Consider the following 63,901-nt stretch of genomic DNA (forward strand, 5'->3'; position numbering starts at 1 on the left):
CCCTTCCTGCCCACGTGGCTCTGCCCGGGCGCCGTCGCGCCAAGCGGGCCCCGGGTCTAGAGGAGCCCGGTTCACCTGCACTTCTGTCTCCGGGGGCCACTCGGTGTTGACCAGCAAGTCATAGAGTATCGTCTCCTCCTCGCCCTCCGCGGCGCCTGGAGTGACAGCCAGCGCGAACTCGGAGGCCGCCATGTTGTCTGGGCCTGGCAGCGGAGGGAGCCACACTACGGCCGCCCGCGAGGGACAAGCTTCCCCGGCCGCGACCGCTCTTCCTGCCCGGGGGGGGGAAGGGGCGGAGTCTACTGGCCTGAACTGTTAGGTTAACCCCATCGTGCCTAGGAAGTACGAGGACTGTGGATTGTCCGGGATATGACTGGGTTTCTCTGCGCTCCTTGCGTCTTCATCTGCGTGCGATCAGCCAAGTCTGCACCTCTCTTTCCCCGCCAGCTTCTGTAACATGAAAATGGTAAAAAGGGTCCCCCCTGAGATGCTAGCATTCCTCTATGGGTTTGTTGCCTAATACATGGAAAGATGGCAAGTAGTGTTTTTTAAATAAGCACCCAGAAGTCAGGCGACGCCACAGATTAAGCCAATCACAGGTATCAAAGGAATGATGCTACAGACGCTGGGAAAGGCGGTGAGGGCCAGCGGGGTCTGTGCTTAGTTTTTGCAGAGGGCAAAACATTGGGGGATGACAAGTGTTAGGGAAAAGAATACAGAAGGTGAGGGGGATCTGGGAACCCGAGTTCAGGGAAGGTGATTGCAAATTTAAAAAATTGTCACTATCTATCCGGAGGCAGCACAGATCCCACAGGCTCAGGGCTCAGTCCCACAAGACTGCCCACCCCCAAACCGGACCCACCTCCCAACACACACCCCTCAGATGCCAGATGGAAACCCAGGTTATCACCTGTGCTTCTGACAAATCGACTGTAGATCAGAGATTTCCAAGACTTCCTTCGTGGGTTCCAGTAATTTGCTAGAGCAGCTCACAGAACCCCTTTCATAAAGGATATGATGAGCGGCTAGATACATAGGGTCCCTTAACAATATCCTCAGAGTTTATAACATGCCTGGAACAGAGCACAGGACAAAATAGATATTATTTGTTGAATAAATGAAAAACTGCCCAAAAAACCTATTTGACACATTGTATCCCGAAGTACTTCTCCCAACAGCTGCCTTTTTATCAAATCCTCAATTGCAAACACCAGACTTCCCTCCCCATCCCACCAGGGCTGCCAAGGTGCCCAGCTTCTCATGTGGTAGGCTGTAGAATGTGAGCAGGTAGGGACACCATTCACTGGGGAAGCAGGAGGGGTGGCCCCTGGACGGGGACATGGCCTCAGCACTGGCCCTTCCCATTTCCGCACACCAAGTTCCCGGTCTCATCCTTTCTCAGATAGAAATGGGGTTGCTTCCCGCGTCATCCATTCTCTTCATCACTGACCAGCACAATCACAGCCAGGAGGTGGCTGGCCAAACCCACAAAGGATGCTTCCTTCTTAGCTGTGAAGGGGACAATCGCAAATACACCACCAAGAGGTGTTTCTCCTCTGCTGTCATCACATTATGTTAATTCCTGTGTTCATCCTCACCCTTCCTCATTTGTACAACAGAACAGGAACCCTAAGGCCATGCCTGGCTTGCACGGGCTGACACTACCACACCTGCAAAGTGACTATGCATTTAACTGGGAGCGATTCCCGGGAGGGAAATTCTACCAGAAGTGCTCTGAGCACATGGGCAGGCTAGGAAGCCTTCTCCACTATTTAAAACCCAGAAGAGTGCCTGGGAGGGGAAGGCCGTGCGGTGGCCAGCAAAAGGGAAGCAGGTGGTAAGAGTACGCGTGCCGTGAGAAGAGCTGTACTGGAGAATGCCAGACGTTGGGGCTGGAAAAGAAGAGGCAGAAAAGCGATCAAGGTTCAACAGGGAGGTTTCAGGCAGGCTGCGTGGCTGAAGTCCAACTGCTAGTTGGCTGGTCTTACACTGACTGTACAGGTAGAGCGAGTTGTCCAAACTGAGAAACTTTTGAGAGTGAAAAAGATGATTTTAATAATGAAAACATACCCATTTTCACAAGAAGTCATCTCGTTTTTATAAGCCTTTGATGAGGGGAAGGAAAAAAACGGAAAAATGTTCCCATTTTTTTCTATTCTCATAGCATACCAAGTATGCCTCAACGGAACTAAATTTCTACCTGATTATTTCTAATACCTGACATCTTTAAAGATCTTTGTGTGTTTTTTTCTCCTGACTCTTGCTCATGGTGGCTTGTTTCTTTATATGAGAAAGAGAGAGAGAGAGAGAGAGAGAGAGAGAGAGAATGAATGTGTGTGTGTGTGTGTGTGTGTGTGTGTGTGTATACCTTGTTTGCTCATATGCTTTGAAATCCAATCTGTGAGCATTTTTCAAGACATGGGGTTAGAGGGTCCCTTCCCCCCCGGAAAACTTGCCTTCACTTTTACAAGTACCTGTGAGACTTGGGTCCACTAAGATTCTAAATTATTTCAAAAGTTACAAATTGTGCTGCGCTAAGTACGGCCAGGGGTGAACCTGGGGGGGGGGGGGGGGGGGGGGAGGCTCAGGAGACAGGTCATCATTAGTCTGCCTGGCCCTCAAGCAGGTCCCCCAAAATGGCAGATAATGAGCCCAGCTGGCAAGTCCGCAAGAAAAGCATCCATTTCTGCTCTCGGATGGAGAGACAGCGCCACAGCCTACAAACCGAGTCTTTATTTTATAGCCAGATCCCACGAGGCAAAGTCAGGGCGAGATCAAGATCTTTACAATGTTCTTGCGGGTTTTGAATCTACTCAATTACATGCACCTGATCAAGCTTTGTTTACTTGCTGCACCTCCCGCAGCCTATATCACTCAGCCACGTGGGACCACAGGTTCAGACCATAAGGTCAAGCTTACAACCACAGCCTTTGGCTATAATTGTGCTGGGAGGGCTTTGCCTTCCAAGCTGGGACTTGCACGTGGCTTTGCCACAAGAGGACCGTGCCCTCTCATTAGTCCGAGATTTGAACCAGTCCAAACACTGTAGCCACTCTCCATAACAAATAATGTAAATTCAGGCCCCAAACTTGCAAAAGGACCAGGCTGTTTTCACAAATCTTCACAGACTTTTACATCCACTTGGATTCCAGGCTGAGCGGACAAGTCTGGTTGCTGTCTGACTTATGAGGTTTTATTTCCACTGTGTAGCTCTTCTCAGGCCCTACCTTTATGCGGGGTGATCAGTGATCCAACACCCTTCCCTTCACAGATCCCTGGCTTTGACCCTGGCTTCCCCCTCCCACCCTACCTCAGCCCTGAGATCAAATCTCCACCCCCCTCCCCCAAGCAACTGATGATGTCACTGCTTGCTTCTATGGAATCTTCTGCCTATTGCCTGGAATCAGGGTTTCCTTTACTTTCTGACAAATCCATCCATTCATTTTTTAAATATATTTTTAATATATTTTTATTGATTTCAGAGAGGAAGGGAGAGGGAGAGATAGAAACATCAATGATGAGAGAGAATCGTAGATTGGCTGCCTCCTCCACGCCCCCCACTGGGGATTGAGCCCTCAACCTGGACTGTGCTCTGACCAGGAATTGAACTCTGACCTCCTGATTCATAGGTCGACACTCAAAACCACTGAGTGTCCACCAGCTGGGCTCATTGGTTCATTTTTAAGGTTGTGGTTTTGATTTTACGTGTTAGCGAGTCCTCTGGGCGTTTGTGGGAGTCTTTCAGGATGTCCTGTCTGACAGATTGCCTGAAGTGAAACACCCTGAACCTCAGAGAGGGAAGCCCAAGGGGGAAGGCTTTCTCGGAATTTGGCCACAAACAGCCCTGCAGCTCCCAGGTGCGCAGGCCACACCGGCAGGTCCACGAGGCACCACAGCGACTCCAAAGGGGCGGACTGGCAGCGCCCAGGAGGAATGCACGTGTTTGCCAACACGCACGAGACGCCTCCGGGCTCCCCAGCAGGGGTTGGTAGGGGAGTTTACAAAACACTGAGGCTCCTGTGTCACCAGCTGGAGCAGGACCAGTGACATGACAGTGTTTCCCGTTACAGCAATGACTACCATTCATGTCCACAGTCTGGGGTCGCCTGGGGAGTCTCAGATAACACTGATCCTTCAAAAATCCCATAGGCAGCTACAAAACCAAAATACTGTAATTCTTTGCAGACAGGGACAATGGCTTTTTAAAGCCAGGTTGCAGGTAGGCCCTGAGTACTACAATTGTATTGACTGCATGAATTATTCATGGTTATGTTGAGGCTATTACAGATTAACCCTTTGGCTTAAAAAAGAGAGACTGCAGCTTTAAAAAATCATTTATTTCCTCCAGCAAAATAATCGAGGCTCAAGAAAATGTTCTCCCCATAAGTGGATCATTCATGAGCTCTGATTTTTTTCTCCTGTGGTAATGAAATTATGGCCAAGTCCTTCACTTTATCCTTGAGCTTCCTCTAATAAAAAATGACAGGGGAAACATTAACCAACAGAACAAGGATTCAGTGAAGCCGATGAGGAATTAATAATGTGTTTTGATAAGGCCAAGTACTAACTGAACATGTAGAAGCTATTAAAACATTAGGATCCGACCTCTCTGGAAAAGCTAAATTAAACACCAAGGATTAAGGACCATTTGCGGTGGAATTATGAAATGTCTCTCCACTTTAATGATGTTCGCTCCTCGGTGGAATTTCATGCAGCAAACTGTTTCCTGTTGAAGTCCTCATCATTTTCGGTTTCTGTTTAGATAAAAATGAATGCCCAATATCAAATTCTTACAGTTTTTAAAGTCTACCTTGTTATTTAAATGCAATTTTAACCCAGGACAGACATACATTAATGATTTAAAAGGACGGTTGGCAGCCAAATTAAGCCCTGAAGGAATTAACTAAATAAATAAATAAATAAAAATTAAAGGCATTTAGGGAGAGACAAAAGTCTTTACCAATCTTAAGTCACCAAGTAAGACAGTGGTTCTCAACCTTGGCTGCACATTAGAATCACCTGGGAATCTTTTTAAAATCCTGATTTCTGGGCCTCATCCTCCGGAAATTCCGTTTCTCTGTTATGGGGTGGGGCCACAACATTAGTAACATCTTTGTTACTAATGTTGTGGCCCCACCCCATAACAGAGAAACGGAATTTCCGGAGGATGAGGCCCAGAAATCAGGATTTTAAAAAGATTCCCAGGTGATTCTAATGTGCAGCCAAGGTTGAGAACCACTGAAATAAGAGAATAGTATGTTGAAGTTAAATGTACCACCGTGCTAGAAATTTCTCTAGAACTGACATTGAACCTCAGAGGTAAAACTCAACAGTGTGGCAATAAGCACACAGGTGTGGAATGTCATTTCTTCTCCCCCCTGATCTTGACCTGTGCAGTCTTCCAGGTCCTCCTCCTGCCTCCGGCGTAGACTCTCGGAGAGGCGTGAACAGGCCTTGTTCTGAACCATAGCTCCGTTACGGACTCTTCGATTGCCTGGCACAGATCAATCCGTCTGCGTTTTGGTTTCCTAATCCGTGGAGTTGGGGGACCTAAAGATTCTCTCCCTAACCGAACTCTAGCCAGGCTCCTCCGAGCCCCCTTCTCCCCTAGGTCTCAGTCTCGGCCCATTAGAAACTACAGATTCTCAGCACAAATGATTTTGTCCGCTCCCTACCCCCTACATGTAAAAGATTTACATCCTGACGTAGTTTCTAACAGCTCAGGATGTTAGGATGGTCCTCACAACAGCCCCCCTCCCCTCCTCCAAGTACCTGCCTGGGAAAGTTCAAGGCTCTCAAAAGAATTGACTGTTCATTCTACCCAACACCTGACATAGGCCCCTGAGACCCTTTCTTGGAGCTTTTAATAGAAGGAGCTTACAGTTGTGAATTCTTCCTCCATCCCTTTGAGATGGGTATGGATCTCCCACACCCAGCAGTGTCTTCCTTGAGGGCCTGAAAGCCATTCCTTTGAATGCCAAGCTCTGGAGAACTCTCAAGCACGGCCACGCCCACGCCCACTTATACCCTGTCCCAGGGGCTTTTCTTCCAATGACATATGGACACTCCCCCTTCGGGTGGTGGGATCGATGATCCCCTTGAACCTGAGCAGAGCTCTGTAACTGCCTCGGTAAGAACACGGGAGGCAGTGACACCGCTGGACGTCTGAAGCTTGGTCATATGGAGTACAACCGCCCTGCTGTGGGGAAGCCCAGGCCACATGGAGGTGCCCCAGCTAGGCTCTCGGCACAGGATCAACCATCACCTGAGTGAAGAAACCATCAAATGAGCCCAACCCCGCGCCTGGGAGTCTTTCAGTTGAGGTGCTACGTATTGAGGAACAGACATAAGCCATTCCTGCTGTGCCAGGTCCACTCGCCCCCCCTCCTCCCCCCACCAACAGAATCTATGAGCATGATACATGGATGGTTTATGCCACTGACATTTGGGGGTAATTTGTTATGTAGCCATAGTAACTGGAACATCATTGTTCAGAGCTACACTTGCAGTGCAGCAGCTTTCCCACGTTCCCAGTCTTATTGTAACATCATCAGTACCTAAGCCCAGGCAGTATAAATTTCCATATCAAAATTAGTTTCTCCGGGCATTTTAAAAAATTTTTGACCTGCCTGGCTGGCGTGGCTCAGTGGTTGAGTGTCGACCTATGAACCAGGAGGTCATGGTTTGCTTCCTGGTCAGGGCACATGCCCTGGTTGTGGGCTTGATCCCCAGCGTGGGACATGCAGGAGGCAGCCGATCAATGATTCTCTCTCATCATGGATGTTTCTCTCTCTCTCCCTTCCTCTCTGAAATCAATCCCTTCCTCTCTGAAATCAGTAAAAAATATATTTTAAAAAAATCTTGACCATCTTTATCCCCTCCCCCTTTTTAAAGTATATCACGTTGTCTTGTTTTGGTCTGCATTAAATAAAAACCCAAGCCTTTGCTAACAGGAAAAGCTGGGATCAGTCTTCACAGACGGGAAGGAGGGAGGGTGAAGCAAGGACGCCAGGGCGGAGGCTGAGAAGACAGGCCCGCGGCCTGTGTGTGATGCACAGCAAGTCTCTCCTGCAGGTCACGGGACTCGAGGGTCCTGGCAGAGCTGGGGCGGCTGCATTCAGAACACTTATTTGCCTGGAGCACAGTCTGTTCTTAAACACCGACCACCTCCAGGCCAAGTTCTGTTCAGACTCCGAAAGCAGTACCATTTCCCCAGGAGCCATCAGCATCAGTCACAGGGGCTGAGGAGTGCTCAGGGTGGCGTAATCTGAACAATAAAGATTTAATTAAAAATAAATAAATAAATAAATAAATAAATAAATAAATAAAAACCCCAAGCCTTTGCTAACAGGAAAAGCTGTGATCAGTCTTCACAGGCGGAAAGGAGGGAGGGTGAAGCAAGGACGCCGGGGCGGAGGCTGAGAAGACAGGCCCGCGGCCTGTGTGTGATGCACAGCAAGTCTCTCCTGCAGGTCACGGGACTCGAGGGTCCTGGCAGAGCTGGGGCGGCTGCATTCAGAACACTTATTTGCCTGGAGCACAGTCTGTTCTTAAACACCGACCACCTCCAGGCCAAGTTCTGTTCAGACTCCGAAAGCAGTACCATTTCCCCAGGAGCCATCAGCATCAGTCACAGGGGCTGAGGAGTGCTCAGGGTGGCGGGGGTGGGACAGGGAGTGACATTCAGGCCCCGCCGGCCAGTCAGCATCCCACCATCAATTACGTCCCTGCCTGGCTGGCTTCTAATGAGCCCGCCACCGTGAGTGAGGTCTCTCTTTCTGTTTTACGGCCCCTCTGAAACTCATCGAGGGCTGTCCTTTGTCTCTCTCTCCCCATATATCTGGAGTGATGGGCTTTATGGCCACTTCTTCAGGGGAGAGAGAATTATAGAGCTCCGGATTTATGTCTGTTTGCCGGGCCCCCTCCGGTCCACGCACTGCAAGGTGAAAGCTGGGGCAGTGCAAACGATGTCGCCCTCTCATAGATCTGGCCCAGTTGCTGACAGCTTATTTTGACAAAGGCGTAAAATTCAATGACTCTGGCTCAGCCGAGAAGCTGGAGGAAATTCAGAGGGGAAAAAGAGGATGTTTAAACGTGAGCCATCTCCAAACTGCTCTCTGAATCAGGTAAATTGTGAAAAATAGGCTAAGTAAGCTGAGCCAACAAATTTAATGGCAACAATAGCTGCTGTAGAAGGGACATGATTTATCCCTGAGGCCACTGTACACAAATACCTTTCCCTGATATGGAGGGATTATCACCGGCTACTTGAACAGATACCAAGCCGTCAGGGAAGAAGTGGGTTGTGGGAGCCTCCAATGAGCCTTGTCTACCTGCCCTCACACCTCTGTGTATTTCCACGCTGAATGGGCATCTGTGGCTATTGCAGAAGTGACAGTGGGTGGCTTTGATGGCTAGGTCATAAAAGATATCCCTCACTCGGCTTCATTCTCAAGCTCACTTGTTTTGGTGGCCAGGGGGTGGGGTAGGGGTGCCAGCAGCCATCTCCTGAGAACCTTCCAGCAGCCCAGGATGAGGTCCCTGCTGGATAGTCACGCGGGCCAGCTGCCTTTACCAGCTGAGCCGCCCTCAGCAGCCTCAGATGCTGGCAGTCCCGGCCAGGAGCCCAGCCAAGCGGCTCCTGCACTCCCTCGCCATGCAAGTGGCAAGTGATCATGAGTGTTTGCACTTTGAGTCACTAGATTTTGAGGCAATTTGTCCTGTAGCAAGAGATAACTAATGGGGGCATGTAATGAAGATTACCTTCAGCCAAGTGGGGCAGAAACACAAAACGAAGAAGACGGATGTTTATTTCTCGCCCAGGTAAGAACCCGAAAGCCACAGTTTCGGCTAGCACGGCGCTCCTGGGTGTCAGGGACTCAAGGCCCTTCTCTTGTTTCCTTCCGCTGTCCTCAGTACATGGGTCTCTTCTCATGGTCCAATATGGCTGCTCCGACGCCAGCCATCACATCCCTATTCCAGCCAGCCAACAGGACGGAGGAAGAGCAAGGAGGACATGCCATCTCCCTTAAGGACACTTCTGTTTACAGGCCACAGGCAAGAACGCAGGGGTATGGCCATGCCGAGCTATCAGGGGAGGCTGGGAAAGGAAGTCTTCATTCTGGGCAGCCGTATGTCCAGCTGTAAGTCAGAAATTTAAGGAAAAGGAGAAATAATTATTGGGGCAAACTAGCAGTTTGGAGATTGACATTAATCAGGATTTGCTGCAAGGTGCTAGCTGAGCTGAATAGGAATGAGACAGGCAAGGGGGAGGGGACTGTGTGCCTTTGGGATGACTGGGCCACAGAGCCCTTCCCAGGGCCTGTCCTCCTTCACTGCCCTGGGCAACTGAAGGGCATATTTCTGAAGTCTGTCCTCGGAGTAGCAAAACCACATGTTCTGCAGCGAGCTATCGATAGCTTACTTGAAAATACAGAGCACAATCTTCTGGGTCCATGGATAACATAGTGAAATGGAGGAAGAGCAAGGAGGACATGCCATCTCCCTTAAGGACACTTCTGTTTACAGGCCACAGGCAAGAACGCAGGGGTATGGCCATGCCGAGCTATCAGGGGAGGCTGGGAAAGGAAGTCTTTATTTTGGGCAGCCGTATGTCCAGCTGAAAGCCAGAAATAATTATTGGGGCAAACTAGCAGTTTGGAGATGGACATTAATCAGGATTTGCGGCAAGGAGCTAGCTGAGATGAATAGGAATGAGATAGGCAAGGGGGGAGGGGGGACTGTGTGCCTTTGGGATGACTGGGCCACAGAGCCCTTCCCAGGGCCTGTCCTCCTTCACTGCCCTGGGCAACTGAAGGGCATATTTCTGAAGTCTGTCCTCGGAGTAGCAAAACCACACGTTCTGCAGCGAGCTATCGATAGCTTACTTGAAAATACAGAGCACAATCTTCTGGGTCCATGGATAACATAGTGAAATTACTATGATATCCTGGGGTCCAAAAGATCCAATTGTGTAAGATGTGGGGTGATTGTGCAGTTACAGAAATACACTGGGGGAGGGGGTACCGGGGAAGTCCCAAGCTGGGAGTTTCAACACAGGTTCAAATGTCACCTGGCTCAGCTGCACTGTGGCGCCACCTAGTGGTAGTTGTCTTCCCACCTAGCGATGTAGCTGGGTTCCTGGGACCAGGTAAGGGGATTGATTCCAGGGCTGTCTCCAGGTTAGCAGGTGCCCATTTAATCAGCCTGTTCTGGGGAGAGTGGACCAGAAAGATACTGGACTGGGGGTACCCATACTCTATCTGTTGGTTTGGTGAAAGGGTTGCCTGCTACTTCTCTGCCTGGTCTTGTCCTACCTGCCAAGGAGGATAGCCAATCACATTTTGTCCCAATTCACATTATTGAAGGCATTAGCGCACGCGCTCTCTCTCTCTCTCTCTATCTCTCTCTCTCTCATTTATATTTATTAAAGCAGTATATTAAATGAGTTAAACTTGATACATCATAAGCAGAAACCATTTCCCATTACCCTGAAACCCTCTCTCTGGGCTATTTCTTTCCCTGGCCTAGATGGAGCCTCTAGTCTAGCATGTTCCAGGGCTTTTCTGGTCACTCTCAGATAGTGAAAAGTTGTCTGGTTACACTCACCACCAGTATAGCCACATATCTGCACTTAAACAGTGCAGTGATAAAAATCCACTTTAACCAAAACTATAGCCTTTCCACCCCCCGCCCCCTGCAGCTTGCAGTGAGATGGAGGGTGTGGTCAGCCTCTTCCCTGCCCTCCCCTCTCCCGCTAGCTGCTGTTTCTGAGCCCGCCTGGGGCGGGGGCGGGGGCGGGGGACAGATGAGGTGGGGGAGATACCCACCTTCACTTGGTGCCGTGGTGATGCGCTGCTGTGCTCTCTGGCTCCATCGCACTCAAGGCTGATTCTTCCACTCAGTGGGTACTTTTTGGGATCATCTTGGAGATTCTGCTGCTGGTCTTCTCCAAGGGCCACTTACACGAGGCAGGTGATAGATGCCTGTCCTCCAGTTATAAGATGAACACAGCTGGGTTCTTGGTGGGGGCTGTCTGTGTGATGCATCATGGAGCTTCTCTAGGCAGCTCTCTTGGGCACATTCTGTGTGGAGAGAGCTGCAGGTCCACTCTCCAAGGCCCAGCTGGCCCACAGAGGAAAAAGCCACGTGTTTGGAGACGTGGTCTGCTTCCCCAGCAGCCCTCCCCCCTCCCTCTGTCTCTTTTCCCGCCCAGCCACCTGGAAGCTCGCTAGCCATAGCCTCTCGTCACTTGGCTCTGCTTCCCAGACTCCAGAGACCAAAAGTCCCCTGAGCAGTCCCCTGGCAAACGCTTTCTCCTCTGAGGGAGGAAACACGCCCCAGTGCTTCAACGACTCTCTTCAGAAAAGCTTTTCTCTAACTTGCACCTTCAAGCCTTTTATATGTTTAAGACAGGGATTGGCTCAAGGCACAAGAATCAGATTTCCGATTTCCCTTTTGTCAGTCCCCCACAATCTGTGATCCTGTGCCCGTCTTAGGAATGTGGGGTACATGGCATCTTTTCAGAACAGATACATTGAATAATTTCAGGGGTTATCACTCATGTAAACTTATATGACATACAAGGAGGATATAAAACACAGTGTGAAGGTGGCCCTGGAGGTGGGAAGCTGCTGGCCTGATGTATCATCCTCGGCTGTTGGAGCGTTAGGTGAATCCTGTTATATGTAACTAGAGGCCCGGTGCACGAAATTCGTGTGGGGGGGGGGAGAGTTATCCCTAAGCCTGGCCTGCACCCTCTCCAATCCAGGACCACTCGGGGAATGTCCGACTGCCTCTCGAAATCTGGGACTGCTGGCTCCTAACCACTCACCTATCAGCCTGCCTGATTGCCCCTAACCCCTCTGCCTGCCTGCCTGATCACCCCTAACTGCTCCCCTACCGGCCTGATCGCCCCTAACCGCCTCTGCCTCGTCCCGTACCCAGGACCCAGGATTCCCTCCTCCGGCCAGTCGCAGGCACCTGGGACCTGGGCCGGCTTTGCCCAGGCTGGCTGCAGCCACAGGGGACCGTGGGCAGGTGGCTTGTCCCTCTCCTGGGCCACAGGCACAGCCACTGGCACCTGGGACCGCAGGGACCACAGGGCATGCAGCTTGTCCCTCTCCCGGGCAGCAGCCTGGCTGGTCCCCATTCCTCTCTTGTGAGCTCATTTGTGCCTGGCTGGTCCCCATTCCTCTCTTGTGAGCTCATTTGTGCCTGGCTGGTCCCCATTCCTCTCTTGTGAGCTCATTTGTGCCTGGCTGGTCCCCATTCCTCTCTTGTGAGCTCATTTGTGCCTGGCTGGTCCCCATTCCTCTCTTGTGAGCTCATTTGTGCCTGGCTGGTCCCCATTCCTCTCTTGTGAGCTCATTTGTGCCTGGCTGGTCCCCATTCCTCTCTTGTGAGCTCATTTGTGCCTGGCTGGTCCCCATTCCTCTCTTGTGAGCTCATTTGTGCCTGGCTGGTCCCCATTCCTCTCTTGTGAGCTCATTTGTGCCTGGCTGGTCCCCATTCCTCTCTTGTGAGCTCATTTGTGCCTGGCTGGTCCCCATTCCTCTCTTGTGAGCTCATTTGTGCCTGGCTGGTCCCCATTCCTCTCTTGTGAGCTCATTTGTGCCTGGCTGGTCCCCATTCCTCTCTCGTGAGCTCATTTGTGCCTGGCTGGTCCCCATTCCTCTCTCCCCAGTGTTGAGTGTCTGAGCCCTTATGGCCTGACCACATGAGGGCATGATGACCATTTGCATATTACTCTTTATTATATAGATTATATAGATAGTAACAGTAGAGCTGACACTTACCTATTGTTGACATGTGCTATGCACTCTTTTAGGGGCTTTGCCTACTTTATTTCATCCACATAACAATCCTACCAGATCGGTACTACTTCTCAGGACTGTTTTACAGATGAGTCCGCTGAAGCCCAGGCACTAAGGTTACTCAGCCAGCGAATGGCAGAGCTGGAATGCAAACCCAGAAGATGGCTCTATCCGATGCCTGGTGCCCGAGTGTAGCACCCGTCTCCGTGCCTTCTGCAGCAGGCGACCCATCACACGCAGGGACCTGCAGCCTGGCAGATGTGGCTCCCGCCCGCGCTGCCACTCCCTCAGCAGCTGTGCGGCCTTCGCTAAGTGAGGCAACTTTGCTGAATCGCAGTATCCTCATCAAGATACTACCTGGCAGAGTTGTTGGGGCTGGTCAAACATGCATGTATTTCTCCTCTCTTTCTGCAAAGGGAAAGAAGTCAAAACTTCCTGAAATTCAAGATTTCAATCAACTTTATCAGACACCATGGCAAGGAGGCTGGGAGACCCAAGGCGTCCCTTGTTTGAGTCAAACACATGCAGGGAATGCCCGCACTCAGTGGGACTGGTTTTCTGGGCACTGAGTCAGTCCATCGGTACCTTCGGGGGGGGCCATTCACTCCCGCAAAGCGACCCTCTTCTGCCCCGTTGTGCGTGGAAATGCGGCCCTGGGGACACGAGCACGCTCCGAGCACACGGTCATTACCAGCTCTGTCTCATGATGACCGCTCCGGCCGAGGACCCCGGAACCGGTCCGCGCTCGGGCAAGGGGGGAGGGGGGGCAAGGGGGAGGAGTCGGGGCTCCTTTCCTCCGCCGGAACCCTCGTCCGGACCGCCCCAGCGGAAACCTGTGATTTGTTAGTGTTTGTTTAAACGCTAGCACGTCAGCACTAACGTTAGGTAGTATCGAAGCTGGAAGGGAAACGCGTTCATTCTCATACACAGAGTCAGGCGTACATTATTGGGAAATATTCATTCATTTGCAGTGTGACGCCCTCCTGTATTCCAAATAGGACTTTAAGGTCGTTTATCTGGCCTAACAGTTGCTATTTTTACCTCTTCCTTTATCATCATTCCTTTATGCATCCACCGTTTTAAGAAGCTGCACTGAGCCTTCTATACACTTAAACGTGGGAAATTTACAGGCAGAAAGTGCAAGTTAGGCCTATATTTTAATGTTCTTAATCTATTAAGGTGACTTCAAATGCAGTTGTTGTTTTTCAGTTTTCTCCTATAAACACATTAGGAACTCCAGGTTTTTAGTCCTGAGTCAGGATTTCAGGTGGCTGTAGTTACATCTTACAGTAGGAGGCAAGGGGAAGTCTACTCTTGTAGACTATTTTTGCCCCCAGCCCTCTCCTAAAACAAGGGATTAGAGCCAGGCGTGTGGAGCCGTTCCAGGTTGTCATTTTACGGGTTCACTTCTTGGGGAGTCGTGCACACCTTTCAGGGATGCCCGGGTAAAGGACTAGAAGAGTCAGTGATATGAAATAAGGACCTGTAGAGTTAAAGAACATGAAAATTCCCATGTTTTCCATAAGTGTTCAAAATGTTACATGTAAAGAGAAGATGGCTTATAGCAAACATGCAGGGAACATGACCACGTGGAACAAGGAGTCTGGGGTTTGCTGAGAGTCTGTTGCTGCTCACAGTATAGCAGTTTCACGAGCGGCTCCAGCTGGCAGGATGCGGCATAGGGAAGACCATCACTCTCCTTCTTTGTCCAACCTGTTTGCTTTTTAGGAGAGAGAATCAGGTAGACGCTAATGGGGACAAGTCTTAGAAAGGTCTGCTTGGATACACAACTTGAACTCTTGATTAGTTTTTCCATCTGTGCATTTTCCTGGGGAGATTTAGGAGAGCCCTTTTGAACAAGATTTTTATAGTTGCCTAGGTCAGCTATGTTTATAGCAACAAGTTTACAATATAAAATTTCAAGGTTCTATCTATTGTGTTATTTGCTGGTATGGTTCTTCTCAGCTGATGCAAAGAAAAAGCTACCCCTGCAATGGATATAGTCAATTTGTAGATTTGTTTTATGTCTTTTCACAAATAATTGCAAGAACTACAGATTTTCCAGATTGGTTATTAGGAGAGCTTGGGAATATTTGAATATTGTTAATTTCTTTATAGGAATGTGTATTTTTTGTAATTTATAATAATGAAAGCTTCATTTTTATAAATGCAGTCTTAAAAAACACTTCCTATTTGGGAAGGAGGCGTAAGTAATCCAACTCACTACCCTCTGCATTTCATTGAGAAGTAATAAAAATGAGAAAAATCTAATCAGAAGTAATCCAATCTGTTCACTTCGGACTGGCTTTGAAGTAGAATTATTAAATATGTGAACAGTTAACAATGTGGTTCTGCACCTGACGTTTCCAATTACCCACGTTTTCTCCCCGGGCCCTGCCTTTCCAGTTAGGCCGAGCTTTGATTCTGGCCGCCAGTGAGTGTGGGCTCTCTGAGGGTGTTCACATGGTCCTCCAATAGCCAGGGCGCACGATTCCACATGGTCTCCAGATGAAGCGACCAAGATGCTGGTCTAGACCCTCTCTCCACTCTAGCAGCTTTCTCATTAGCCATGGGAACACTGGGGGTTACTGTGTATTCCGTGGCAATTGTGCACCAGATGCCGTACATGTTACCTGTAATCTTCCTGTATCCCTACAGGGGAGGTAATACCGCCCCATTGTGTGTGGGGAAAGCAGGCCATAGCTTGCCCGAGGTTGCACTGCTAGTGAGAGCTTGGATTTGAACTCGGGTCTTTCTCCAAAGCTTCCCCTCTCTCATCAGTGCCACACTCAGGAGGGGCCGTGGAACTGAGCTGTGCTTCAAAGCCTTTTCTCCTCACACAGTAACTTTAAAAGCCACATGATTTCAGTTGATGTGGTTTTTAAAATTAATTTTTATTTTCAGAGATGGGTGTTATGCCTGAAATCGCGCAAGCTGTGGAAGAGATGGATTGGCTGTAAGTACACGAAGCTGAAATGTACCTGCAACAGCATTGCTTTGTCATTTACTAGTAAACAGTTGGTCATGATTTTATCAGATCTTTTTGGGTGTAGTTGGGTAAGTGAAATTAAGTTTTATTGTGATTCTCTTATAGGACATTTCCTTTTTAAACTTTGATATATTTCTAGCTGAAAAGGATTGGTAGTATTTACCAAATAAAATTTTCTTAGGTTTATAATTTAGCATGCCTACATGCCTCAATTAGCTCAGGTGATTTATTTTTATAATTAAAATTTTTCAAAATATGATTCTTCTAGTCTCCCAACTGACATCCAGGCAGAATCCATCCCACTGATCCTGGGAGGCGGCGATGTGCTTATGGTATGTTCCATAGGGTGAGGGGCTGGGAGCCGGGACACACAATCGGGGGGCTGGTTGTGAACCACTGTAAGAACTCCATAGGCTTCCAGATGATATTTTCACCCAATTAATTTGATATATTTACATGCATTTAGGACACATACACTGCATTCAGAGTATTAGGTAGAGTTGTGGGGAAAATGAAGGTAAGATGTAGCTTTTGCCCTTGAGAAGCTTAACCCCAGTAGCACAGTAACACATGCACACAGGTGATTGTCATAAAAGAGAACCATGGCACCTGGATAAGCTTGCAAAGTTCTAAAGGATTCGAGTGGGGCCAGTTGTCGTCCTGGATGAGGGGACCATGGGGACTCTTCTGGGGGCAGTAGATTTAGGACAAGGGAGGATGAAAGAGGAATGAACTCTATGTAGAGAAGAGAATGCAGGTGTAATCCCGGAGCACTTCAGTTAGAGCAGCGGTTCTCAACCTGTGGGTCGCGACCCCTTTGGCAGTCAAACGACCCTTTCACGGGTCGCCTAAGACCATCCTGCATATCAGATATTTACATTACGATTCATAACAGTAGCAACATTACAGTTATGAAGTAGCAACGAAAATCATTTTATGGTTGGGTCACAACATGAGGAACTGTATTTAAAGGGCCAGAAGGTTGAGAACCACTGAGTTAGAGGGAAGAATAAAATATGTGTGTCTGGTGGAGCGGAACTTGAGATAAGACGGGAAATACACAGTGGCTCAGATGACCTGGGCTCGTTCTCAGGTGTCACTTAAAAGAATTTGGTATTTGTTGGCAGTGGGGATCATTGGACATTTTAAGGAGGAGTGTGTGACAAGGTTAGGCTTGTGTTTTTATGAGGACTAACTTGGTAATAGAGTTCTGAGAGATTAGATACTGTTAGGACACTTTTGTAACCTAGGTTAGAATGATGAGGCCTGAGGTGTGAATGGTAGCAATGGGAAGAGAAAGGGGGGAGTGATTCTTGAGGGAATGGCAAGGTTGGCAGTAGTCGCAGTTGACTGAGGAAACCTGAGAGATCTGGAGGCACCTGAAAGGCAAGGTAGCTGGTCAGGTGAAAACGTCTCATCCGTTAAGTTGACTTCTTTAATTGACAACGTTTTTTTCCATTCAGGCTGCAGAAACAGGAAGTGGAAAAACTGGTGTAAGTAATAAAAACTTAAATTGACTTTGTAAGAGTTGATTTTTAAAGCAACTTTGTCCAGTAATTCTGACTTTGAAATATTTAATAAAGCAACCTCCTGCAGAATGTGACGAAACGGTTGCTTGCCACTGAGAGTGATAGTCTTATTGCCAGCTAATTCTGAAATAACTCTGTAAGGTGTGGCTTTAAGAATACGTATAGTTTTAAACTGGTCTTAGTGACATTACCTTTAGTATTTACAGTCACTTCTGAATTTTACTGTAGTGGCTCTAGTAATAGAGAGATTGCAAATAGAGGTCGATTTCACATTGGCCCAGCCTGGAGAATTAGTTCGTCAGAGTGGGTGGTATTTTTCCTCTTTAGTTTAGGTTCGTTCTGCAGGTTCCTATTCTTTGTTTTTGGAGCTGTCAGCTGGCTCCTGTTATCTTCGTTCAGTCAGCTGTCTGTGAGTCTTCCTGGAATTTGAGGTTTGGGCAAATTGGATGGCAATCTAAAATATGTGTAATTATTTAATGTACATGTGTAACTTCTGTAATTTATGCTGATTAGTAAATTGGCATTGATATCTGAATGCTGATATATGGAACTATTGTTTCTTTGATAGGCTTTCAGCATTCCAGTTATCCAGATAGTTTATGAAACTCTGAAAGACCAACAGGAAGGCAAAAAGGGGAAAACAACAATTAAAACTGGTGCTTCAGGTAATGTTTGCGTAGCAATATTTCCCTTTTGTATAAATTAGTTATTCTCCTCCCTGGCATGTGCAGGTGTGAGGTTTGGGTGTGCATTTTTATTGCCAGGGTCCTCGTGGTGGTATTGGCATTCGGTGCTGGAAGCAGGGATGCCAAGTGTCATTTAGAGCATAACTCATTTGTAAGTGAATTGTGAGGCAGATAGGAGATGAACTATTTAGACCATTGGCCTATTTAAAAATAATTTCGAGACTTGTAACAACTTTAAACCGGTGTTTATGAGAGATGGTTATAAATGAGAATGCTTCCAGAGGGTAACCAGAATGGTAATAGTTCTAATCATGTCCTATGAGGAAAAGAAACTGCATATTTAAGCACGGAGACACAAGTAAAAGAGGTAATTGTTAAACCATTGAAAGGATCTGGAGAGAAAACAATTCCTCTATAAAGTAGGACCAGGACTAAGAGAAATAATCTGGATGAAGCTTCTGTTTAACTTCTGAGGAACTAGATTGAGCCAGCAATTGAAGTTCTCTTGAGAGCCTCAAAAGAAAGTTATTTCTCCATTATTCAAGGTGTTTAAGCAAATGATAGATATAGTTTGATCAGAAATTAAGAAAAGTTGGGCTGAAAACACAGAGTTATCTATAGCTGTTATGATCCTTTGAATATCCATATACTATGAAGGTGTTTTAGAAAAGGAAAATGCTAATCCCATTTAAGTAAGGAAAAATTTTGTGACTTTTGAATATGGTACTGAATTATTTGAGATGAAGAACTTGCTTTTTAAAAATTAATGATGAAATGATAATTAGATCTTGATATGTTAGTCAGTTATTTTTATTTTGATTGAAGTCAGCTTGTTCAGTTACCAGAACTTTATTTTATCAGTGCCCTCAGTTACGACAAAGATCGATGCCATCAAATGCAAAGTGCACTGAAGCAGTGAGGAGGAAAAGTTTTATCCCCAGACAGGCCAGCGATTATTACTGTGTTTCAGTGTTCAATTGCAGTGTTGCTGCTAATAAAAACACCAGTAATTTTTACGTGTACATTTAAAATAATATGTAAAGTTGAATCTAGAGGGATTAAATTATATAAAATATATGCTTTATTTTTGACAGTTTTATTTTTAATTTCATACCTTTGTGGTAACTGTTGTTATATTAATTCATTTAGTGCTCAACAAATGGCAGATGAACCCATATGACAGAGGATCTGCTTTTGGTAAGTGGATAGATTTTAGCAACTCATTTATAAATCAGAAACTTGCTTGTAATAATACCTGAAAATATCAAAATTATGACATCTAGTAAATAAAGATTTAATTCACCAAGTTTTAGAATATAGTTACTACAGTTTCACAATTTAGTACTGACATAGGAATAGACAGATAAATCAATGGAATATAATGGAAATGCATCCAACTATATATAAAATGTTAATATGTAGAAAAAATATTTAATTTCAGTGAAAAGGGTGATTTATTCAGTAAGGGTTTCAGCACAAATGATCCATCTGGAGTAATGTGAAATTGACTTATCTCCTACTTAGGGAAAGGCTTAATATATATATATATATACATATACTACATATACAACTTAGGGGTGGGGAAATTCTCCTAACCCAAATAAGGAACTCAGAAATCATAAAAGAAAAGATATAGGTCTGTTTGTTTAAAATTCTAAAAAATACGTGTGGAAAAGATATTACAGGAAAAAGTCAAGAGACAAAAATAAATATGGAAAGAATACTTGCAATGTTGATGAAAGATAAACAGTCCTTATAAACTACTAAAGAGTTCTTGCATAGATACTTGGTTTTGGTAAGAAAGAGATAAACAACCAATAAGGAAAGTGGGCACAGAATAGGAATAGGCAGTTCATAGTGGAGCCAGTCCAAATGGCAATAAACATGCCAGGATCAAGTTTACAGGATATAGGGAAATGGAAATTAAAGTTACCTGTCTGATTGGCAGTAATCCAAAAGAGTGATAACCGATATGGATTATTGCCTTTGGGAAAGCAGTTTAGCCTTGCCTATTAAAATATATGTATATATATTTATTCCTGGAAGGTCTAACTCTTTGGAATGAAAGTGGCAGTATAGAGGATATACATGCAACACTGTTTGGTGGAGCATTATAAGGGTTAAAACTGCCAACAAAGTGAATGCTATTGCTAAGGGATGGTTAACAAAGCCTAGGGTATATGGAAGAACTGTGTGAAGCCATTACGAAGAATGAGTCAACGCTGTAGGGTTGTCATAAGTGATCAGTGTCAAGAATAGGGTGACTTAGTTGAATTTTCACCAGGTGCTGCTAAGAAAAGTGGGATGCAGAGAAATGTAGAGTGGGCATGAGAAATCATGCCAAAGCAACCAACCAAAACACCCTAACTGCTACTCTCCACCATGATATCTAATTTATATTAAAGTTTATGTCTGTATATATGCATACAGAATTTTACATATAAAAATATTAAGGATTTGCCATTGCTAAAGAATTTTAAAGTTCAACTTTACATAATGTAGTACCCATTGAGTAGGAATGTATATTTTGGATAATTCAATTTCTGATATGTGAAGTAAAATGTACTTTTTAAAAGTTTGTTCTATATACATTCAGGTGCTGAGTATGAGTCTCTAGCCTGAACCAGGGCATGAGTTATTGTTTCTTTGTGGTACACACAAAAGCCAATTTACTTAAAGCTGTTAAGCACCAATAAGCACTATGACTGATGGTGCTGTATGATACAGAACTTCATCTTTTAGAGTTCTAATATTAGCAAATAACAACTACAGGTTTGTTTATTGGAGCTTTTCCCTGCCCTCCCTTATTATATTTTGTGGGTTAATAGATTGGGGAGCAAGCCAGACGCAGTTCCTGTTTTCCTTTTAGCACGGTATTCCCTCAGGCTCTAATTTAAGCATAAGATCAAAGCAACAGGTATTTATGAGTGGGTGCTGTGTCATCCTTAGGATCCATTTCTTTAAGGAATTGTAGAGAACAGTTGTCTAAACACATTTGTGTTGGCGATACAGCTGCTCTTAGTGCACGTCAGATTAGATGCTGCTTTGATTCCTTTCTGACTTGTTGCAGTAAAATCCTGTCCTGGGGAAAATGACTGTAGAGAAACCAGTCCCCAACATGGCCAAGGCCCTCCAGGGGAAGAATAGGGCCCGTTACTCGAGGGGAAGAGGTTGCTGTCACTCAGGGATCGGCACGCCTCATTCTCTGGACCATTGCACCAAGCGAAGGCATTGCCTCATTAGTGAGATGAATGAGACTGTCTCAGAGTGCATGATTCACATCATCTGTACTGACATGGTGTCCTGTGCTTTTCTCAATCCAGCAATTGGGTCCGATGGTCTTTGCTGTCAAAGCCGAGAAGTGAAGGAGTGGCATGGATGTAGAGCTACTAAAGGACTCACGAAAGGTATTGAACTGCATTTGTACACCTGTAAACTTGAGAGGTAATTATTAATAAACGAACTTTCTTACCATAGCTTTATCGCAAGGATCCAGAAGACTTTTAATGTGACAGAAAGACCTACAGTTCTTCATTTGGGTCATACAAATTATAATTGAGAAACGGTGGGAAAGTGGCCACATGGAAAATGGCCACGCGTGTAACTGATAAAACCTTCAAGCGTTTTCCCTTGTAGGGAAGCACTACTACGAGGTGTCCTGTCATGACCAGGGGCTGTGCAGAGTCGGGTGGTCCTCCATGCAGGCGTCCTTAGACCTAGGTGAGTGCTTCCAGAGGAAACCACGTTTATTCATATCTGAGTTGTTAACAGGTGACCATACAAAGTATATGTTTTAGAGACATGGAAATAATATTTATCTGTCCCTCAAACTTTCAAAAAAGATTTGAAGTACTAAAAAATATCCCATATAATAAAAGGCTAATATGCAAATTGTCCCCTTGACTGAGAGTTCAACCAGTGGGTGGAGCCAGCTGGCCAACTGCCCTCAGCCCCTCCCCCCAACCGGCCCCGCCCCTGATTGCCCCGATTGGGGTGGGCTGGCTGGACCCCACCCATGCACAAATTCGTGCACCGGGCCTCTAGTATAGTAAAATTCTTCATTTTACACTCTTCATTTAACAGTGTAAAATGAAGAATAGGTTAAGAATATGAGTGAAGTCAGAATAAAGTTTAGTGTATATAAATACATACCACAGTTATTGTAAATTTGTAAATCTCGTTTGCAGGGCTTTTAATTTTATATCTCACCTCATAAGTAAAGTGTTTTTTTAAACCTAGGTACTGACAAGTTTGGATTTGGCTTTGGTGGAACAGGAAAGAAATCCCATAATAAACAGTTTGATAACTATGGAGAGGTAAGTTGTTTTATTGGCTTGATCATAGCATTAGTAAGTTTTCTTGTGTGTACTTAGTAGTAGTTGGTCACTCATGATATGACTGAGGGTATAGAAATGATTCTCAAATTCAACTGGATTATATGAGTAAAGGGGTGGACAAGGTAGGCTAATAATATAATAAGTAATATAATAATAAATAATACAAGAATAAACTCATGTACTCACAACTGTAAACCTTTTGCCTACCCTGTATTTCCCAGAGGTGGTTCAGATTTGGACTTCAGGGAAGGAACGTTACAAAATTCACTTAGCCCCTCCAAGGCATATTACTTTGTCTTCTGTTTTTACCCCATTTTGATTTGGGCTTTGACTTACACGTTATTCTCATTTCTTAGTTGCCATCATGGTCATCTAATACACTTGTTCTGAACAGTTTAGTCATGTTGGTTCTAAAAAGCCTGTCAGATGCTTCTATTCTGTATGAAATGCTATAATAGGCCTTTTAACGACTACATTCAAGCTTCAAGGAGTTATTTTGAAACATACTTTTGATGCAGGTATATTTGAACTTTATTTATCGATTTGCTTTATTAAAAGCACTTTCTGGTTTCCTAGGAATTCACTATGCATGATACCATTGGGTGTTACCTAGATATAGATAAAGGACACGTCAAATTCTCCAAAAATGGTAAGCTCTCTGTGGATTGTTGTGTTAGAGAAGGTATATTTGTGGTATTTTAAATTCCCTCACCCTCTTCAATCCTCTCTCCCTCCCTCCCTGCCTTTTTCTTTTCTTTCTTTTTTTTTAACAAATACTTGTTGAGCATTTGGTATGTGCCAGGCACCCTGGTAGGTGCTAGAGATTCAGGAGGAAATGGAGTAGACAAACATGTTTACGTTTGTGGGGCTTGCCTGTGGTGGGGCGAGACCGACAAATACCCAGTATGTCAAGGAGCCATGTGCACTGAAGGAGAGGCCAACTCCGTGTAAGGGAATGCAGAGTGATAGCAGTCGGGGGACGAGTACTATTTTACACAGGGTGGTCAGAGAAGGTGTGTCTGATAAGCCGACATTTGGGTAGGAATCTGAATGAGCGGATAGATATCTCAGAAGAGTATTTCAGGCAGAGGGAAAAGTAAATGCAAAGGCCCTGAGATGAACGTGTGCTTGGGTATCTGAGTACAATGTGGGGGCCAGTGGGTCTGGAGCCCACTGAGCCTGGGGGTAGGTGATAGACATTAAACCAGTGAGGTAGTGAGGCCGGCAGCTAGGGCCTTATTGGTCATCATACAGACTTTATTTTGAGTGAGATGAAAGCCACTAGGGTTTTGAGTAGAGAATTGGCATCATCTGATTTGGTTAACAGCGTCACTATATTGCTGTGTTGGATACAGACTGGTCGGTGGGTGGTGGGTTTTGGCAGTAGGCAGGAGCCAGTTGGATGAGAGCAGTGCTATTTGGGACATTGTAAGTGTGAGAAACTTATCATCTGAATGGTGAAATTAAGTAAGTAGTTGCATGTGCAATTTCAGGATTAAGTAAGAGTGAAGAGGGTGGCATTAGGCAGCACAGCTCATCCACGTAGCCCGAGGGGAAGCAGGGATGCAGGTGGGATGGTGGATGGATGGTGTAAGTCCGTGGAGGAGGGGGTGCTATTTTACACAGGGTGGTCAGAGAAGGCGTTTTGATTTCTTTCCTTTTTGTTTTTTAAATTATCAATTATATTTATTTTAAGTTTATCTGTATTGTTCAAAGCATTACATAAGTCCCCCTCCATGACCCTCCGTCCCCCAGGCCTACCACACTGTTGTCTGTGTCCATGGGTTATGCATATAAGCGTATAAGTTCTCTGGAAGTTTTAATTTCTTTCTTTTTTTTTTTTTTAAGGAAAAGACCTTGGTTTGGCATTTGAAATACCACCACATATGAAGAACCAAGCCCTCTTTCCTGCCTGTGTTTTGAAGGTAAGTGAGAATCCAGTTAAAAGAATTTTGCTGAAACCACAGCTACTTTGATCGGCATTATTGTGTATTAGCTAATTTGCTGTTAGATTAAGAATTGTCATTTTCTCCTTTATTCCCTGCTAGAACGCTGAACTAAAATTCAACTTTGGTGAAGAAGAATTTAAGTTTCCACCAAAAGACGGTTTTGTAGGTCTGTCCAAGGCGCCGGACAGCTGCGTTGTCAAATCACAGCACTCAGGTATTGCACTTGGCCAGGGGTTGGGGGGGTAAGGCTTCTCTTAGCAAGTGAGTTATGTATGCCCCCCGCTGGTGTAGGCACACATCTTTAACACATGAGTAAAATTAAATTTCAAAACCAAATTCATAAACTTAAGCATTTGGCTTGAGTTTAGGCATTGTGGGGATCCCGATGATGACGACCCTAGTGTTTGTAACGTGTGCACAGTAAGTGCCACAGCACGGTGCTGGTCTTCACACTGTTTACTCAGTCTCCCTGCAGCCCGTGAGGTAGGGCCCTCCCATTTTCAGACAAAGAATTTGAGGAGTAGGGACGTGAAGTGCCCTGCCTCAGGTTTCAGAACAAGTAAGAGGTAGAACTGAATTCAGACACGAGCAGTTGCCTCCAAAGTTCAAACTCTTACCCATGGTACTGCCTAAGCTGCTTCAGTTATTCAGAGTAAGTACATTTCATAACTTAGTTTATCATAAAGCATATCAGCAGTGGCAATTCTGCAAGTAGATTTAAAGAAACCTTAGTTCATTAGGCCATCTTAGCTTTATTGTGTTTTGTTTGACTACCTCCTATACTTTGGACAATTGTTATTTAAAATTTTGATACTGGACTGTTTGCACGCATGTTTTACAAATAAAGGTACTTCAGTGCGGTTCGGATGTGTTCTGATCCTTTTATTCTCTTCAGGTAACGCACAGGTGGCACAGACCAAGTTCCTCCCCAACGCGCCCAAAGCTCTCATCGTTGAACCCTCCCGAGAGTTAGCTGAACAAACTCTGAACAACGTCAAGCAGTTTAAGAAATATGTTGATAATCCTAAATTAAGGTAAAGCTTCCGTTTGTGTTCAAAACCTCCTGTCTTTAGGTTTGAGGTGTTTGGGAAGAAAAGTAAGGTAGAAAAAATGAGGTAGAAATTCAGTGTGTATACATACACACGTAAATGAGTATTTTAACTCTGATGTAAAATAGCAGTTTCTGTATAAAACTGCTTAAGTGATAAGTTTGATTTAAAAGAAAAGTAAATTGAGATTTTTTTTTTTCTCTTACATGAAGAGTCATGGTTTGCCAAATAGTATCGGAGCAAAAATTAGTCCTTTAAAGGGAGCATTTCATTTGGTAGATCCCTCACTTCATTTGCAGAGGAAATACACCGCTCTCTTTCTAGCGTGGTGGTGACAGCACAGTGAGGTCATTGTCGCTGTCTCACAGTGGTGACCTCCTTCCCTTTGGGTGCTCAGACTGGTCACTGTCCAGTTAGAGGGCTCTTTCTACCAAGTGGAGTGATCTTGTGGAACTTCTTGCTCAGTAGTAGATCCCTTTTAATTTGGAGAAGGAAGGTCATGCCATATAAGTAGTTTATTTGCCACTTGATTTTTGTTCATTTTACTCTAAATTATTTTTTTATTGGAACACAATTCACTATAAAATTCATCCTCTAAAGTGTACAGTTTCAGTGGTTTTTAGTAAAGCCATAGCACTGTGCAACCACCACTATCTGATTTCAGAGACTTTGAATTATTGGCATCATGCAGGCCCATCTCTTTAATATTGCTCTTACTTACAAGTAAAACTCATTCAGGGATAAAGGAAACTTAATAAAACTTTTTGGTAAAATAATTCCTAATTTTGTTTTCAGGATTCATGCTATTTACTTATCCAGTTACTATTTGAATATCTACTGTGTGTGGAGTCTTAGGCTGGGGTCAGGAATATAACAATGAGAATTAGTCATTGCTTTTAGAGAATTGGGTGTGGGAGTGTGGGGCTAGTGGGGAGGGGAGAGAGACAGCAGGACAAGTGTGATGAGTGCCTTGAGGTGGGATAGGCAAAGCCCTGGAGGAGCTTGTAATAAGCAGACCTCTGTGTAATGAGAGACTCGGAACTCTTCATAATAGTGTTTTGGAAGAATGGGAAATGCTAATATGAGTTGGTTCTTATGCTATAATCATGTGTAAAGGTTGATATGCTTGTGGCCAAAGGCTGGAGGGGAACATGAATAGTAAAATTAATGTATTTGTTAAGATGGTAAAATTGTGGGTTATTGATTTCGTATTGAGTACAAATGAGCCTCTCCTTTGAAAACCCAGTTCAAGTCCTGGTCTTTCTGTGAAGCTAACCGAGCTGTACCAGCCCGTCCTGTCCCCCCTGGGTACACTTCCTGTGTACGCCTCGCCTTCATCCTCCGCGCTGTCATATGTTGGTGCTCCTTGTTTCAAATATGTAGCGTTACTCGTCCCCTTCAGATATACACTCCCTCAGACGGGCTGTTCTTTTGTATTTCTCAGCCTAAGGTGGAACCACTGATTTATTTTCTGTCTGTTGATTTGCCTGTTTGGGACGTTTTATGTAAATGGACTTGGACAGCATGTGCTCTTTTGTGACTGGCTTCTCTGACTTGGCCTAATTAATGCTTTTGAGGATTATCAGCATGGATCAATACTTACTTCCTTTAAGTTGCTGAAAAGTGTTCCGTTTGATGCATGTACCACCTTTTTGTTTATTCATACATTAGTTGATGGGCATTTGGGTTGTTTCCACTTTTTGCTATCGTACTGTGAACATGAGTGGACAAGTTTTGTGTGGACATTTCCATTTCTCTTGGTTATAAGCCTGGGGGTCTAATTGCTGGATCATTCAGTAGCTACATGTTTAACATTTTCAGGAACTGCCAAACTGTTTGCCAAAGTGACAACACCATTTGACATCGCTGTTAGTAATGTATGAAGGTTCATTTCTCTGTATCTTCACCAAACTTATATCTGTCTTTTGACTATAGTTTCCCTAATGGGTGGAAGATGGTATCTTATTGTGGTTTTGATTTGCATTCCTGTGTAGCTAATGATGTTCAACATCTCTCATGTGCTTATTGGCCATTCGTAATGTCTGTTCAGATTCCCTGCCTATTTTTCAGTTTGGTTATTTGTGTTTTTGTTGAGTTTGAAGAGTTTTTACACACACACACGCACTGTATTAGTTAAGCTCTGTCTGATTTGCAAATATTTTCTCCCATTCTGTGGGCTGTCTTTTCATGCTATTGTTAGTGTCCTTTGAAATACAAAAGTTTTAAATTTTTATGATGTCCAATTTATGTATTTTTTTCATTTGTTGCTTTTGTTTTTGGTGTGGTATATAAGGAGACTTTGCCTAACCCAGGGTCATGAAAGTTTACGCCTATGTTTTCTTGTAAGAGTTTATAGTGTCAGGTCTTACCCTTAGGTCGGTGGTTCATTTTGAGTTAATGTTTGTGTATGACATAAAGAGGTTTAACTTCACTCTTTTGCAAATATCCATTTGTCTAGCACCGTTTGAAAAGACTTCTTTCCCTCCATTGAATTGTCTTGACATAAGACAATATTTTAAACCTAAACATTGTTTTTGAAGTATTTTGAATGAGAAAAATTTAAACAACTAAAGGATATTCTGTGAAAAGTAAATCTCCTTCCACCTCATCCCCCAGTTTTTAGTTATTCTGCCTGGCGGCAACTTTTAAAACTTGATGTTTACATATTATTTCAGAGCTGTTCTGTGCACATACAACCATTACATGTGAAAGGTGATTGAAATGAGGCCCGGAGCCCTGGAGGGCTGTGAGATGAGGGCTCATGTTTGTGTGCTCTGTGCTTGCACGCTCTGCTCGCTTTCCCACACTTGCACATTTCATAGGCCCCGGGTATGGAGCACTTCGTGTCCCTCCTCCTTCCGACTTTCCTGTGGATTCTCCCTTAGTTACTCAACTCAACTTTCATTTCCACTGAAAAGAGATGGGTGCAGATCATACAGTAAGTGCGCTTTAACCTTTTTCTACATTATTATTCTGCTATTTATTTCAGGGAGCTTCTGATCATTGGAGGTGTTGCAGCCCGGGATCAGCTCTCTGTTTTAGATAACGGGGTAAGTTGTACTTCTGATTTTTAAAAAGTCACATCATGGGTGGTCATTTTGGCAATATAGTTGTGTTGTGTTTCAAGAGATGAAAACAAGGTCAAAAAGTATAAATTTGTTCAAAGACATGTTGCAGCAGGTAAGCCATTTTTCCAGGAACAAACATACATCAATCTGTTTACCTTTTGAGCACCTGAGAATTCCCCCCTCACTTTCATGAATCAAGTATCCTTTGGGGGAGGGGGTGCAGTAATTGAAAAAGAGGAGGCTGGAATTAAGACTAGAAATGGAGAGAGAGTGGATTGCAGAGAAGGAAGCAGTTTTGGCAGAGAGATCCTCGGGATAGGTGAGGATGCTAGACCTGGCCCCAATAGGAGGGAGATGGGGTCAGATACGTGTAAGGGCTGTGCTTAGCCATGCGTTTATAGACAAAGCTAAGCTGGGATCTTCATTAGAGAAATTGTTAGCTGTGCTCATCAATTCGGTGAAGCTAAATATGGTAGGACCTTATAAAACATTTTATATGTATGAAATAACCTCTTCCGTACACATTTCTCTTCCACTTCCTTAATATTTTCTCATTCGGTCTAAGCCACCTGGCACTGAGTCATGGGGCGCAAACATGCCCTCCCTCCCATTACATTGCCCCATTACAAAGGAAATCTCATACTGAATGGTTTAGATTTGACCTGGTGTGGCATGTGAAGAGCAAGGAATCATATTATGTACTGGACTTGTTAAGATAGTAATAGTCTAAGATAGTAATATTGCTTTAGTATGTTCTTTTTAGTGTGTTACATTTTAGTGGTTGAAGAGATATTTAATATGTTCATTCCCATCTTGGTTCCCTAATCCCAAATCTATTTTTTCATAAGTTATTACATTTCTTACCTCCTATTTTACAGCTACAGAGCTTAGGGAGTTAGGTCTGCCTTCGTCAGTCCGCCTGAGGTGTGCTGCTGGCTGGGGCGATGGCAGGGTCAGGGCAGCGCTGCTCCGAGCTCTCTTATAGGAGTGTTTCCTTCTGCTCGGGATCTACGGTGTTCTCTTCTGTTCTTTCCATCTTGCCTTCTCTTCTCCTGTTGTTCTCCACCATCCTCTGGCTCAGCCTTAGCCTTGTGTGTGTCTGCAGCCGAAGTCAGCGTTGGAGTGACAGAGTAGAGCTATTCAATTTTTAAAAATCTTTTAAAGTTGCAGCATTATGCACATGTGCGATCGAGACCTGGTGGAGTAGTTGGGATCATTACGCAGGTCAGGTTAATATATTTCTCAGGCTTTTCTAACTTAACCGAGTTATTTTCTCATTTTCAACGATGCTTCTTTGATGCTTTCCAGGTGGACATAGTGGTCGGCACTCCGGGGAGACTGGATGACCTGGTGTCCACTGGGAAGCTCAACTTGTCCCAAGTTAGGTTCCTGGTCCTGGACGAAGCCGTATGTTGAAATATGTTATGCTTTTTTAAAGTGTTTGCTTTTATTTTTGAAGCTAAAATATGTAAAATAAATTAAAAATATAATTCAGTCATGATTCAAATACCTAGAGATAATCATTGTTACCAGCTTGGTATATTTTCTTCCACTTCTGTATTTATGTATTTGTTATTTTATGTAGTTGAAATCAAGTTTTTAGGAATCTAGGAAAGCTTTTTTTTTTTTTAATGTAGTATCGTTAAGTTTTCATGTTATTATTCATAAAAGATTTTTAAAGGCTGTCTAATGGTCTGTTATATGGATACTTCCTTGTTTATTTTACTGCTCCTGTTACTAGATGTGTAGGTTTGTTTTTCTTTCTAAATAGTTATTTTTGTGTGTACATAATTTTTTTACACATTACAAATTATTTCTCTTTGTCACAGTTGCAAATGGGAACTGTATGAAAAGACATTAATTTGTTCGAGCTCTTGCAACGTACTTCCAGATTAATTTCAGGAGGGGGCAGTAGTTTTCAGCGCAGGTTTTTGGTTTTTGTTTTGTTTTGGTTTTGCTTTTTTTCATATTAAATCATATGCTTAGGACATGTGGTAGGAGCTGTTAACTCTCCTGTTCATTCATGAATACTAGAGTGTGGTGTTTGCATTGTGTATCACCAGCTTTTTCATATTTTAGTCACAAGTTTAAAGTGGAATTTATAACTTGTCTTTAAGTATCCAAGAGAAAATAATCACTTAAAAAATACGTGGATATATATCCGTATGAATTAGTTTCTATATCTTACATTTTACGTGTGTTTCAGAAAAGAAAGGTTTAGATCCTGATTTAAAACTGACGCTTTTCTTTGCTTCTCACACAGGATGGGCTTCTCTCTCAAGGCTACTCGGATTTTATAAATAGGATGCACAATCAGATCCCTCAGATCACCTCTGATGGAAAAAGGCTGCAGGTAAAGGACTAACGCATCTCAGAGACATGACCATCTTCATTACGTATCAGTGCTTCATTTTTTATCTGAATTTCACATCTTTTAGTGCAGTGGTTCTCAACCTTCCTAATGCCGTGACCCTTTAATACAGTTCCTTATGTTGTGGTGACCACCAATTTCGTTGTTACAAATTGAACATAATTAAAGGATAGTGATTAATCACAAAAACAATATGAAATTATATATGTGTTTTCCGATGGTCTTAGGCGACCCCTGTGAAAGAGTCGTTCGACCCCCAAAGGGGTCGCGACCCACAGGTTGAGAACCGCTGTTTTAGTGTTTTCTGATTAACTGCTCTATGAATGTTTTCTTTAGTACTTGATTATATAATGCACACAAAGGAAAAGGTCTAGTTTAGAGAAGTTTATAAGTTTTTAGGTAAGTCTAAACCTTACAATTTTAGATCTTCAAAACCTTTTCATCTTACTTAGTTTTTGTTGTGCCTTGAGGAATAGAGGTCGTGACTTCTGAGGCAGCAGGGGGTCTGAGCGCAGAGAGATGAACTTGCCCAAAGCCACACCACTAATTGCTACAGAGTCGGGTACCGAACTTGTCTTCAGATTCCAGGCGTAGTGTACGTTGTGGCCCACATCAACATCACAGGTGGAGTTACTATAAAATAAAAGTTTATCTAAACTTTGATTTTTCTATTCGTAGGTGATTGTTTGCTCTGCTACTTTGCATTCTTTTGATGTAAAGAAACTGTCTGAGAAGATAATGCATTTTCCCACGTGGGTTGATTTAAAAGGCGAAGATTCCGTCCCAGACACCGTGCACCACGTGGTTGTCCCCGTGAATCCCAAAGCTGACAGACTCTGGGAAAGGCTGGGGAAAAACCACATTAGAGTAAGTCTTTATAATGTTAACATTTGCACAGAGTAAAGCAGTCGGAAACTAGCTTTACCTCGGGCTCTTAGTGATGCTTAACACAACCAGAGAGTTGACCTCAGTAAAGAGAAGTCGAGCAAAAGTTTAGGAAAACGTTAGTCCTCTAGGGCATGGAATAAGTGATGGACTCATCTTTTATTTTTCTGTCTCTATATAGTTGCTTTTGATAAAATTTTTATAAATAAATAGGATTACCTGTATATATAGACCTGATTTCAGATGCAGTGATTTCCATTTTTAGTAGTTAGTGTTTTCTTGATGTGCCTTATTTTTTTAAAAAAATTAATTTCATGTGTCTATCATGTCATTTTCCATCACTGTTACTGGATTTACCATTATATAAGGGTATGTTTATTATGAATACACAAAGTTCTAAAAACCATCTTTGTATTTTTATTATTACATTTAAAATTGGTTAGCCTTAGACCTGCAGTTAATAAAGGGTTTTTCTGAATCTGAAGAACACTTGCCTACAGATTATAGAAATATATGCCTGAAGTGCAGTCTAAAGATAAATACAGTTCTCTTCTTTTAAAAAATGATACCTGTTCTGAATTGTTGCTTAAACCACTCCCCACCCCTTTTGTATCCTTGCTGTTTGATAGACGGATGAAGTTCATGCAAAAGATAACACAAGACCTGGTGCTAACAGTCCAGGTAAGTGAAAAATATCAGTGAAACGAGCTGAAAGATTGTGAAAACAAATTGGTGTATTTTATTGTGTTTATGCCCTGTCTCATGGGATCTATAAAAGTAGAATAGGAAATCTGAAAATAAAAGCAACAAAAATAAGAAAGAAATGGGAGGAAAGCTGATACTAGGCAACTTAGAGGAATATTAGTGACTGAATTTAAGATATTAGCCTCCTGGCATCTAAATCACATATACTTTAAATTATAGAATGCTCACTGATCATAGGAAACATTTCTCTGGTGACAGAGATTATATTATATTGGCCCTGAATTCCAGGGGCTCTTCATTTCAGGAATCTAGATAACAAAGAAAAGGTCTTTAGCTACAACTTTGTGAGAGATAGAGATATGACCTAGAAATGGTTTATTGATTCTTCTTGAATCAATATCTGTAACATAACATTTACCATTTTAACCTTTTGGGATATTTTTCATGGAAGGCAGTGGAACTAGGGATTAGAAAGTCCACAGAAGTTAGCGTGCTAGGGGAGCTGTATGATGGAAACCTGGAAACCTATCTGGCAATCATATTCCCTGGGAGGGCCCCGAGGACACACCATTGACCAAGGTAGAGCCATGCTGGTGAAAGGGGTACCAGACTCTGTTCGGCAGCGGCTCTCCTCTAAGGACAGATTACTAGTGGGAGATGCTGTTTCAGAACTGGACTCCCAGGTGGCATTGGGGATGCTAGGATGGCCCCACTCTCCTATACACAGAGGCCAGGTGACATAGCAGTTATAAGAAGCCAAGTAGGTGCTGTGGTGAGCAGCAAGATGAGCGAGGAAGGCGGCATTTATAGAGATACAGAGAGGGCTGGTCTCCATTCCCTGCAGAGGTTGAGCGCATGCTGCATGACCCGAGGCCCCACCATGAATTGCATTGTTAGCATAGGCTGCAGCATAGGCCAGGCCCCCAGGTACAGAAGGACAGGCGGGACATTTCAGGGGCTCAGGGGTCACCTCCCAGACCTTTTTGGACAAGGTCAGTTCTTTACTACTCATTTTCTCACCAGCGCCTTCCTTTCATCTGCATATGCCTCTGTCCTGTCAGACCCACTTCAGGTCAAGTTGGCTTTAACCATTTTTAAGTGGATGGGCTCAGTGGCATTAAGTATACAGTCCTGTGTTACCACCACCACCCACCTCAGAACTTTCTCATCTTCCCAAACTGAAACTGCATATCATTAAATATTTCTCAGTTTTTAAAAAGCCTTACATTAAATTCCGATTCAATTAAGATATTTGTATGCAGAGCTCAGACAGTTTGTCTCATGTACATAATGCTTTAAAAGTTTATGAAGATACATTGTGATACAAGGGCAGCGCTTCGAGAACCTGGGATGCATCTTCGATCCATTAGGCTGCTTGGCCGATATCAGGTGTCTCAAGCGGATGGTGGCCTGGGTGAGGCTGCCCTGGCTCAGGTGGATGTCTGCAGTCTTGATGGAAGAGGGTTCCTTTGAACCATTTTACCTGCAGCTCCGCTGCTGTGTGCTCAGCTGGCCTCTGTTGGAGAGGAGCAAAGGCTCTGCTCGTTCACGGTAACGGCCCTCCTGTGTGGGCTGCAACCTGTAAAGTCAGTGTTTGCTGCTTCGTTTCCTTTTCCTTGTACAACTTCTGCTGCGTTTTATATAATTAGAGATGACCACAGAGACCTTAGAGATATTCTGGGTTATACAGTAGAATGTGCATTAGGTAGTTACCAGACTATAGCCCAGCTTCCCATTGAAAAATAAAGATTTGGAGGTTGGTGTCTAAGAAATTACTAACTAGGTTTGATGTATGGTTTTTACTCCATAGAGGGAAGTATGAACTTTTTGGTGTTTAGGTTAACTTAGAAAGTATATTACTTGTTTTTAAATGGGGTTAAACATTTATGGCACATTTAGGGAAGTTAATGTGAGGCACAATAGAATTAATTCTCCATAAAGGGTGTGGTTGTGTTTTTCCGTGTGTGTGTGTGTGTGTGTGTGTGTGTGTGTGTGTTTCCCTCATAGGAGGGATGGGTAGAGGTGTTTTGGTACCCCACAAACTGGCATCACGTTAAAGCAGAGTTTAAGTGAGTTAAGCAGCAAGTCTGTGACTAATTATTTGTGTTCATGACAAATTCAGATTGAGATTCTGTGTTTTTGTTTTTCTCTGGTGATATTTAAGAGATGTGGTCTGAAGCTATTAAAATCCTGAAGGGGGAGTATGCTGTGCGGGCAATCAGGGAGCACAAGATGGACCAGGCAATTATTTTCTGTAGAACCAAAATCGACTGTGACAACTTGGAGCAGTATTTTATGCAACAAGGAGGAGGTAAGGTTTCCTTACTTGAAGTAAATTGTGCTTATTCCCTCATTCAGCCGGTTATTAATCTCCGGTTGATGCAGTCTAGAATGCGCACAGAATGGAAAGCAGTGATGGTGCGCTGTGTGTGTGCTGAGTCAGTGCTTTTCTGTAAGATGAGCCTGGGAAAAGCAATGAGACCATGTCCACAGAGGTCGTTTCCTTACAGTGAGCGTGAGTCACAGTGTTTTAAGGACCTATGTCATTTGGAAGGAGGGTGAAGTTACTGAGTGATGTTAAAATTTCAAGTGTATTTCCTAAGTAATAGAATGTATGTCTTTTAAATTGGTATATGAGGAAAAAACCTTAATCTAAATAAGGCTAAATAAGAAAAGAAGGGGAAATGAGAAAAAGCAGAACAGTTAGAAATTACAGAATAAGAGATGGCTGGTGGAAAAATCGGAATATATGCCTGAACACTGTAATATATACCAGTGGACTAAAGTCTGTTCAAAGGCAGAGGTTGGCCCAGCCACTGTGGCTCAGATAACTGAGTTGTGTAGAACAGCGGTCACCAACCGGTGGTCCGTGTGGTCCGAAAGGTTGGCAACCGCTGGTGTAGAACACCTTCAGGAGGGCAGGCTTGTGGGCGTGGCCTGTTAGTAAGGGCATGGACTTCGTGGTGCCTGTTTTGATTCTTCCAAGAATAACCTCTTTTACCTACTTTTGGTTTTCGCTTTGTATGGTACAGGGGAAGTTCCTGGTGTCCACATGCATTTTCCTCTTACTAATGCATTTCATTGGCATGCTGCTTTATTTACTCCTGCAGATAGGGAAGGTGGCTTAAAATGTCCTTCAAAGCAAAATCAAATTTAATGCCAGGGAGTTTGTTTTAGTGGCACTTTGCCTAATTGTGTTAACCCTGGTTTGTGACATAGATTCCATAGAATTATATGGTACCATTATAGCCTGACTTCCATTGTTTTTTTTTACATAATCTGAGGCTAGTGTTTTCCAAAGTTAACTCTTAATCTGCCTTCCACTAGGGCCTGATAAGAAGGGACACCAGTTCTCCTGTGTTTGTCTGCATGGCGACAGAAAGCCTCACGAGAGAAAGCAGAACTTGGAAAGATTTAAGGTATTGGCATTGAAATCGTTTACATTTCCTTCATACAAAAGAGGAGAGTTGTATCTGGTTTTAATCAGTTCCAGTTAATATTCATAAAGCAATTCTTGTCCTAGAAATTTCAAAATATTTCTGTCCTCGCTGGTGTATCCCATTCATGGCTGGGCTTAGTCATCTTTAAGGTCAGATGGTAAATTACACATTCTCTATCAGCACGACACTACTGTAACAAGAATTTTTAATTTGAGAATGTTTTAGTTAAATTCTTTCAGGTAGATATTTTTAGAAGCATCATTAGGTAGGTAAGCCATGTCTGTGAGCCTTTAACAAAAAGCTTATAGTAATGCCCATAGAAAACTTACTATGTAGATTATTTTCAGACAGGTATCAAAATAGGATTTTGTAGAATTACATATAGTTTTAATTGTTTGGGGCAGACTATCCCAGCTGCAGCACATGAATAGGTTATAAGGTGGGTGGGGCTTGAGCCTTTTAAGACTCAAGGTCAGTAGCCTCCACCAACAGTATCCTTATTGTTTATCAGTGTGTTCATTTCAGTGCATAATGCATTCTCTCAGGCGCATCATGAAAAAGGTGAGAGTGCTGGGCGAGGGAACTTTGGGTTATGTTCCCATGCTCTGGATTGATGTGGATGGCAAAACATACGGAATGGCCTGGTACTCAGGGTGCCGCCCTTCTGTATCCGGGCATTCTACTAGACCAAAACCCGTGTGCCCTTCCCTCTCCCCCAGAGCTCTCACTGTGCTGTGCCTCGGGCCAGACCCGTCCCAGGCTGATGTGTATTTCCTTAGTGAGCACCAGGGGGCACTCTCTGCCCCTTCTCTTGAGCGTTTTTCCTCACAAACGTCGAGGTAAAATACCCAGTATTCTGAATTTATTTCAATGCAAGGCTAAAAATAATGCTTCTGTTTTTATAGTTTGTTCTATTCTATCTTTCTCTTGAATTACCTATCAGGATTTCTGAAGATAAAGCCAAATTTTAGCAAAGGTTTAATATCTTTGATATAAGAGAAAAGAAAAGCAAAATAAATCTAGTCATTGATTTATTCACCTTAAATGTTGTATTTAGTGAATCATAACTTAAGAATTCAAGAGTTGGCCCAGAGAATAAAGACTATCTGGATCTTTAATCTGAAAGTAACACAGTAGTTACTAGAGTTCTCAGTGAGTGGAAAGACAGTGTTGTGTTTATTTTTTTGTATATGTGCTGATAAATGCCTTTCTGTCCTCTTGGTTCCCTGTAGAAAGGAGACGTAAGATTCTTGATTTGCACAGATGTGGCTGCCAGAGGAATTGATATCCATGGTGTTCCTTATGGTAAAAAGACACTTTTTATGCCTGCAGATGGAATTTTATGGAATTTAAAGTAGTAAACTAATATTTTCAAAATATTTAGAAACTCATGGCAGTTGGTAATGACCGATTTCATTTACAGTCATTAATGTCACCCTGCCTGACGAGAAGCAGAACTATGTCCACCGGATCGGCCGTGTCGGCAGAGCTGAGAGGTACCGCGGCCCTTCCCTCCTCTCTGAGCCTCTGTGCTGGGGGGCGGGGCCTAATGAGACTGTTCACCTCTTTCAGGATGGGCCTGGCCATTTCCCTGGTGGCGACAGAAAAAGAGAAGGTACTCCTCACCGTGCTGGATCGCATTCATTGTCTATGTTGGAAAGAAAAGCAGTGGGATTTTCCCATTTCCATTGAATTTGGTTGCACATAGAATATAAGTGACCTCTTTGTGGCTTAATTTTTTAAAATTTTTTATTTTTGTGATTATGTTCACTAAATGGATAAATAGGATGAAGTTTGGAAGGGAAAAATGCAAAATGATATTTGTCCTAATAGCTTTGAAATAATTTTCACCAAAATATATTTAAACTCTGGCATGGTGCCATAGAAGATTTTTATTTGGGGGAGGGAGGAGTAACTTACTATTTTGATATACTTAGAAATTTACAGAAAGGTTGCAAGAATAAGGAATTCCCATATACTCATTGCCCAAACCAGTTCATTTTGCTTTTTGCTTTATTTCCTTAGAGAAGAGATTTGAACTTATTTTTCATACTCATCTTGATATAGCATTCTCCAATATGTACTTTTTCATTCTTGTTTCTATGGGAGAATCCCTTTCTATAACTGACATCCATTTTAGAAAAACTGTTGGATTATTTTCAAGAAGAGTTCTTTCGGGAAACCTGGTTAAAAAGAGCTACTGAGCGGTGGTGGTAGAGCTGCACCTGCAGTCTGTCTTGAGGACAGACGATGTTAAAAACAAGGTGAAAATAGAGCATTCGAGCATGTTTCCGTCTCCGCGCATGTTCACTCCTTCTCCCTCTCTAGGTCTGGTACCATGTGTGTAGCAGCCGTGGAAAGGGGTGTTACAACACCAGGCTCAAGGAGGATGGCGGCTGCACCATATGGTACAACGAGATGCAGGTAAGATGCCAAAAGCTTATTACAGTTGGAAAATAGACTTCATTTGTTTGCAAAAGTCATATCAGCATTTATCTGTTGTCACTTAGGAGGAAAAGTATTGAGTAATTATGATGTTAGCTATAGTTTATAAATTGTAACTGAGTTCATCTCTTCAGAAATCTAACTTCCATTTATACTAAGTATTGTACAGCTTCCTGGTTTTATTTAACGCTACTAAAATGCAACTCTTGTCAAAATGAAATTTTCTCTCCCTTTCTTAGTTGCTCTCTGAGGTAGAAGAACACCTGAACTGTACCATTTCTCAGGTTGAGCCAGATATAAAGGTACCTGTGGATGAATTTGATGGGAAAGTTACCTATGGACAAAAAAGGGCAACTGGTGGTAAGCTTTGAATTACTTTTAATTCTATTTTAAATTAGAATGTTTCCTCTCTGAGCATCAGTGTAAGAAGCGAGTACTTTTATTTCATAACTAGAGGCCTGGTGCACGAAATTCTTACACTGGGGGGTAGGGGGGGGGTTCCCCTCAGCCCAGCCTGCATCATCTCGCAGTTCTGGAGCTCTTGGGAGATGTCCGACTGACAGACATCCTTAGCGCTGCTGCCATGGAGGTGGGAGAGGCTCCCGCCACCGCCACTGCGCTTGCCAGCCGTGAGCCCAGCTCAGGGCTTCTGGCTGACCGGTGCTCCCCCTGTGGGAGTGCACTGACCACCAGGGGGCAGCTCCTGCGTTGAGCATCTGCCCCCTGAGGGTCAGTGCATGTCATATCAACCGGTCGTTCTGCATATTAGCCTTTTATTATATAGGATGTTAAGTGTGTATTTTTAGAATGTTACTCCCTCTTTATTACTCTCATAGCACTTGTCCATACCTGCCCATTGCATTTTTATTGTATGATGTATGTGAATGCAGAAGCAGCATAGCTGCTTCTCTCGAGGTGTTAATGTCATATGAGTAGTTGAATATTTATAGAATTATTAGGGAACGAGTGTAGTGGTTATTTTGAATGAAGAATCAGAAACCTTTGACTTAGTTCAGTGGTAACCCAGTCTCCCCTTCCCTTTGCCTGGAATGCCCTTTGCTCATTCCTGAAATTTTGTTAAGATTCAGGCTAACCTCGTGCCTTCCCCAATCAAGGACGAGGACAGGGGAGGGAACAGATGGGGGTATTGGGTCAGCTGTTAGTGAGGCCGAATCATGGATTTGTAACGATTTACCATTTTAGAACTCTGAGTTTTTGAGATAAGTTGCCCGGTAGTACATTTTTATTGCTAGAAGCAACATTTAAACTGATGCAATTGAGCCCAAGTATTGCTGACAAGTTGTTTCAGGCAGGTCATTTACATTGCTTTGTGCTCTGTGTGTGATGCAGGTGGAAACTATAAAGGCCATGTGGATGTTTTGGCACCTACGGTTCACGAGTTGGCTGCCCTTGAAAAGGAGGCGCAGACGTCTTTTCTGCACCTTGGCTACCTTCCTAACCAGCTGTTCAGAACCTTCTGATTCTAACACCCCGAGTAAGACTTGAGTGATGCGGCTGTCGTCCTAAAACTCTAAAACGGCTGTACTGCTTCCAGGCAGCAGCGTTTATAGTCACTTAAGCTATTAATGCTAACTCTTGCATGTCAAGAAACATGGAACATTAGTCATAGGAATTCTTCATGTAATGGCAACCTAATGAAAGTAATAAATGTGATGACTCTATTTTCAGGAAAGTCTGTGTCTTATGTTAACGGGACTTGATAGTTTTTCCTCAAGAACGCTGTGGTCTTACGCCGTGCAGGTCACGGGCATGTGACCTTGGCAGCGTCCCTCTGTGGAGCCACTGTGAGTATCGGAGAGAGCTTCTCCCCAGGCAGCGGCCCTCAGGGGAGACGGGCTTGCGATGGTGACGGTGCCTGCGTGTGTCCGTAGCCGGAGAGGTCTGAGTGAGAGAGGACCGGTGGTCCCGCGGCAGGACAGCTCGGCTAGTCTGATGCGGGTGTTCTAGGAGCTGGAAGGTTCTGTGAGGACTGACGACAGTGGGTGGTGGCGACAGTGAAGATGTATCCCTGGAGGTTTGCCTTTGCTTTAAGACCCTTTCTCCCCAGGTTATGCCCACAGAGATAAAACGCTCCCACTGTCCCCCTGGGCCTTACACTTAAACACAGTCCTTTGGAATATATGTCCTCAGACTCTCCTGCCTAGCACCAGAAGGAAAAATTAAATACATGTAATTGAACTGCTCTTTTGTGCCATTTGACTCTAGTTTATAAAGTAGTTTCTTGGGGAGTTTTTTTTTTTACCTTAGAGATTTCTTAAGAGCACAAGTTACAATGTCTTGTACGATGGTTTTAAACCTTTGAGCACTGAAATATTTCTTCAAACACAATCTTGAGTGAAACTAAATATATAAACAGTGGGAAACGCATTACCATTGACTGACTTCCCAGTGCTGAGTCCTGGTGCGGGTGGCGGGATGAGAATTTCATTCTTTCACCCACATCTGGACCACTGTCCTTGGAGGGGTCCTCGCACGCCACGGCCGATCTCACAGCTGGGACAACAGCTGGCCGCGACCACGCACACCAGTCACTGCTTTAGAGTGAGTGTTTCATCGACGTGGAGGCAAAGGGCAGACTGACCTCAGACCGCTCAGCACTGGAGCCGGAAGAGGTTGGCCCGGGCTGCTCACGCCCTGGTTTGTGGTACAGGAGCGAGTCGGGCGGGCTCACATCCACAGGGCCTGTCTGGTCGAACTGGGACCAGACCCTGGTCCTGGGGCAGCTTTTCCTCTCTGGTCTCCCTGTGGATGAGGATTCCCCGGGCGCAGGGATCGGCCAGAGAGGAGTGCTGGGCAGAGCTGGGAGGCCGTGGGAGGGTTTATCGTGTTTTTCCCTTCCAAATGCCATCCAACGGGAATTATCCAGGGAACAGAGTTCTTAACAGAGGGAGCTCCATGTAACAGGCCAGAGGGGGCTGCCTGGACTTCCGACCGACCGACCGACCAACCGTCTCTTCTCATCATTATCCTTCTCTTCATCTCAGTCCCCGCGTCCAGATGCTATTCCTCCAGCCTCTGGTCCATGCTCAGGATGTGAATAATCGCTCAGTCCTGGTTAAGAAGTGCTCGCTGAGCCATGCGTGATGCTGATTGTCCCATTCCTTTTACCAATAGAACCTCCTGGGTTTTAGTCAGTTCAGTATAGATTGCCTTGCTGGTCCATGGGGTGTGAGCCGAAGTGATGTGTACAGCTGGTCACACCCTCCCACCTGCCCGTCCCTTCTCCCTCAGCTGTTACACGCATGTGGTACTCGTGGGCCAGGTTCCCACAGAAGTGTGTCATACTTGGCAAATGGCAGGGCAACAGGGCAGAGGAACCTGGGTGACCTTGTACAAGGGCTGCCCACCCTCTGGGCTGCCCAGCACAGTCACTTGGTCTTACCTGAGCCTCTCTATACTTAGGTCACTCTTGCTAATACCCTGTACTAAGGCCCTGGAAGGTCCAAGAAGTGTTAAGATCACCCCTCAGGTGTAGTATCTGGCTTGACATTGGCTCTGTCCACTCTGAAGTGTAAGAGCTTATACAAGTACTCACAGGTCTCGTTGGTGTGGCTCTCATGTCCGTCCTCTCACACCCAGAAATGCCCAGGCTGGCCCCACCTTCACCGACGTCCTAGTCTGGGCACATTCCTCCTCATCACCCGTCCTCTGCTCATTCGTTCTCTGCGAAGCCACCTGCGGGCTTCAGTGGCTGGAGTTACTTTCCTAGTGACTGAAATCGTTTTGTGTTTGGGAATTTTTTGTTTCTTCAAATTTTAATAAACTTAAGTGAGCTTCTCTGACTCGGGTTATGTAGTCCTGGTATTCCTAACGTGGAAGATACTTTCAGCCTCGTGAGGACAGGCCCCCCTGAGCGCACACGGAAAACCCGACGTGGCGTGGAAATGTGTTCATCGCTGGGCTGTCTGCCCTTAGAACGGACTCCATAGGACTAACGTGGTGGCAACTAGAAGAGTGCCAGAGCCTTCCTGCACCGCACTCCCCGTACACGTTCCTGTAATGGACTTCAGATCAGCGCAGTCCCCACCCTTCCCACAGTCACTGCTGGCATTTTGGTTCATTTGTTTTTTCTGTGAATTTTTTTGCTGTACAGTGTAGATCCTCCTGTGTGTGCAGTTTGATATCTTCATGCAGCATTTCTCGTTACAAAGACGTCAGTGGCTGCATGATCCGTTGGACGTGCTGTGGTTGATGGACCCTTCACACTCACTGCTTTCGAGCTCCGGTGTGCACCTTGGAATGCCTGGCCGGGCGCAAGTCCAGCTCCGATGCTCCCCTTTCTAGCAGGACGCCCGAGGCCAGGCCCTTGCCTCTGCGTGTCTTCGTTAGAGCCCCTCTTCAGCTTCTTTGTTTATAAAAACAGTGAAAATAATTCACATCATTCGCGATTCTGTTAAGCATTCAGCGAAAGTGTAGCAGCTAGCCCAGCCGTGGGCAAACTACGGCCCGCGGGCCGGATCCGGCCCGTTTGAAATGAATAAAACTAAAAAAAAAAAAAGACCGTACCCTTTTATGTAATGATGTTTACTTTGAATTTATATTAGTTCACACAAACACTCCATCCATGCTTTTGTTCCGGCCCTCCGGTCCAGTTTAAGAACCCATTGTGGCCCTCGAGTCAAAAAGTTTGCCCACCCCTGGGCTAGCGGGTAGGCACTCACACCACCTTTTACAGTGCTTCCACGTTGACATCTCTCCCGTGCTACATACGCATCACATTTCTCTGGGAATCTTTGATCTGCGTTTCAGATTGTTTCCTTCTATGACTTTAATTCCTGGATTGAGTAAAAGTGAATGAGCCTAACGAACATTTTTCAGGGTCATTACCAGGTTGCGTTGTTGCGCTAGTTGACATTCACACTAACAATGTCGGAACGATTCTGTACAATTTATTTTCCAAACTGAAACCCTACTCGTGTGCACTTAAAGCTCGTTCTCGTGCTGTCTCCCCACATGGTGTGCGAATGGTGCTGGCAAACAGAGATGGTCTGATGTCTTAATGCAGCGTTTTGACTCACGGCTCCTTTCCTGGTCCTCACCCCTGCCCACCACCATCATACGGCACACAGACCCAGACTTGTATGTGCAAGCCTTCTGTATTTTCTTTAAGGTAGACGTGCATTTGGCAATGACTAAAAACAGCCAGATTTTTTTTTTAAGTTAATTCTCAATCAATTCTAAATGGGCAAACACCATCTAGACACATTTTACCTTATTCTTCTGACTTAAAACACATTTTATTGCAGTTTGAATGAGATATGAAAAATGTGTAGATAACCATAAAATGAGGTCTGGGGTAGGTCCCCCTGTATAGTAATTTATCATTTCCCTGTAGGTTCTGATGGTTTCCAAAGTACTAGCAGGGACTTTTTTCCAAATGACCTTATTTGGGGGAAAAGGAATATTTGTTAGGAGGGAAAGAATGTAGTGGAACAGGAAGGAAAGGGAGGGTATTTTGCTGCTCCAAAGTAATTGATCGAGGATTCCTTTGAAGGGAGGAGGGCAAGGGGAATTTTGGCTGTTTTCCTTTCTGCTGCTTTAAATAATTACCTCTCATTTAAAGCCATCCAGAACTGTGGTTTTTCTGACAGAGGTTTCAGTCCTACTGGTCAGAAGTTGAGGGGAATTGGAAAGGACCCGGGGTCACATGGGCTTGGATCCCATCTTGGCAATAGTCAGTGACTTCTGGCTCGTCCAATCACACACAGAGATTGTTAGTTCTAAGGTGGGACTCTGGAACCTGCATTTTGACAGATTCCTCAGTCAATGGAGGTGCAGATGGACCTTGAACCCAAGACCCACTGTTACAGATAAATGGCTCTTAGAACTTGAACTCTCGCTGCAATCTTTCCCCCTAAGAGCCAGGCAAGATGATGCAAAAGAATAAGAGACAGATGCTGCTAGAATCATCTGCCTTCCGGGAATGGCCCACTGCCTCTCTACCAACGGGGAGCATCTCGGCTCCTTCCCTTAGTTAGTGCTCTCGCTGTGGGATCAGCTTTTGTTTTTGTAATCCTCACCCGAGGGTATTTTTCCATTGATTTCTAGAGAGAGTGGAAGGGAGGGGGAGAGACAGAGAGGGAAACATCAATGTGAGAGAGACATATCAATTGGTTGCCTCCTGCACGTTCCCCAACCAGGGCCGGGGGTTGAGCCTGCAACCGAGGTACATGCCCTTGACCAGAATCGAACTTGGGACCCTTCCGTCTGCAGGCTGATGCTCTATCCACTGAGCCAAACCAGTTAGGGCTCACCTAGGAAGCTTTAAAAGAAAATGCCAGTCCCTGTACCTTACCTCCAGGGATTCAGACTTCAGCATCTGGGGCTGGGCCTGGCTGCCCCGAGATGCTAATAGATTGCCAGGTTGAGAGCTGCTGCTTTAAACTGAGCCTGACTGGAGATGCTTCTTGTTCAAAGCATTGCGGTTCCCCTGCAAATGCCCAAGTGAATTCGTGTCCTAAAGCTAAATACAGCTTGGGTTCAAGCTGGAGCCCTTGCACTCATACTGTGCAGTAGAGGTTATTGCAGAGAAAAACGGATGAAATAAATAGTACCATATATCATTTTTGAGAAACAAGACTATTTTAAAAATAAATGTAGCCAGATGAATGTAGTTTCCTCCCAATAGCCACTTTGGGGATTCAGACCAATCTTTTAAGGATGCTTCCAGTTTTCAAAACCCAGTTGGCCTTTTATTTTAGACACTAGTGGCTCAGTGCATGAAATTCATGCACATTAAAAGGGAATTAATTAGAGGAAATATTTTAATATTGCTATTTGCCCTTTCTCTATAATAGAAGTGTCAGAGATGAAAGAAAATTAGTAAAATGTGTATGAAAATCTTCCTCCTTTCAGAGTCTGGTGTGCACTGCAGGACCTAGAGTCAAGTCCCCGCCCACCACCTGCACATGCTTCGAAAATGCAGGAGACCCAGCCTGGCCGGCCCCACCCCAGTCAAGCCCCGTAGGGCGGGGGGTGCGGCCTGAGGTCCCTTGCCCTGGTCAGGCGAAATGCAGCCTCAGGTCCCTGCTGTTCAGTCGTGATGTTACGGCATTCCAGCTAGTTTGCATATTCCTCTATTATTAGACAGACTAGTGGCCCAGTGCACGAAATTTGTGCATGGGGGGGTGTCCCTCAGCCCAGCCTGCACCCTCTCCAACCTGAAACCCCTCGGGGGATGTCTGACTGCCGGTTTAGGCCCGATTCCTGTGGGATGGGGCCTAAACTGGCAGTTGGACATCCCTCTCACAATCTGGGACCGCTGGCTCCTAACTGCTCACCTGCCTGCCTGCCTGATCACCCCTAACCACTCTGCATGCCGGCCTGCTCGCCCCCAACTGCCCCCCCCTTACCAGCCTGATCACCCCAACTCTGCCCCCGCTGACCTGCTCGCCCCCAACTGCCCTGCCAGCCTAATTGCCCCCAACTGCCCTCCCCTCCTGGCCTGATTGCCCCTACCCACCTCTGCCTCAGCCCCGCCACCATGGCTTGTCTGGAAGGTCTCCCGGTCTAATTAGCATATTACCCTTTTATTAGTATAGATTGTCACTTTGTATTTATTTAAAACATTTCCATTCCCTTTAGAGGAAATTAGTGGCTCCATCCACTGTTTCACCTTAAATCTTATTCTCCAGCTTAGTAACTCACCCTGTTCACCAGAAAGGACTCTCGTTGGCTCTTGGCTATTTGTTTCCTTCAATCAAATCCCCATCAAAGGACCAATATTTGCTGCTGCCAAAGTAGGACCAGAGATGGTGTCCCTGCTGGGCAACGATTGCAGGTCAAGGGCTTTCCAATTTGGGGTCAGGGTCTTGGAAGAGAATCTAGCCTTGGGGGAAATCCTGATCTGATTAGGACTTGCTAGGATGGAGGGTGGAGGCCGACAGAGGGCCAGCAGGGATGGGGTGAGCAGGGATGGGGTGAGCGCAGAGTGGGAGCAACACTGACAAAGAGCTTTCCTTTTCTACACGGATCCCCTGGAAATCCTCAAATGTTTGCTACGTAGTGTTACCAACTAGGTATGTACAACTCGGGTGTTGAAGGGAGGGCCCTGAGTGTGTTTGAACACAACAGGGATGTTAGGTGTGGGGGTTGGTTAGGACCCTGTCCTGTGGGAAATCGTTCCCTGGTGGCAGGAGGGGACAAGAAAACTCTGGAGCGGTCGTCTAAACCAAAGCTTAGAAGGCGACAGGCTTAGCGGCACAGGCTTAGCGGGCACTTCTAAGAATTCTTAGACATTTGGGGAGAGAACGGGCTAACCTGCAGTCACAGAGGCTGGAAGTTTGGGGTATTTTGTTTGGCTCTTAACGGCTAGCGATTTGGAGATACTGGATTATACCCATAGCATGAAATAATTGTTCCCTTAAAATATTGGTGCTAGTTCTATTGGTTACAACGACAGACGCTATCCTATCTTTTGTCCATAAATGGTTATTCGTTTTCCCACTGATCGCTCACATCCCAGCGCCAAGGAATGGTTACCTATGAAATGACATGCAGCAGGGCCTACCTGTGGTTCCAGCGAGGGCACCAGGTGGCGCTAACGTCACACTGTGGTCCCTGGTTTATCATCTCCCAGCGAGGGCACCAGGTGGCGCTAACGTCACACTGTGAACACCCACAGCGACACCCTTCATGCTGGTGTATTTTTACCACTTGGGGTCACTTAAGGATTACCCGACTTCCTTTTTTTCTAAGCAAATCACAGACTCAAAGGAATTTTTCCCATTCCATCTGTCAGAGTCTAGGGTCTCTTTCTCTGGATCCTGCAGGCCAAGAAATGTGCAGTAGGGTTTTTTCCCCCCAAAATTGGCCCCACACAGCTTGTGCTCCTGTGGCTTCTCCTGTCACAAGGCACTTCTAGGGCCATGACACCCATGGTCTCCTGGGCCCAGCACTGGGGGAATTCTCTGTACGAGGAACTTGTCCGCGTGTCTAAGTGACGTGAATGCTCATTGCCACTCTCGTTAGCATCTCCAGAACGCGGAATGCTTTCTCCTCCGTCATGCCCTTGACGCTGCCTGTCTCTAGAAGCCCAGGTGGGCATGAAGGGAGGCGGGTATCACCCTCTCACCTTCCCACCACTTCCCCGTGGCCTCAGGACCTGTGCAGGGCCTTTGCGAGCTCGGTGGGGTTTGGGGGAGGATCCCGACTGCCTTTGCTCCCTGTGGGGGGTACGGAGGGGCGTGAGGCAGCACGTGTGGGCTCACACAGCCCCCCCGGACTGTGAGCCTGGCCACTTCCCAAAGTCGCTCATGGCTGCTCGTGAAATGATGTCTGAACACCTCCCGCCAGTCACCCTGCTGACCAAGCCACTCCGTGCGCCTGTCAATTGAGCGATAACCACCTGGACACGTGACCAGGTACATGCTCTGTCCCGAGCCTTCTCCTTTCCTCCAGAGGATGCCGCCTTGGGGTGGAAGCAGGAGGAGGCCGCTGGATGGCTCGGGAACAGCCTCTTCTGGTGCCATTCATGGTGCCACAGAACTCACCCGCTCCCGCCATTTCCAATGTATAATTAATCCTTGTCGGCCCCCATTCAAGAACCCGCACTGGGCCTGCAGTGCCTTAGGCCAGGCTGATGGGGGCACTGGAGGCCCTCTAACACTGGGCCCCAGCCTTCCCACTCTTCCTTCCTTTGTTGCTACAGGGAAAGTACCTACTTCCCTGACGGCAACAAGAATGCTTCTGTGGAGACAGCCCCAAAGCAGAGAGGCCCCTCGGGGCTTTTCCCCTGAGCAGGGCTCGGTCTGCTGTGGTCTTACCAGGACAGGACGGAAGACCAGCTGCTGTCAACGGGAAAAGATAGTTTCATCAAGACAATCTTGACCAAAATCTGCGCACGCTTTTGAACATATGGGGCTTCAAGCTCCAGTTTCCTAGGGCTGGGATTGCAGTGCGATGGGGGACGAGACTTGCACAGAAATCTATGAATTCATCATGGCTATTTCTGCAGCCCTGGGGTTGGCCCAGCTCCAAGCCAAGCACTTTCTGCGGTGCAGTTCCTGGTTATTTGAGGCTGGATGACTCACTTGGTGTAACATCCTCTTGTTTTCCTCCTTTTCCTCCCAGGGGCCCCCTCCTGCCTGAGAGGCTTGTCGGGGGCAGGGAGGGGTGTGAAACTCCAGCCTCTGGTGCCCCCTGCTTTGCAGCTTCGTTAGCATTTGCTGGGAAAGCCTTCAGGGTCTCATCTTCTCTTCCCCCCAGGCAGGTCACTCTTCCCCTCTGGCCCTCCACGCCCTTTGCTCCTTTCTCCCTCCCAGCGTTTATATCCTTGCGCTGTAGTTACCTGCTTACACGTCCGTGTCTTCCTACATAAGGTGAGTCCTTTACCGCAGGTCTGGTTTTGAGATCCTCAGTACCTGGCAGGGTCTGGCCGGAGAAGGTGCTTTGGCAAACATTGGTTGAGTTGGCAGGAAGCAAGGAAGGAAGGAAAGAAGGAAGAGTAGACGGATGGATGGATGGATGGATGGATGGGTGGATGATCACAAGAAGTGTCTACGAAGGAATTTTAGACATTAACTAGCAAAATAAGGATGAGAAAGTAGGGTTCCTGAGTTAGTTAGTTTTTATTTTTTGCACCGGAGATCTGTATATCTTCAATATAAGGCCATAGACGTAGATGGGCTCTGAGCCTCAGCCTTCGCTTTAAGAAGGGTTTATGTTTCTCACACGGGAGCTGTGTCCGCTTAACCATGAGCCCCCTGGTTACCTGAGGAGGAGACCCTCCCTACCGCTGTTCCATCCTCTGTCCCATCATCCTGAGACACAGCAGCGGCCTCAGGGGTGCCAGGCTATCCCGCCAGGCTTGGCCTCCTTCATCTCCACGCCTTGCAGGGCGGGAATAACAGTTTTCCTCTAAGGAAACAGAGGTTCAATGAGGTGAAGTACCGATTCAAAAGGAATAGTAGGAAAGCTCGATACCCCACTTGTGACAGTGGGTAGAACAACTAGACAAGGTGAGCGAGGAGACAGAGACCCGGACAGCCCGTGAACGGACCCCTCGGGGATGGACCCACACCAGCAGAACACACCTTCTTCTCAGGTGCGCCAGGAACGCTCCCCAAGATGCACCGTACGCCAGGCCCTGGGACAAGCCTCCATACACTGGAAGAGATTAAAATTATATGCAGTATATTCTCCCATCACAGTGGAGTGAAATTAAAGATCAATAACAAAAATACTGGGAAATTCACAAATAAGTGGAAATTAACACACTGCCCAACAACCAATGAGTCAAGACATCAAAGGGGAGGCTAGGAAATACTTTGAGTTGCATGAAAATGGTACACCATGTAGGGAATCTTAGGGACGAGGTAAAGCAGTGCGGTGAGGGGGAGGGTGGGGGGGGGATTTATAGCAGTGAGTGACTAGTAAAAAGGAAGATCTCAAATCAATAACTTAACCTTTCACTGTAAGGCACTGGTGGGCAAAGGGGAGAGTCAACTGAACCCAAAAGAAGCAGAAGAAAGGACATAATAAAGACCAGAGTGGGCATCCGTGAAATAGAAAAACAGTAGAGAAAATGAACAGAACTCAAAGTTGGCTTTTTTAAGAGATGAGCAAAGTTGACAAACCTCAGCTAGAAAGACATGACATCGTTTTTCCAGCGTGGCTCCCATAGTACATGGCGGGGCCAGGATTCCGAACTAGAACTGTCTGAGCCAAAGCCGGGGTGGGGGTCTGCCTCCCACCTAGACTGCGAGTGTCTCGGGACCAGGCGCTTGCCTTACGCGCCCATGCGTCCCCGGTGCTCTGTGCCCGGCACACGCAGGGGCCCGGGAGATGTTTGCTGAACCGCAATGAAAAGCAAGCCTTCTCCCCTCCCTCAGCCAGCCATCTGTGCGAGATGATAAATTACGCTTCCAATGCAGATCGGGCTGAATTGCACTATTTCTGATGAGAAACGCTGAAAACAGCAAACGGCTTGTCCTTAAAAATAAACCCTTCAGCTTCAGGGATCTGGCCCAGAAATGAACCGTGTGCAGCTCCAGCTCCAAGGCTGAGCGTATTACCCTGGAGCCCGGAGCGAGGGGGTTCTGGCTGGAGTGAGAAGCCCTGTCACCTTGACCTGGCCCCTGGGTGGGGAGTGTGCGCTTGGCCGCCCCTGGTTACACTCTCCATGGGGCTGGCCCAGCTCCGAGGGAGCAGCTGGTCCCAGAGACCCCACGATGCTGGACCGTGTCCCCAGACGGACAGGCTAGGAGCCAGGGTTCAGGGATGGCACCCCAGCCGAGCCAGGCCGGGCTCCATGGGGAGTCTTCGCTTTCTGACATTTCGTAAGGGGTGACATGTAAAGGCTGTTGACTTTAATGAACCAAAGTGCATGGGGTTTGTTTTGTTTTTTTAAATATCTTTTTGTTGATTTCAGAGAGGAAGGGAGAGGAAGAGATAGAAACATCAATGATGAGAGAGAGTCATTGATCGGCTGCCTCCTGCACGCCCCACACTGGGGATTGCGGCCGCAACCCAGGCCTGTGCCCTGACCAAGAATCGAACCGTGACCTCCTGGTTCCTAGGACGACACTCAACCATTGAGCCACACTGGCCGGGCCCAAGTGCGTGTTGGTATGTCCCGAAAGGCTGTGGGAGAAGGTGGCACTGGGTGGGTTGTATGCCAGAACACTACCGCGTGCTCAGGCAGCAGTGACCAGGCCGCCTGCTCCGGGACAGGGGAGGAGGCACAGTGTCCTCCCTAATGGGACAGCACCCTGGCCAGACAACCCAGATGCAGGAAGGCAGAGTGGGCGCCGGCCGTGCGCCCATTCATCCGGAGGACTAGACGAGGCCCCTAGATTTGCGCAAGGCTCACAGAAGGTGGAGAAGTGCATCTATTTCTCGGACTCCCGGGGTCAGGGGGGTCCCGCACCCGCCCCGCCTCCTAGGAGGCGTGTGGGGAACTCTGAGCCGCTTCCCATGGGGCTGCGGGGGGGGGGGGCATGCACACTCCTGGGTGTCCTTTCCCTGGCTCCTGGGCTCCCCCTCCCTTTTCTCTTTTCTTAAGTTAAAGGTGCCTCTTCCGGAAGCCCCCATGTGGAATTGACCCTGCACTGAAAGGGAGGTCTTTTTAGGGCTGGAGCTTTGTTCTTGGGCATTTTCTGCCTCGCCGGCCCCGGGGAATGTGAGCTGGGAAGGTCTGCGCGCGATGGGCGCTGCGCATTCATGTCCAGGGGCCCAGGAGCTGTTTCGAGGAGAAAAGTCTCCCCATTCTCTGGCCTTTTGACCCCTCGGGCCCCAGGCAGGAGGATGTGGAGGAATGAGGCTGGGCCCCCCAGACCCCCCACTGCTGCTGGGGGGGAGGGGCCACATTACACATAAGGAAATATACACACTTTGATTCTGACTTCAAAATTGGCAACCTCTAATTTTCACACCATCAAATCGGCAAAACAATACTTTTTTTTTCCCCCGGAGAAAGAGATGAACTGGTACTTGCATTTTGTCCTCTTCCCTGGATCTGTGTCGCTTGCTGTTATGTCACTAGAATAGAGGACACACCTGCACCGTTCACGATGTGGACAGAGATTTCAAAATTCTGTTTTATAACTAGAATAACAGAAACACGGTGATCAATGAGTGGGATGATGACAACCTCGAGCTGCACGGTGGTGCTGGCTGCACACCGTGGTGAATGGGCTTGAATACCACTGACTTGTACGCTTACAAATGGTGAAACTAGCCTGGCCAGTGTGGAACAGTGGTTGAGCCTTGACCTAGGAACCAGGAGGCCATGGTTCAATTCCTGGTCAGGGACACATGCCTGGGTTTCAGGCTCGATCCCCAGTAGGGGGCGTGCAGGAGGCAGCCGATCAATAATTCTCTCTCATTGATGTTGCTATCTCTCCCTCTCCCTTCCTCTCTGAGATGAATAAAAATTATTTAAAATAAATTTAAAAATGGTTAAAATAGTTAAAGAAAAAAGTTCTCAGCATAGCATGAAAGTTTTAAAAAACAAAAAAGAATGGACGGCTTTGACGGAAATGTGCTAAGTGAGCAGTGGGGACGGTTGCCCATATCGGAATGTGCTAGACACCACGGAACTGTACGCTTCAGGGCAGCGGTGAGCCTCTGGAAAGGGGTTATTAGAGAACTGGCCCAGGAGGACTGGGGTCGGTGACAGGCCGGGCTGGCAGAGGTCCTCTCTGGGACGCTGGGCTGCACTTCCTCAGGTTGTCCTCGGCGGCCTGGGCTCCCGCCCGATCCCCCAGCTGATGCGAGCGGCACCGAGGGCTCTGCCCGACCCACCTCCTGCCCGGCTCCAGCGCCCCAGGGGCCCCCACAGGATGCCCAGCCGGACCAGAAACAGGATACCCGGCCGGGGACCCCTGAGAAGACCAGGGCCAGGAAGCGCCTCTTCCTGCTGCAGGGACAGCTCCGTGACCTGGAAAGGCAGGCCGGGATGCTTGCGTTTCCACGGTGACATCACCTCTGCGGGGACCGAGGCTCGGCGCCTGGGACTTGGTGAACCGCACAGTCCATATCGTCGCCAGGGAGACTCGGGCGGCCGGGGTTTGTCTGCATCCAGACAGCACATCTTGCCTGGTACCTACGGCTTCGCCCCTGGAAGAAGTGATAGGACCAGGAATCCCAGCTCATAGGGCGGAGGAGAGAGAAGGGCCCCGCACCCAGGCACGCACTCTCGCCAGCATCCCCGGGGGCGCTTGCTCAGCCCAGTTGCATGCTTCCAGGGACGGGACGCTCACTCTGTGGGAGGCCACGGTTTCCCTGCGAGACCGAGTCTAACTCTGGGTTGAATACGGATTCCTCCACTGCTCTTCACTGCCCCACCCCAGACCAGATGGGTCTCTCCCCCTCCGCCGAGTCCTTCAGAAATACGCCCGCTGGGCTTCCTTCTCCGACCACAGAGCCACGCCCGTTCCACTCTGTCCCTTTAACATGCCACCAAGGCCCTCCTCACTCCGGTCCCTGTGCTCTGAAAAGGTTCAAAACGGTAGGAGGTGAAACCCCGGACGGACAGACAGATGGACGGGCGCAATACTCTACGTAGCGTGTGGCTGGTGGGGAACGAAGCAGGGTCCTCACCTCCTCTGAAGACAGCCGGGGGGCCGGCTGGGAACCGAACTCACGACCTCTTGGTGCATGAGACGATGCTCAACCAACTGAGCCACCCTGGCCAGGGACTCTGAACTCATTATCATCCTTTTTCTGCCCCCAAATCTCTTCAAAGTAGCCACGCCACCTCCACTTTCTCAATAAGGAAACAGGCTCAGGAAGTTACAGCAATGCCCGTCTCACCCCGGGAGCTGGAGCCTGGGGGCAGGACGTGGTGTCCCCGACCCGGGGAGTGGCCCTTTCCCCACGCAGCTCTGCTTCCTGGAATCACAGCAGGGCGCCTCCCCTCCCCCTGCCCCTCCGGCTACCCACCGCCCTGCCTGGCGACACCGGCTGTGGGCACGGGAGCCCGGTCATGGGAGCCTGGCGTGGTGGGGGCAGATGGCCCACGCAGGCCCTCGGCCCTGGGCTGGAGATCAAACAGCCCCGCGGTGAGAACCGAGGGAGCGCAAATCACCCTGAAAGAGAACCAGTTCCAAATGACCGGCGAGCACAGGTTCCCAGACACCCAACACCCCGTGCTGTCCGCCCTGCTGGCCTGTGGGGGTGCCTCGCTTGCCCTGGGCACCCAGGCACCGCCCTCACGGGCCTCAGCTCCTGGTGTAGGCCTGAGCCTTGGGTCGGGGTCCCCAGGGTCATTGGCACGCCGCCGCTGTGAAAGGGTGGGGAGCAATGAACCCCGATTCCAACCTGCTGCCCCTTCCTGGCTGTGCCATGTGAGCAGGTCCAATAACCACCTCGAGCAGCTCTTCCACGTGGATGAGGGATGGGAGGTGGAGCTGGGATCGTCTGCCCCAAACCCTGATGGCCGTCGGCTCATCGAAGATGCTAGGCCCTTGCTCACGCAGGCCTCCCCAGGAGGTTTGCACCCATCGTCTCATTTAAACCTCACTCCCTCGGGATGGGCTTCTGCTCTCTGTCCCTGGAGGTATTGCAGAGGTGCCAGGATGAAGCCGGGACCATGTGGCTGGAAGCGTCAGTCTGGACTTGAACCTGGCTCTCCCTGACCCCTGATTCCCTCTTCTCTCCTGCTTCACGGGTTACCTTGGCTCTAAGAGGTTGATGCCTAAATGGTTAATAAACAGTGTGGGTGCCTGTCCTGGGCCCCCCGGGAAAGGGTGGGTGCCTGTCCTGGGCCCCCCGGGAAAGGGTGGGTGCCTGCCCTGGGTCCCCCGGGAAAGGGTGGGTGCAGTCTGGAGTCACAGCCCTCTCCTGGCTGCCGCCTCGTGGTGACGCACAGGTGACCCCTCCCCGGCCTTCACACCTCCCGCCCCGACTCGGCAGCTCTGAGCTCTGTGGGAACCGGAGCAGTGGCCCCCGCCCTGGGGAAGCGGGGTCCCCAGCAGACCCCTTCCCACCCCCGGGGCCTGCTTCTCATCTCCCAGCGCCACAGGCAGTAACCCCTTGTCCCGTGAAAGCCGAGGAGGGAGGAATGTCACATGAAAGGTGCCCGAGGAGGCCTGGCCAGTGTCAGGCCACCAAATGGCAGGTGCCAGGTGGTTAGCATTAATGGCCCCAGGGCGGGGCCTGCCTCCGAGGTGTGCGGGCGGCGCGGTGCTGGGAGGCGCGGTGCTGGCTCCCACGGCCCCCTGGGCACCAAGGAAGGCCCACGGATGCCTCTCCTCACCTCTCTCAGTGCCCCCCCACTGCCTGCCCCTGCGCTGGCTTCCGTGACATCGCCTCTCCTGTCACTGCCCTGAAAGCTCCCTTCCTGGGCTCCTGGCGCCAGGACTGTGGCCTCCACTCTGCCACCGTGCTCTCTCCCCAAGGCGACCCGAGCGTGTCACTGTCCCCCCGTGTGGCTGCCCGTGGTCTCCAGGTGCCTTGATCGGTCACCCAGGGTCTGACTGGTAAGCCTGCCCCTCCCCTGACTCCAGCACGAGTCACCCTTCAACCCCCCCGAGCTGCCGCGATGGGGGCTCCCAGCTCCCGTCTCTTCTGCACTCACGTTACATGATCAGGCGGAGGGAGCGTGTGCCCGGCCGGCCGTGCCATCTTGGCTGGGAGCCTCGAGGGCAGACGGTGGTCCCCACACCCATGTGAGGGGTGTGGCTCCCTCTGTCCTCAGCCGGCAACGTCATGCGTCAGGCAGAGGCCCGGGAAGGCTGAGTGAGGAGCGCGGGCAGCCGGAGGGAGGGCGGAGGGGCCTGGGCATCGGTCGTGATCATGGGCACCCACCCTGCTCCCCGGTCCCTCAGTAAATGAATGGCATGTTTCCGAAGCCATGAATTCCTAAGCATGTATGAGGAGTCGTCACGCTACTTTCTCTGCTCTGAAACGTTTCCGACATTTTCCAAAATAAGAAGTAAAAAAACAAATAAAAATAGCAACAGCCCTCCCCACCCCCGGGCTGTCTGTGCGCCCCTCAATGTGAAGTGCCTCTATTCGCTTCACCCCATTCCTACATAAGAACCCCCTCGCAGCCTCCCCTCATTCCCTCCATTCCCACTCTGTGCCCGCACGATGCCCCGCATGCTCCACGCCCTGGCTGCCTGGGACCTTTGGCTGCTTCCAACCCCAATTCCCACTTCCCTCTCTCTCCGGCCAGAGGCTGCGAATGACTGTTACCATCTGGCAGGGGCTGGACAGGCCCCATGGGGGGTGTGCCCAGAAGGTGCAACGTAACAGTCACCCCCAAAAACAGGGCCCTGGGAAAAAGTGGAGAGGAGGCGGGTCCAGGTCCCTGGAGGCCAAGGCAGCCATGGTTTTCAGGGAGACACATTTCAACTTCATATCTCAGAAAGCTCCTGCTGAGCGCGCTGCGGAGCATGAACGCAGAGGGGAGAAGAGGGACTGGGAGAGAGGCTAGGACGGTGCCACCAGGAGTCAGGTGGCAAAGGACGATGTAGGAGGTAGGCCCAGCTGGACTCAGGGGTGTGGTTAAAGGGACCACGGACCCTGGAATCAGAATATTTGGGGAGAAGAGACTGGGAAGCTGCATTTCAAAATGCACCTCAGGTGATTCTTAGGGTCAGGTGTTTGGGAGGCAATGCTCACCGACGGATGCTGGGTACACGGGGCCCTGTCCTTGGGCTGTGAGCGCCCGGAGCCAGAGCTGCCCCTGCTTCTGGTGTATTTCCCAGAACCTTGCTCCCAGCCTGCACGTGGCCATGGGTGGTGTGTGTTGAATGAGTTGATCTCCAAACCAAGATGGATTCTTTCTCCAGGTAACCTGCAGTGAACGCCAGCCGTGCCTTTGACCGCTGGGGTCAGCTGGCCGGTCTTCTTGCCCAAGGTGACCACATTTTAAGCAAACCTTCTCATCGCATCCCTATTCACTTGGAAGGTTTCATTCCAGCATGGCCATCCCACCTCGTTTTCTTTCTTTCTTTTTAAAAAAAATATATTTTTATTGATTTCAGAGAGGAAGGAAGAGGGAGAAAGAGAGAGAAACATCAATGATGAGAGAGGATCATTGATCGGCTGCCTCCTGCACATCCCACACTGAGGATCGAACATGCAACCCAGGCATGTGTCCTGACCAGGAATCGAACATGGGACCCTCCGTCTGTAGGCAGACGCTCTATCCACTGAGCAACACCGGCTGGGGCCTGCTTCATGTTTTCCAACAGGAACCACTAGGGGGCTTCTACCTTGCGGTGAAGTTTTACAATAGTGAAAAATAATTGCACTTTTTTTTTCCTTTTCTTTTTTTTTTTTAATAAGAGAGGAAATGTTACCAATGGTAAGGTCTTCAAAAGGCCACTTCGCAAACTCCAAATTTACTTGAAAGCACACCATCTTTTGCTGGAGGCCAGGCGTGGTATGTTTCTGATTACACCGGTGACCTTCACCCTGAAAACCCTTTGTAGATGGGCCTTTTTTCTCGACAACCTACTGATGAGCAAATGATCTAACAGATTTCACACCACATAAATTTAAGCCTAATAAATGCCTTCAAATTCAGAGCTCCTAATTCTGGGTTCGGCGAGGTAGGCCCTTCACAAAAGCAATCATGTAGACAATTAATAAACCCACACACAGCTCTGGGAGAGAGTGGCTTCTGCCCCCGTCGCGGTGGCCCTCAGCAAGCTCCCAAGGGTGAGCCTCGGGGAACGCAGATTCGCCTTTAGCTCCTAGTTTGGCTGCCAGTGTCTTCTGCCCAGACCAGTACGGTAGCCACTGACCACATGTGGCTACTGAAATGTACACGTATGTAAATTAAAATGTTAAGTCCTGCTCTTTAGTTGCACTGCCCACATTTGGAGGGCTCAGCTGCCGCATGTGGCCAGTAGCTAGTAAATTACAGCTCAGGACAGAATATTTCCATCATTGCCGAATGCTCCATCGGACAGGGCTGACCTATTATGCAGGCAAAACCTCTCAGGGCCCAGATTGCTTCTGTTTTGTCTCAATTATCAATAACGGTACCTCCCCTGGGACTGTTTTATTGCATTGGTGTAGGTAAGCAAAATGAAATGAAGTTCATACGGAGGAAAAATATAGATTTTTTAAAAAAATCCTATTGTTTAATGAGAAAAAAAAAAGGAACTTTGTTTTAAGTCTGCTGATGAGCTTGCTTTTTTCCCCCCCAACTCGTTGCTCATTTGGGCGGCGTAGCTACAGCCTTGGGGATGAACAATCTCGATTATTTAGAGCCAGAAAATAAAATCGGCTTTCTCGTCCGGTAGGAGAACTCCTCTGTCTGAATGAGCCAGGCAATTGCTCTGGCCGGTTGTCCTTGAGCTGTGAAGGGCAAGGACACACCAGAGACTGCTAGGGGCGGGAAAGGCCTTGGACAGCCCTGAGGCCCACGGCCTCGTGTAGGGGTGGCAAACCCAGGTGTGGGAGGGCGACGCCACGGCCACGGCCAGCTTGTGGCAGAGCCAGTCCCTGACTCCTCCCCCGAGTTCATTCTCCTCAGCAAACAACATGCAACCTCTCCTTTGGACCCCGAGCCTTGGTTTAATTGGCTATAAAATGGGGAAAGTCTTGCCCCGGTGTGGCAGAGGTGCTAATTCAAGGTCAAGGCCAAGGAGACATCCTGGGAGGTAGGGCCCTAGATCTAAACTGTTACAGGTCATCCCTAAAGCTGGTCTTTTTAGCTTCTTTAGTGGGAGGTGGGCTTTGCCTCATAGAGGAAGGGTTTTCCAAACATGAGAAGGGGGTTCAGATGGGGACAGCCCAAAAGAAGGACAAATGACAACTTCAAGACCTCTCCATCTTTTTGAGGGGTAGCTTAAAGGCTATAACTTAATATTTTCAAAAACTGAACTGCAGATTACCCTTCTCAACTCTGACCCCCCCCCCCCCCCCCCACCAGGCCCGTGGGCAGCACCGTCAGCAGTGTCTGTACACAAGCCAGAAGTCCTGGCATCACCTTCACTCCCCGTGTCTTTCCACAGCCAACCCGTCACCAAGCTCTGTGACCTCCACTCCTAACGTTCTCCCTAGTCTGTTCACTTCTCTCCATGTCCTTGGCCCCAGCTACAAGCCAGAAGTCCTGGCATCACCTTCACTCCCCGTGTCTTTCCACAGCCAACCCGTCACCAAGCTCTGTGACCTCCACTCCTAACGTTCTCCCTAGTCTGTTCACTTCTCTCCATGTCCTTGGCCCCAGCTACTGCCACCCCCACACCTATTGCTATGGGCTCTGACAGGCGAACCAGGACCTACCTTTGCTCCCACCCCACCTCCGTAGAGGAAGGGTTTTCCCAACATGAGAAGGAGGTTCAGATGGGGACAGCCCAAAAGAAGGACAAACTCAACCTCAAGACCTCTCCATCTTTTTGAGGGGCAGCTTGAAGGCACCTATAACTTAATATGTTCAAAAACTGAACTGCAGATCACCCTTCTCAACTCTGACCCTCCCCAGGATCCACCAGGCCCGTGGGCAGCACCGTCAGTGTCTGTGTTACACAAGCCAGAAGTCCTGGCATCACCTTCGCTCCCCGTGTCTTTCCAGAGCCAACCCGTCACCAAGCTCTGTGACCTCCACTTCTAACGTTCTCCCCAGTCTGTTCACTTCTCTCCATGTCCTTGGCCCCAGCTACTGCCACCCCCACACCTATTGCTATGGGCTCTGACAGGCGAACCAGGACCTACCTTTGCTCCCACCCCACCTCCGTGTATTCTCCCCTTGGAAAACCAAAGTGATTTCTTTGAAATAAAATTTAACCAGGTCATCTCCTGTTTTCAATTCTTTAATGACTTCCATTGACCGTAGGAGAAAGTCAAAGCTCCTTCATTGACTTGAAACTCTTACATGGCTGCCTCTTCCTCTCTCTAGTCTCTCCTTGCACCCCATCTCCTCCCTTTCCTACTTCGGATGCACCCTCCGGCATCTGTCAGTCTCTCTCACCCCATTCTTCTCACCATAGACTCTTGGCAGTTTCCTTTTTGTGACTCACTCCTCCCCACCCCCCAGGCCTTGGCTATTAACTCCACTCACTCTTCCCACCTCAGCCCAAGCATTGCTTTGCCAAGGGTATCTTCCATGACGTCCCCGTGAAGGTCAAATTTCTAGCACAGGTCTCAGAGCACCATGGACCTCTTCTCCAGTGCCTGCATTACAGCTGCAATGTCACGCTCATCTGTGTGCTACCCGAACAAACATCTTTCTCCCCCCACTGGAGTGTAAGCTCCACACTGACAGGGGTTGTGCCTGTGTGATCACCAGAGAACCCTGGTCTGGCCGAGAGGGAGCACTCTGTAATATGAAAGGGATGAGTGAACGAATGAGCCACATTGTTGAATAGGTCACACCTGGGCTTGAATCTCGATTCCACTGCTTCTTTAGTTGTGTGGATTTGGGCAAATCATTTAATCCTTCTGAGACTCGGTTTCCTAATATGTAGAAGGAGAAGAACCTCATATGAACTTCATAGGAATTTATGAGGACAAATGAAACGATGGTGCTTGAGTGCCTGAAATGGCCACTGTGTGTGGAACATAGTAGGTACTCAAGAAATGGTTGTGGTCATCGTCTAAGTGTCTTTCCTGCTAGAAGACTAGGTTCTTACTCAACATCCTTTAAAGTTATATATTTTTTTCTTTAAATTGGCCTGTGTGTCTGTTGTTTGCAACCCAAAATCCTATATGAAATGCAGCTCTAGTTCAGACTAACAGAATAAAAGCATCAATGTCTAAGAAGATTGGAAATAACTTCTTCTAGTTAACAATTTAAATATATATATTTAAATATATTTTTATGGTTTCAGAAAGGAAGGGAGAGGAAGAGAGAGATAGGAATATCAATGATAAGAGAGAATCTTTGATCAGCTGCCTCCTGAACGCCCCCTACTGGGGATGGAGCCTGCAACCCGGGCATGTGCCCTTGACCGGAATCCAACTTGGGACCCTTCAGTCTGCAGGCTGACGCTCTATCCACTGAGCCAAACCAGCTAGGGCCTAGCTAACATTTTTTTAGTACAAACATTAATTCCTTCAAGTCTATGAGCATGTCAGCCCTCCCAGGTACGTACTATTATTGTCCCTGTCTTACCCAGAAGAACGGAGGCACAGCCAAGTGCAGTAACTTGTCTCAGGCCCCACAGTTCCTCAGTGCCAGTGCAGGACTCAACCCCACGCTGCCCTTCTAACCCTGCACACTGTGTTATCTGTCTCTTGAAGAACTAACCCCAAAGCAATTAAAAGGTAAACAAACAGATGTTACATAAGCCACCCACCCACCAACACCAAGACCAGGATCCAAATTATGTAAAAGAAAGGAAAAAAATCATCCCTAAGCTTCTCACATGCATAGAAACAAAGACACAAAAGGAACAGCACACCAATGATCTCTGAGCGGTAGAATTCTAATACATAGCTGAAAAGCAGTTTTGTGCTTTTGTTTCTCACTAATTTCCCACATTCTCAGTACGATGAAATGCATTACTGTTATAAAGTAAAGAAACATAAACTTTTCTGAAAATAAAAGTAAGTACATTGCTTATTAGTTAAACAAAGAGAGAGAGAGAGAGAGAGAGAGAGAGAGAGAGAGAGAGAAAGAAAAAGAAAAGCCCCATTGATTGTAATCTACAGCCAAACAGGAAAGGAAGAGCAGGGAGTGTGAGATCACGGGTGGACCTACAGCGTGGTTGGATGGGGCCCTACTTTGTGGACCTCATTCTCAGGCAAGACTCTCTTAGAATTTTCAGTGGTCAATAGCCTTGAACTACAGCTAGCCCATTCAAGGTTGAGTAGGAATGGGTAGTCAGTGAGCATGAATTTGGTGCCTGAAAAAGCCCTGACTGTGTGGAGAGGACGTCTGGGCCCCCTCGCCACGGGCCTTGGGAAATCTCTCCCCCTTTCCACCTGCCACGTGGGAGTGGCTGTATCGGCTCGATCACCTTTTGAAATCTGCCGTGAGCGCAAGAATGACAGCAAACCCTTACTGTCGGAAGTCTTTCCATAGATGAACTCCCTAAAGCTTCAAGACACCCCTGTAAGTTAGCGGTGATTGTCAGCCCATTGAGCAGATGGGGAAAAGCGAGTCCGGGGCAGTGAAAGAACAGCTCACATGCGGTTCGGCAGATAGTCAGACCGCCCGGATTGGAGGCCAGGCTCTCCCCTCGGCAGTCAGATGCGCCTGGCATGTTCCTTAACTGCTCTGCCACCCCTTTTCCCAGGCCAAAGGGACACAGCTCCGCATTGAATGAGGTACAGCATAGGAAGAGCTTGGAAAAGCTCTAAACACACACACACACACACACACACACACAAAAGAATTTTAAAAAATGCAAGCTGTTCGTTTGGAGCATTTTAAAGGAAATGGCTTCTTGGTTTGGGGCAATGTTTTGGAATGGTTAGTGATTAGGAAATAGGTATAAGCCTAGGAAAGGCTGCCCATAAATAAAACATTTCCACTTCTCATTGGGAAAGAAAAAAGTTTCCAGCAAGAACACAGGCGAGCCAAGCAGGAAGAGATGCTCTTTAGGCAATAAAGTGCTGGCTTTGCGTCTGTACGTCCTGCGCCAGGAGCCTGCCTTCCAGACAGAAGGTATGTCATGTAAGTAGGTTTATGACCATCGCTTGGCCAAGCAACCTTCAACCTCCCTCCCTCCCTCCAAGCATCTATCTATCCACCGATGCATTGATTGAACTGAAATTTGGTGCAAGTCCTATACTCTCCCCACCCTCCAGAGCTGACCAGGTTGCCTTTGATGGGCGTCTACTATTGTCCCCAAGACGCCTTGGTGAGAAAGAACAAAAAAGGTCGCCTGGTTCACCCCTGTCCCCACTTATCCTCAAACCGCCACCAGCAGAGGAGGTGAGTTTCTGTTCGCAGGGACCTCCAGGGAAGAGGAGCGCCCGCCCCGCCCCCGCCCCCCGGGAAGCCCTCATCAGTCCGTAATCAAAATGTTTGGGGTCCGTGGGAGAGCTGCGGCCCAGGCCAGCTTATCAAGGTGGAATTTATTTACTTACTGTCCACATCATTTCACATCAGATTGGCTTGTTGCTCTCTCCGATCACCGGCTGGAGAGTGGAGGTGACAGATCACTCCATTGCTTATTTAACCAACCATAAACAGGACTTGAAAGAGGGAGTTCGCTGCACACAGCTCCTCTTTGGAGAATCTGACATGTATCAAGTTGATGGCAAACTTCTGCTCATTATCTCAAAACCCCTTTTCTACCCTCCCCCCCCTCCCCCAACACACATACACTCTGTTCCCAAAGGAAAGCGGTTACCTAGAAAACACACCCGGTTTACTCCGAGGAGAGCAGCGGAATGATGTGGCTCTCAGCCAGCAAGTTGCGTCCCGTCCACATGCTGGGGGCTGGGGAAGGTCTATCCCACCCACGTGGCCCTAAGAGCAGGAGGTCAGTCACCGAATTTGGTGGCACTTTCCATGTATTCCGTTTGTCAAAACCCCTTGAACGGGCTGTTTAGCAGTGACTTTTGGATCATCTACAATTTGGACTGTAAGTGGATTAAGTTGTAATGAAGGTATACTATCCTCATAATGTGTGATATCAATGATTTTTGGGGTCTCCTCTGCTATGGGCTTCCTGGGGTGCAAAGCCGACAGATGCTGACCAGGTCCTCGGCTCCCCTGCTGTGGGATTATTTAGGGTGTCGTTTAACAAGTCATGGAGACCTTCTTGGGGCGGCCCCTGAAACTCCTGCCCTTTCTTCTACGTCCTCAAGTCATTGGGGTGATGGAGGGAGCACCCATGATCCCACGGTCTGCAGGACCAGGTCTGACACCTCTGAAGCGCCTACTCGGGGTGACCATAAATCCCCGCCGCTTCCTGGTCTATGAGATGAGGACATCACCCCCACTTGGGGGAGAGGAGGCTGTGGGAATTCAGTGCCTGAGGCATGGCACAGCTTCATCAAATAAGAGCCTTCTCTCTTCTCTGAAAATGTCAAAGTCAGGATCTTATCAGAACTTGAGATGTTGAATGAAAAGTGTCTTCCCACCAGGTGGGGAGGGCAGCGCGAACAGCTTGGCAGTTCCTCAATCAGTTAGACGGAGAGGGACCGCTCCTGGGTCCGCACCAAGAGGAGCTGAGAGCAGGTGTTCGAACACTATCTGTGCAAGGTCACCGCAGCGCACCACTAAGAGGTAGAAACAGCCCGAATGTCCAGCGGC

The 63,901-nt window shown here is 47.1% G+C and overlaps 2 protein-coding genes and 1 long non-coding RNA gene across 5 annotated transcripts in view; 1 reads left to right on the forward strand and 2 right to left on the reverse strand.

Moving 5' to 3' along the window:
- Positions 1-308, reverse strand: part of NBAS (neuroblastoma amplified sequence) — a 201,287-nt gene extending 200,979 nt beyond the window's left edge. The window contains exon 1 of the mRNA XM_014531591.1: positions 76-308. Coding sequence (XP_014387077.1) covers positions 76-192 — 117 coding nt within the window. The 5' untranslated portion in view covers positions 193-308. The remainder of the gene's footprint in view (positions 1-75) is intronic.
- A 7,106-nt stretch (positions 309-7,414) lies between these two features.
- Positions 7,415-13,625, reverse strand: LOC102249708. 3 transcript variants are annotated; one of them, XR_314588.2, is made up of 4 exons: positions 12,798-13,625; positions 10,830-11,084; positions 8,764-9,141; positions 7,415-8,055 (listed from the first exon to the last, which is right to left on the reverse strand). It is a non-coding gene; the product is annotated as an uncharacterized LOC102249708 (long non-coding RNA). The 3 variants fall into 3 exon arrangements; XR_001360166.1 differs by having other exon boundaries at positions 7,415-9,141; XR_001360167.1 differs by having other exon boundaries at positions 7,415-9,141; positions 10,830-11,124.
- Positions 13,626-15,694: 2,069 nt separating this feature from the next.
- On the forward strand, positions 15,695-39,961 carry DDX1 (DEAD (Asp-Glu-Ala-Asp) box helicase 1). Its single transcript, XM_005884075.2, has 25 exons — positions 15,695-15,771; positions 16,073-16,136; positions 17,268-17,297; positions 17,902-17,998; positions 19,169-19,216; positions 21,343-21,426; positions 21,656-21,739; positions 22,259-22,335; positions 22,933-23,005; positions 24,205-24,281; positions 24,405-24,519; positions 25,201-25,339; positions 28,344-28,404; positions 29,731-29,829; positions 30,686-30,775; positions 31,472-31,660; positions 32,308-32,359; positions 34,548-34,694; positions 35,711-35,802; positions 37,056-37,128; positions 37,247-37,319; positions 37,396-37,438; positions 38,152-38,247; positions 38,508-38,628; positions 39,619-39,961. Exons 1-25 carry the CDS (start codon positions 15,722-15,724, stop codon positions 39,747-39,749), a joined length of 2,205 nt encoding a protein of 734 aa, XP_005884137.1. The 5' UTR covers positions 15,695-15,721; the 3' UTR covers positions 39,750-39,961.
- The last annotated feature ends 23,940 nt before the right edge of the window (positions 39,962-63,901 follow it).

The sequence above is a fragment of the Myotis brandtii genome, unplaced genomic scaffold (genome assembly GCF_000412655.1).
Source record: "Myotis brandtii unplaced genomic scaffold, ASM41265v1 scaffold813, whole genome shotgun sequence".
In the NCBI taxonomy this organism is placed as follows: domain Eukaryota; kingdom Metazoa; phylum Chordata; class Mammalia; order Chiroptera; family Vespertilionidae; genus Myotis; species Myotis brandtii.

Bases quoted from the DNA above. Each gene is read 5' to 3' on its own strand.
- DDX1 (XM_005884075.2), top strand. From the start codon at position 15,722: ATGGGTGTTATGCCTGAAATCGCGCAAGCTGTGGAAGAGATGGATTGG. The intron at 19,217-21,342 runs GTAAGTGGATAG...TTCTCAATCCAG, and splicing joins TGACAGAGGATCTGCTTTTG to CAATTGGGTCCGATGGTCTT. The intron at 28,405-29,730 runs GTAAGTTGTACT...GATGCTTTCCAG, and splicing joins TCTCTGTTTTAGATAACGGG to GTGGACATAGTGGTCGGCAC.